The following is a 70767-nucleotide window of genomic DNA, read 5'->3' on the forward strand; positions in this document are numbered from 1 at the left end:
TGTGAGTGTGTTTGTGATTCAGTGTGAGTGCGAGTGTAACTCAGTGTGAGTGTGTTTGTGATTCAGTGTGAGTGCGAGCGTGACTCAGTCTGAGTGTGTGTGTGATTCAGTGCATGTGTGTGTGTGATTCAGTGTGAGTACAAGCGTGACTCAGTGTAAGTGTGTGTGTGATTCAGTGTGAGTACAAGTGTGACTCAGTGTGAGTGTGTTTGTGATTCAGTGTGAGTGCGAGTGTGACTAAGTCTGAGTGTGTGTGTGATTCAGTGCAAGTGTGTGTGTGATTCAGTGTGAGTACAAGTGTGACTCAGTGTGAGTGTGTGTGATTCAGTGTGAGTACAAGTTGGACTCAGTGTGTGTGTGGGTGATTCAGTGTGAGTACAAGTGTGACTCAGTGTGAGTGTGTGTGTGATTCAGTGTGAGTACAAGCGTGACTCAGTGTAAGTGTGTGTGTGATTCAGTGTGAGTACAAGTGTGACTCAGTGTGAGTGTGTTTGTGATTCAGTGTGAGTGCAAGTGTGACTCAGTCTGAGTGTGTGTGATTCAGTGCAAGTGTGTGTGTGATTCAGTGCAAGTGTGTGTGTGATTCAGTGTGAGTACAAGCGTGTAGCTCAGTGTGTGTGCGTGACTCAATGTGAGTGTGTTTGTGATTCAGTGCAAGTGTGTGTGTGATTCAGTGTGAGTGCGAGTGTAACTCAGTGTGAGTGTGTGTGTGACTCAGTGTGAGTGTATTTGTGATTCAGTGCAAGTGTGTGTGATTCAGTGTAAGTGAAAGTGTGACTCAGTGTGAGTGTGTGGCTCAGTGTGTGTATTTGTGATTCAGTGCAAGTGCGTGTGTGATTCAGTGTGAGTGTGAGTGTGACTCAGTGTGAGTGTGTGACTCAGTGTGAGTGTATTTGTGATTCAGTGTGAGTGCGAGTGTAACTCAGTGTGAGTGTGTGACTCAGTCTGTGTGTGTGACTCAGTGTGTGTGTGACTCAATGTGAGTGTGTTTGTGATTCCGTGTGAGTGCGAGTGTAACTCAGTGTGAGTGTGTGTGTGATTCAGTGTGAGTACAAGTGTGACTCAGTGTGAGTGTGTGTGTGATTCAGTGTGAGTGCGAGTGTGACTCAGTGTGAGTGTGTGTGTGATTCAGTGTGAGTGCGAGTGTGACTCAGTGTGAGTGTGTGTGTGATTCAGTGTGAGTGTATTTGTGATTCAGTGTGAGTGCGAGCATGACTCAGTCTGAGTGTGTGTGTGATTCAGTGCAAGTGTGTGTGTGATTCAGTGTGAGTACAAGTGTGACTCAGTGTGTGTGTGTGATTCAGTGTGAGTACAAGTGTGACTCAGTGTGAGTGTGTGGCTCAGTGTGTGTATTTGTGATTCAGTGCAAGTGCGTGTGTGATTCAGTGTGAGTGCGAGTGTGACTCAGTGTGTGTGTGACTCAATGTGAGCGTGTTTGTGATTCAGTGCAAGTGTGTGTGTGATTCAGTGTGAGTGCGAGTGTGACTCAGTGTGAGTGTGTGACTCAGTGTGAGTGTATTTGTGATTCAGTATGAGTGCGAGTGTGACTCAGTGTGAGTGTGTGACTCAGTCTGTGTGTGTGACTCAGTGTGAGTGTGTGACTCAATGTGAGTGTGTTTGTGATTCAGTGTGAGTGCGAGTGTGACTCAGTGTGAGTGTGTTTGTGATTCAGTGTGAGTGCGAGCATGACTCAGTCTGAGTGTGTGTGTGATTCAGTGCAAGTGTGTGTGTGATTCAGTGCAAGTGTGTGTGTGATTCAGTGTGAGTACAAGTGTGACTCAGTGTGAGTGGGTGTGTGATTCAGTGTGAGTACAAGTGTGACTCAGTGTGTGTGTGTGATTCAGTGTGAGTACAAGTGTGACTCAGTGTGAGTGTGTTTGTGATTCAGTGTGAGTGCGAGTGTGACTCAGTCTGAGTGTGTGTGTGATTCAGTGCAAGTGTGTGTGTGATTCAGTGCAAGTGTGTGTGTGATTCAGTGTGAGTACAAGCGTGTAACTCAGTGTGTGTGTGTGACTCAATGTGAGTGTGTTTGTGATTCAGTGCAAGTGTGTATGTGATTCAGCGTGAGTGCGAGTGTGACTCAGTGTGAGTGTGTGTGTGATTCAGTGTGAGTGTGAGTGTAACTCAGTGTGAGTGTGTGTGTGATTCAGTGCAAGTGTGTGTGTGATTCAGTGCAAGTGTGTGTGTGATTCAGTGTGAGTACAAGTGTGACTCAGTGTGAGCGTGTTTGTGATTCAGTGTGAGTGCAAGTGTGACTCAGTCTGAGTGTGTGTGTGATTCAGTGTAAGTGTGTGTGTGATTCAGTGCAAGTGTGTGTGTGATTCAGTGTGAGTACAAGCGTGTAGCTCAGTGTGTGTGTGTGACTCAATGTGAGTGTGTTTGTGATTCAGTGCAAGTGTGTGTGTGATTCAGTGTGAGTGCGAGTGTAACTCAGTGTGAGTGTGTGTGTGACTCAGTGTGAGTGTATTTGTGATTCAGTGCAAGTGTGTGTGATTCAGTGTAAGTGCAAGTGTGACTCAGTGTGAGTGTGTGGCTCAGTGTGTGTATTTGTGATTCAGTGCAAGTGCGTGTGTGATTCAGTGTGAGTGCAAGTGTGACTCAGTGTGAGTCTGTGACTCAGTGTGAGTGTATTTGTGATTCAGTGTGAGTGCGAGTGTAACTCAGTGTGAGTGTGTGACTCAGTCTGTGTGTGTGACTCAGTGTGTGTGTGACTCAATGTGAGTGTGTTTGTGATTCAGTATGAGTGCGAGTGTAACTCAGTGTGAGTGTGTTTGTGATTCAGTGTGAGTGCGAGCGTGACTCAGTCTGAGTGTGTGCGTGATTCAGTGCAAGTGTGTGTGTGATTCAGTGTGAGTACAAGCGTGACTCAGTGTAAGTGTGTGTGTGATTCAGTGTGAGTACAAGTGTGACTCAGTGTGAGTGTGTTTGTGATTCAGTGTGAGTGCGAGTGTGACTAAGTCTGAGTGTGTGTGTGATTCAGTGCAAGTGTGTGTGTGATTCAGTGTGAGTACAAGTGTGACTCAGTGTGAGTGTGTGTGATTCAGTGTGAGTACAAGTGTGACTCAGTGTGTGTGTGGGTGATTCAGTGTGAGTACAAGTGTGACTCAGTGTGAGTGTGTGTGTGATTCAGTGTGAGTACAAGCGTGACTCAGTGTAAGTGTGTGTGTGATTCAGTGTGAGTACAAGCGTGACTCAGTGTGAGTGTGTTTGTGATTCAGTGTGAGTGCGAGTGTGACTCAGTGTGAGTGTGTTTGTGATTGTGTGAGTGCGAGTGTGACTCAGTCTGAGTGTGTGTGTGATTCAGTGCAAGTGTGTGTGTGATTCAGTGCAAGTGTGTGTGTGATTCAGTGTGAGTACAAGTGTGACTCAGTGTGTGTGTGTGATTCAGTGTGAGTACAAGTGTGACTCAGTGTGAGTGTGTGTGTGATTCAGTGTGAGTACAAGCGTGACTCAGTGTAAGTGTGTGTGTGATTCAGTGTGAGTACAAGCGTGACTCAGTGTGAGTGTGTGTGTGATTCAGTGTGAGTGCGAATGTGTCACTTTGTGTCTATGCGTTTCTCTTTGTATATGTGTATCAGTGTGGGTGAGAGATTCTGTGTTTGTGTCACTGTGCGTGTCACTTGGTGTATCTTGCTCTGTGTGTCTGTGTGTGAAGGAGGCTCTGTCACTCTGTGTCTGTTGATGTATGTATGTGAGACTATATCTGTGTGTGTGTATGTGTGTGTGGGAGAGAGACTCTGTATCGCTGTGTCCCGGTGTTTGTATGTGAGACTATGGGCAGAATTTTACATCCCACGGGTGGGTGCTTGCCTGACCTGATCAGGAGCGAAATGGCGTGTGGTGATGTTGGGTGAGTGTCCCGATGTCATCACGCACTCACACACTCACAGTCGGCGGGCACAAGCAGGTGCCCACCATTAATTAAGGGGCTACTTAAGGTAATTAAAAAGCCAATGCAGGCGATTCTTTTGTTCCTGTGCGATTTCAAACTCGTCGCACAGGCAAAACGGGCAGGTGACCAACCAATAATTTCAAAAACCTCATCCACGGGTGGGATAAAATGGGTCAGCAGCATTGGCAGTGCCAGCAGTGGGGAGTTTGGTGGATAGTTTGTTGCTGGTGACTTATTGGTATTTGGCAGCTTCATCTCTGTTCAGGGTTTCATTGTTAGCATTTCCAGGCTTCATTTCAGGACTCATTTCAGGTTTTTCCAAAGGCCCCCCGGAGGATTCAGACCGTGTGGACCCTCCCAGGTATCAGACAGCCTTCTGTTACCCTGGTAATGGTTGTCTCTGCTGGAGGCACCTCCTCTGAGGAGGAAGAGAGGGGCAGAAGGGAGAGGAGGCCGGGTGCCCCAATGCAGCTGCCAGGGGAGGGACCTGTGGGAGGAGAGATGCAGGCACAAGGGGCGCGGGCCAGCAGGTAGTCCAAGGTCGAAGGGGCCACAGAAGACGCCACCATCTTGCTGCCAGGGTTTACAGGCAGCAATGCAGCTACCTCAATATGTCCGAGGTGCAATGCCAAAGGAGGCTCTGCCTCTCCAGAGAGTCTGTGATCTCCATCTGTCAGAGGATCAGCCCTCAGATCAGCTCTGGCTGTGTGGCTGGACACCCCGTGCCAGTGGCTCTGAAGGTCACAGTGGCCTCAACTTCTATACCTCTGGCTCTTTCCAGGGGTCAGTGAGAATCTGTGTGGAGTCTCCCAGTCAGCGGTCCACAGTTGTGTCAAACTTGTGACAGACGCTCTGTTTAGTCAGGTACTGACCTTTATTTCTTTACCATACGGACGAGACCTGTCAGACACAGCGAGCCAGAGGCTTCGTGGCCATTGCTGGCTTCCCCTGTGTCCAGGATGCTATAGACTGTACACATGTGGGCATCAAGGTGCCAGCAGGTGAGCCCGGTGCCTTCATCAACAGGAAGGGCTTCCACTCCGTGAACGTGCAGATAGTGTGTGACCACAGGATGCTGATTCTACAAGTGTGTGCAAGGTACCCAGGCAGCTCCCATGACGCTAATATCTTGAGGTGCCGGGGCTCTTCAGTGCTCCAGCCCGGCTGGATGGATGGCTGCTGGGTGACAAGGGCTATCCCCTCAGAAGGTGGCTCATGACGCCTCTCCACCATCCAAGAACAGAGGCAGAGCAGCGGTACAATATGAGTCATGCCTCCACGAGGGTGGTGATAGAGAGGACCATAGATCCTCTCAAGATGCGCTTCAGATGCCTGGACCGTTCAGGGGGCGCACTGCGATACCCCCCAGAGTGGGTGTCATTGATGGTGGTTGCATGCTGCACTCTCCACAACCTGGCACTGGTAAGTGGGTAGCCACTGGAGGAAGAGGATCGGATCTTGATGCAGCTCCACAGGCCACAGATGATGAGTCCAGTAGTGAATCAGAAGATGAGCACAGTGAGGAGAACACTGAGAGCGTGGAGGCAAATGTCAGTAACTTCCAAGGAGGCAGGGACAGCAGGGATGCCTTGATCCAATGCTCCTTCAGCGAGGCTGCCAAAGATCTGCTTCAAACTCATGCCAGGACTGCCACCTCCATCCTGGATGTCTGAAATGTCCCTTTCATTTACACCCAAAGTCCGCTCAGTGCCTGTGCAATAAATTCTCCAGCCACTCACGTCCAGCATTACACACTGGCGTACCCTGCACCAGAAAGAAAAAACGTGAAGCACTCTCCAGCCATCAGAAGCAAAGCAAAGTTAATGTTATCATCGCATTGAAATCATTGACATTACAATTACTGGTGTTGATGTCCTCACCAGCAAACAAATAAACCAAATATAAATGAACAGAAAATCACCTGTCACCAGTCTCTCTCATGCTCATTGTGCCTCAAACTTACGTTTCCAAGTGTTACGTCTTGGTGCACCCCCATCCCCTCTCGCTGGCCCTGGCATTGGAGGCAGCCTGCTCACCCTGCTGTCTTGTTGGCCTTGATGACCTTGGCAGTCGTCCTCTGGCCCATGGACCCTGTGCTGGTCCTACCTGGGAGTGAGTGGCCATTGTCACGGTTGGCATCTACCCAGTCATCGCAACCTCATCAGATACCACGGTCACTGGCAGAGGGGTGGAGGAGCTGTTGCCATCATCCAGAGTGCCCTGAGAGGAGACCCCAGAGACGATAAGCAGCTCGTGCGCCAATGTGAGGTCATTCTGGACTTCCCTGCTCACCATTGATGGACGGGCACCTACTGGGATACTGGGTGCCTCATCCATCTCCCACACTGACACTGGCCACCTGAAGTCATTGCCTGTCTGAGGGCTGCAGGTCCAACCCCAGGAACCCCTGATTCTGTCCCTGGAGCTGCCTCTCCATGAGAGTCGCCACTCTCTCCATGGTGGAGGCAGTGTGCTCGGCCATGAAGGTCACCTCTATAATGGAGACCATAGCACACAGACCCTCATGGATCTCCACCAGATCCTCCCACACATCCCGCTGGACATCCAGCATCTGCCACCTAACGGACGACCCCAGAGGCTCATCGTCTGCCTTCAACTGAGCATCATCCTGGTCCCCAGCAGCCCTCTGAGTGCCGGTGCCCTGGGCACTCTCTGCCTCCTCCTGCACCTCAAGTGGTTGTGAAGTGCCCTCAGCAATGTGCACTCACATTCTAGCTGCCAATATAATACCTGCTTTTCAGGGACAATAGACCGAGTGCCTGCTGGTGAACCTAAAAGGGAGAACAAGAGCATGTCATTAGTTAAAGAGACCACACTGTCACTGTGCATGCCAGGCACCCTGGTGAGACAATGGAGATCTGCATCATGGTGCTATTGTCTTTCAATGACCAATGGGGTTCTCCAGGTTGGAGGCTCCCACCAATGAAGAGACTAAACTAGAAAGGTTGCACAATCCGAAACTCTCACCTCTGTGCATTGCACTCTTACCTTCGTCTGGCACACCCGGCCTCTACATGCCCAGTTGCACAGATAGTGTGCCGGCTTTCCAGCTCTAGGGTGTCCCGCTCGAATCTGGTGTGCAGCAGGAGGTTGGCTGGGCCTCCGCCTGCGAGTGTTCTCTCTGCCTGGTATGACTCGTCCTCTCCAGAGGAGCATTGATGAGTCCGCTCTCTACCTGCAGCCCCATTGCAGCCCGGCCAGCCCCAGCTGAGGGACACCTCGCAGGTCACACCCGAATTGTGGCCTTCGAGCCGCAAGGCACTCAGCCCAAGCAGCCAGGCCTCGCCCCCTTGACCAGCTCCGGCGTCATTGACAGTTGGCGCTCAGACCCTGGCACAGCCGAGGTTCACGGGGTCGGGGAGGGGAATGACCGCACCTTCACACATCCGCACGCTGACCTGTGCCAGCAGCGGGTCATTGAAACACTTCTGGCATTGCACCCACGTGCGCCGCACCATGTCACGGCTGCTCACCATCACTGCCATCTCCTCCTGTGCCGTCTTTGTGAGGTACAGTGTCCTCCGCCTCCCAACCCTGGGGACAAGGGTGTCCCTCCAGGCAGCCACCTCCTCCGACAGGACAGCAGGGCACTCGTCTGAAAAGCGGGCTGGTGATGGGTGGAGGGGGGTGGAGTGGGGGGGTGGGGGGGGGGGGGAGTGGGGGGGCCTAATGCCCACCCGACCTACCCTCCCGCCTATCATCTCCAGCAACACTCGACTCCATCCAAACAATACAGAACAGACCTCCTCCTGACGCAGCCTTTCAGGGGCTGCCTGGGCCGTTATTAAACCGGTCACCAGGTCACCGCTGGACCCAGCGGCTGATAGGCCCCCTGCCCCCACCCACCCTCCACCCCCGCCCCCCCCATGCTGGTCCACCGACCTCAAAACTGTGCCCTATGTGTGTGTGTGTGTGTCACTCCCTGGTGATGTCCCTGTGTGTGCATCTGTGTGTGTGTGTGTGTGTGTGTGTGTGTGAGAAACTCCGTGTCACTGTATATGTGTGTGTGTATGTGTGTCTGTGTCACTGTGTGTGTGTGTCACTCTGTGTGTGTGTGTGTGTGTCACTCTGTGTCTGTGTATGTGTGTCTGTGTCACTGTATGTATCACTCTGTGTGTGTGTGTATGTGTCACTCAGTGTGTATGTGTCACTCTGAGTGTATGTGTGTCACTCTGAGTGTATATGTGTCACTCTGGAGTGTGTGTGTATGTGTCACTCTGAGTGTATGTGTGTCACTCTGTGTGTGTGTATGTGTCACTCTGAGTGTGTATGTGTCACGCTGAGTGTATATGTGTCACTCTGTGTGTGTGTATGTGTCACTCTGAGTGTATATGTGTCACTCTGAGTGTATGTGTGTCACTCTGAGTGTGTATGTGTCACTCTGGAGTGTGTGTGTATGTGTCACTCTGATTGTATGTGTGTCACTCTGGAGTGTGTGTGTATGTGTCACTCTGAGTGTGTATGTGTCACTCTGGAGTGTGTGTGTATGTGTCACTCTGAGTGTGTATGTGTCACTCTGGAGTGTGTGTGTATGTGTCACTCTGATTGTATGTGTGTCACTCTGTAGTGTGTGTGTATGTGTCACTCTCAAGTGTGTGTGTGTCACTCTGAGTGTATATGTGTCACTCTGGAGTGTGTGTGTATGTGTCACTTTGAGTGTGTATGTGTCACTCTGTAGTGTGTGTATGTGTCACTCTGGAGTGTGTGTGTATGTGTCACTTTGAGTGTGTATGTGCCACTCTGGAGTGTGTGTGTATGTGTCACTCTGGAGTGTGTGTGTATGTGTCACTCTAGAGTGTGTGTATGTGTCACTCTGAGTGTGTGTGTGTCACTCTGGAGTGTGTGTGTATGTGTCACTCTGAGTGTGTATGTGTCACTCTGGAGTGTGTGTGTATGTGTCACTTTGAGTGTGTATGTGTCACTCTGGAGTGTGTGTGTATGTGTCACTCTGAGTGTGTGTGTGTCACTCTGGAGTGTGTGTGTATGTGTCACTCTGAGTGTGTATGTGTCACTCTGGAGTGTGTGTGTATGTGTCACTCTGAGTGTGAGTGTGTGTGTGTCACGCTGAGTGTGAGTGCGTGTGTCACGCTGAGTGTGAGTGTTTGTGTCACGCTGAGTGTGAGTGTTTGTGTCACTCTGAGTGTGTGTCACCCTGAGTGTGCGTGTGTGTCACTCTAAGTGTATATGTGTCACTCTGGAGTGTGTGTGCATGTGTCACTCTGAGTGTGTATGTGTCACTCTGAGTGTGTGTGTGTCACTCTGGAGTGTGTGTGTATGTGTCACTCTGAGTGTGTATGTGTCACTCTGGAATGTGTGTGTATGTGTCACTTTGAGTGTGTATGTGTCACTCTGGAGTGTGTGTGTATGTGTCACTCTGAGTGTGTGTGTGTCACTCTGGAGTGTGTGTGTATGTGTCACTCTGAGTGTGAGTGTGTGTGTGTCACGCTGAGTGTGAGTGCGTGTGTCACACTGAGTGTGAGTGTTTGTGTCACGCTGAGTATGAGTGTTTGTGTCACTCTGAGTGTGTGTCACCCTGAGTGTGTGTGTGTGTCACTCTAAGTGTATATGTGTCACTCTGGAGTGTGTGTGTATGTGTCACTTTGAGTGTGTATGTGTCACTCTGGAGTGTGTGTGTATGTGTCACTCTGGAGTGTGTGTGTATGTGTCACTCTAGAGTGTGTGTATGTGTCACTCTGAGTGTGTATGTGTCACTCTGGAGTGTGTGTGTGTATGTGTCACTCTGGAGTGTGTGTGTGTATGTGTCACTCTGAGTGTGAGTGTGTGTGTCACTCTGAGTGTGAGTGTGTGTGTCACTCTGAGTGTGAGTGTGTGTGTGTCAAGCTGAGTGTGAGTTTTTGTGTCACGCTGAGTGTGAGTGTTTGTGTCACACTGAGTGTGAGTGTGTGTCACGCTGAGTGTGAGTGTTTGTGCCACTCTGAGTGTGTGTGTGTGTGTCACGCTGAGTGTGAGTGTGTATGTCACGCTGAGTGTGAGTGTTTGTGTCACGCTGAGTGTGTGTGTGTATGTGTCACTCTGAGTGTATATGTGTCACTCTGGAGTGTGTGTGTATGTGTCACTCTGAGTGTATGTGTGTCACTCTGAGTGTGTATATGTCACTCTGAGTGTGTGTGTATGTGTCACTCTGAGTGTGTATGTGTCACTCTGGAGTGTGTGTGTATGTGTCACTCTGAGTGTGAATGTGTCACTCTGGAATGTGTGTGTATGTGTCACTCTGAGTGTGTATGTGTCACTCTGGAGTGTGTGTGTATGTGTCACTTTGAGTGTATATGTGTCACTCTGGAGTGTGTGTGTACGTGTCACTCTGAGTGTGTATGTGTCACTCTGAGTGTATATGTGTCACTCTGGAGTGTGTGTGTATGTGTCACTCTCGAATGTGTGTGTGTCACTCTGGAGTGTGTGTGTATGTGTCACTCTCGAGCGTATATGTGTCACTCTGGAGTGTGTGTGTATGCGTCACTTTGAGTGTGTGTGTATGTGTCACTTTGAGTGTGTATGTGTCACTCTGGAGTGTGTGTGTATGTGTCACTCTGGAGTGTGTGTATTTGTCACTCTGCAGTGTGTGTGTATGTGTCACTTTGAGTGTGTGTGTGTCACTCTGAGTGTGTGTGTGTGTGTCACGGAGTGTGAGTGTTTGTGTCATGCTGAGTGAGTGTGTGTCACGCTGAGTGTGTGTGTGTGTGTCACGCTGAGTGTGTGTTTGTGTCACGTTGAGTGTGAGTGTTTGTGTCACTCTGAGTGTGTGTGTGTGTCACTCTGGAGAGTGTGTGTATGTGTCACTCTGAGTGTGAGTGTGTGTGTCACTCTGAGTGTGCGTGTTTTTGTCACGCTGAGTGTGAGTGTTTGTGTCACTTTGAGTGTGTGTGTGTCACGCTGAGTGTGAGTGTTTGTGTCATGCTGAGTGTGTGTGTGTGTCACGTTGAGTGTCTGTGTGTCACGCTGAGTGTGAGTGCTTGTGTCATGCTGAGTGTGTGTGTGTGTCACGTTGAGTGTGTGTGTGTCACGCTGAGTGAGTGTGTGTGTCACGCTGAGTGTGTGTGTGTCACGCTGAGTGTGAGTGTGTGTGTGTCACGCTGAGTGTGAGTGTGTGTGTGGCACGCTGAGTGTGTGTGTGTCACGCTGAGTGTGAGTGTGTGTGTGTCACGCTGAGTGTGAGTGTGTGTGTGGCACGCTGAGTGTGTGTGTGTCACGCTGAGTGTGAGTGTGTGTGTGTCACGCTGAGTGTGTGTGTGTCACGCTGAGTGTGAGTGTGTGTGTGTCACGCTGAGTGTGTGTGTGTCACGCTGAGTGTGTGTGTGTGTGTCACGCTGAGTGTGTGTGTGTCACGCTGAGTGTGAGTGTGTGTGTGTCACGCTGAGTGTGTGTGTGTCACGCTGAGTGTGAGTGTGTGTGTGTCACGCTGAGTGTTGACAGCGCCCTCGGTCCCAGGGCAGTATACTGCAGTTTGAAAATGCTGTGTTACTTCCTCTTCCTCCTCGCTTTATTCCTTGTCAGGTCTCCGCTCCTTGATGTCATTCGGTTTCCTGGGGGTTTCGGGGCTGTGAGTGTGAGTGTGTCTGTGAGTGAGTGTGTGTGAGTGTGAGTGTGTCTGTGAGTGAGTGTGTGTGAGTGTGAGTGTGTCTGTGAGTGAGTGTGTGAGAGAGTGAGTGAGTGTGTGAGTGAGGTGCCGCGAAACTGGCAGCAGACTGAGCTGGTAAACCCAGCCTGGCACCGGGAGCGACTCCGGGACCCCGGGACCCGCTTCTGGCAGCGATCAGTGAATCTCGGTGTCTGTGTCTGCCGGGGGATCCGGAACCCAGCGCTCGGTGAGTCCGTCATTAGCGTCTAAATTCCGGCCCCGAGACAAAAGGAAACGGGAAGCGAGTAAGTGATGAAGCGTGAAAGCAAAGTGTGCAACACACACACACACACACACACCAAGAAAAGGTGTCGGGGTGTGTGGGGGGTAAGGGAGACACGAGTGTGCAGGCAGGAATGACTCGGGGATTCAGGCAGAGTCAGGATTGGGAGGATTGGGTGATTTTTTTTTTTAAAAAAGAAGTGTGTACGTGCCTCTGATCCAAGCAGCGAGAGGGAGAGAGAGACAGAGAGAGATAGACAGAGAATTAGCATGTGCAGAGAGTCGTGTGGGGGATATGAATGAATGGCAGGGCCAGCAAGTGTGCAAGAGTGTGAGAAAATGAGGGAGACAAGGGAGGTTGTGGGGGCGGGGTGGGGGGGGGGTTGGTGGTGGTGGGGGCGGTGAGGTTGGTGGAATCCAACTGCGCGGAGACAAATCGCGAGTGCAGTGGAATGTTTGAGAATTAAGTATGTTCAAAAGTGCGAGTGTGTGTTGATCCGGAATGAGTGTGTGTGTAACTGTGTAGTGTGTGCGTAACAGTGTGTGTGTAACAGTGTGTGTGTGTAACAGTGTGTGTACAGTGTGTAACAGTGTGTGTGTGTAGTGTGTATGTACTGTGTGTGTGTAACAGTGTGTGTGTGTAGTGTGTGTTGTGTGTGTAACAGCGTGTGTAACAGTGTGTGTGTGTAGTGTGTGTAACAGTGTGTGTGTAGTGTGTATGTACTGTGTGTGTGCAGTGTGTGTGTAACAGTGTGTGTGTAGTGTATGTAACAGTGTGTGTGTAACAGTGTGTGTAACTGTGTGTGTGTAGTGTGTGTGTACAGTTTGTGTAACAGTGTGTGTGTGTAGTGTGTGTGTAACAGTGTGTGTGTGTAGTGTGTGTAACAGTGTGTGTTTGTAGTGTGTGTATGTACCGTGTGTAACAGTGTGTGTATGTGTGTGTAACTGTGTGCGTGTGTAGTGTGTGTGTAACAGTGTGTGTGTGTAGTGTGTGTAACAGTGTGTGTGTGTAGTGTGTGTATGTACCGTGTGTAACAGTGTGTGTATGTGTGTGTAACTGTGTGCGTGTGTGTGTGTACATTCTGGGAGAATCGGGGTGTGGGTGTGGCACGGTGGGGGCGGAAGGCGGGGGGGGGTGGTGGTGGAGATCAGTGTGTGAAGCCAACTGAGAAACGAGTGAGAAATCGGGATTGGTGGCGGAATCGGAAAGTCAGCCAGCCGACAAGTGGATGAAGCGCAGTGTGAGGGGTGAGATTTCAGTGTGTAAGAATGTGTGTGGTGTGTGTGTGAGAGAGAGTGTGTCAGAGTGAGAGAATCAGTGTGCGGATAAGTGCCTGTCCTGTGTAAGTCCGGGTGTGTAAGAGTGCCCGGAGGTACAGAAACAGCCTGTGCATCTTTTCTGATCATAGTCTGACATTGCTGAGGCACAAGATTAATGTTTTATTTTAATGATTAGGATCCTGTACAGAGCTTTGTTGGGTTAATGTTGAGGGGCAGCACTTCTGCTTAGGGTGTCTGGGGTCAGTACCAGCCTATATTGGGTAGTATTTAAGGTTTTACAAAGTAACTAAAGGGTAATCATACTGAAATATTAATCCAGAGGTTATGAGTTCAAAGCCCATTGTTACAGCTGCTGAAATTGTACTTAACAAATCCAATAAACTAGTATTAGGATCAGTGTTTAGACCAGCGATGGGGTTTAAGGTTTAGTATTTAGATTTAATAACTGAGATAAGTGATGAGTTTACCGTTTAGAATTATAGTCAGTGAATGGAGTTTAGGGTTTAGTTTTAGGGTCAGTTATGAGGTTCCAGGTTTAGTTTTAGGGTCAGTGATGGGATTTAGGGGTTTTAGGGTCAGTGATGGGATTTAGGATTTAGCTTTAGTGTCAGTGATGGGATTTAGGATTTAGTTTAAGGGTCAGTGATGGGATTTCGAGTTTAGTTTTAGGGTCAGTGACGAGGTTTAGGGTTTAATTTTAGGGTCAGTGACGAGGTTTAGGGTTTAATTTTAGGGTCAGTGACGAGGTTTAGGGTTTAGGATGGGGAGGGGATCAGACTTATACTTAAGAAGAAATGTAAAGTGTGAGTTGAGCACTTACCCTGGTCTGGAATGGTTACCCTGAGTTCCATCCAGTTTACACTCTGGTGTATTCCAATGAGATTCACAGGCAATATCAGGGTAATGGGCAGATTTTGGGGTCTAGCTTCCAGGATGTGCCCAGGAAGAGAATCCAGGGCCTATTAGTGAGCAACATGTGGCCACTGTTCACCAAGGCTCCTTAAACAACACCTTCCAAACCCACAACCACTACCATCTAGGAGGACAAGGGCAGCAGATAGATGGGAACATCACCACCTGGAAGTTCCCCTCCAAATCACTCACCATCCTGACTTGGAAATATATCACCGTTCCTTCACTGTCACTGGTTCAAAATCCTGGAACTCCCTCCCTAACAGCACTGTGGGTGTACCTACACCACATGGACTGCAGCGGTTCAAGAAGGCAGCTCACCACCACCTTCTCAAGGGTGATTAGGGATGGTCAATAAATGCTGACCCAGCCAGCAAAGCCCACATCCCATAAATTAATTTTAAAAAAGCACTGACACTGAGAGTCAGTACCTTCAGCAGGGTAAGGTGTATATGAAAGCACTTGCATTTATATAGCACCTTTCACAACCTCAGGATGTCCAAAGTAATTCACAGCCAATGAAATGCTTCCAAAGTGTCATCAGTGTAGGAAAGGCAGCAGCCAATTTGCTCGCAGCAAGCTCCCACTAACAGCAATATAATCACTACAAGATCATCTGCTTTGGTGATCCCGGTTGAGGGATAAATATTTTCCCCAGTTGACAGGGGAACTCTCCTGTTCTTCTTTAAATCATTCCCTGTGGAGTCTTTCACCTGAGAAAGCAATGGGGGCTTCAGTTTAACATTTCATTCAAAAGACAGCACCTCTGACAGTGCAGCATTCCCCCAGTACTGCACTGGGAGTGTCAGCCTGGATTATGGTCAAGTCTTTGGAGTGGGTCTTGAACCCACAACCTTCCGACACACTCTTATTCACTGAAGCGCAGCTGACTGAATGGAAAGTGAACAGAGCAATATCACAGGTACACTGAGTAACTTCCAGAAATATAAGAATGGATTTCCTACACTCTGAAGGATGTGTGAGGCTGACTCCCAGTGAAAACCAGTCATTGTTCAATTGACTGCTTCAAAAAGGGGTTGTATTAATTTCTGATTGGGAACAAGGAGTGATGTTCCTGAGCAACTAGGGGCAAAGGCAATACTTTCTCTCAGGGGCTGTATAGCGTGTTTGGTAAATGGAGATGTGAGGGTGGATGTTGCTGGGGGATTTGGGTTTTACACATGGAGGTCTTCAGGAGATTAAACAGGTGGGTGTATCCCTGAGAGGTAGTTTGTACAGGAATAGGAAGAGAGCAGCATTTAATTTTTTTTTAAAAAATGCACAGGATTTCTCCCAGCTCCAGACATCTGCATTGCAGCAAACCAGGCTGTATGCTTCACACACATTCCCCCTTCCCTGGTATCCCGATGTCAACCAGATATTGGTGGGAGTTTCTCTATAGGCAGCTCACAAGCAACCCCGAAGCCCTCTCTCCTCACCAGTCCACCTCTGACTCTCCTCCAAGTTTCAGTGAAAACTGTCTGTTTCCCCATTGCCCCAGCTTAACAGGGGTCTTTAAGTTTTCACACCTCGGCTGGTGTTATTGCGACAATTAAAGATGATGATACTGGCTCGAATTGGAAATACTGCACCAGAGAAAGAAATGATAGATTTAAGTCTCTGGACAAAAACACACGAGCTAAACCACAGCTTTATCTCTTAGATGCCGTTGGACTGCTTGTGTTTGTTTGGTTTATACTGTCAGTTCACGCTATTAAAATTGCTCATCTAACTCTATCCGTTTTGCTAATATCTAATTTTTCTACTGCTGTAAGTCCACGGTTTGGACTCAGCTAGACTGACACCTTCAAGTCACCACAGAGTGTTTATCGATGTGAATCAGAGCAAGACAGCATCGTAAGTAATGAGACAACAGTGTACATTAAACGACCAACACACACCCCTCCCCCCGTCCCCCATGCTCCCCCTACCAGAGTCAAGATTCCTCTGACACCTGATTTGAGGTAGTGCCAAAATGCAGTTTAACTCCAGCGTGAAACATGTTTGGAGCTGTCAGTTGCTGTTGTAGCTGATGGAACGTTCAGTAGGTGCACAATATCAGTCGCTGAGATCAGTTGACCCTTTCTCCATAATCTTTCGCTCTGTGAGAAAGGTTAGGTAGCCAGGCAGTTACCTGCTGGACCAAGAACCCTGAGCTCAAATTATGGAAGGTTACGACTTCTTTCAACAAAATCAGGTAATCAGTGAGACGAAAATAACCTTGAAAAAAATCCAAGTTGTTGTAAAAATCCCAACAATTTCACTACTGACCTTCAGGGAAAGGAACCTGTCATCCAGGCCCCGGGCTATATTTGACCCTTAATCAGCGTAACCCCTTGGAGAAACGAAGGCTTAGATTTCTATAGCAGCTTTCAAAATTTCAGGACCTCTCAAGGCACCTTACAGTCAGTGAAGTGCTTGTGAACAGTAGTTACAGCTGTAATGTAGGAAACACAGGAGCCAATTTGCACACACCTAACTCCCAGAATCAGTAATGGGAACCTGAGCAGATAATTAGTTTGTGATATTGATTGAAGGATAAACACTGACAAGGGACACCAGGGGTAATCTCCTTTCCAAACTTCAAATAATGACATGGGATCTATTACATTCATATGAGAGGACAAACAGGGTCTCGGTTTAATGTCTCAGCAAAAGAGGTTATAAGAAGATAAATAGGAGCAGGTTTAAACAACACAGCCCACCAAATTCAGCACGATCATGGCTGACTTGGGCCTTCAGCTTCATTTTCCTACCTGCTGCCTATATCCCTTAATTCCCAGAGACACCAACAGATCAGCACTCCCTCACTACTACCCCTCTGACAGTGCAGCACTCCCTCACTACTACCCCTCTGACAGTGCAGCACTCCCCCACTACTACCCCTCTGACAGTGCAGCACTCCCTCACTACTACCCCTCGGACAGTGCAGCACTCCCTCACAACTAACCCTCTGACAGTGCAGCACTCCCTCACTACTACCCCTCTGACAGTGCAGCACTCCCTCACTACTACCCCTCTAACAGTGCAGTACTCCCTCACTACTACCCCTCTGACAGTGCAGCACTCCCTCACTACTACCCCTCTGACAGTGCAGCACTCCCTCACTACTACCCCCTGACAGTGCAGCACTCCCCCACTACTACCCCTCTGACAGTGCAGCACTCCCTCATTACTACCCCTCTGACAGTGCAGCACTCCCTCATTACTACCCCTCTGACAGTGCAGCACTCCCTCACTTCTACCCTTCGGACAGTGCAGCACTCCCCCACTACTACTCCTCTGACAGTGCAGCACTCCCTCACTACTACCCCTCTGACAGTGCAGCACTCCCTCACTACTATCCCTCTGACAGTGCAGCACTCCCTCACTACTACCCCTCTGAGATGCAGCACTCCCTCACTACTACCCCTCTGACAGTGCAGCTCTCCCTCACTACTGCCCCTCTGACAGTGCAGCACTCCCTCACTACTACCCCTCCGACAGTGCAGCACTCTCACCACTACCCCTCCAACAGTGCAGCACTCCCTCAGCACTGACCCTTCAATAGTGCAGCACTCCCTCAGTACTGACCCTCCGACAGTGCAGCACTCCCTCACTACTACCCCTCTGAGATACAGCACTCCCTCAGTACTGACCCTCTGACAGTGCAGCACTCCCTCACTACTACCCCTCTGAGATACAGCACTCCCTCAGTACTGACCCTCTGACAGTGCAGCACTCCCTCACTACTACCCCTCTGAGGTACAGCATTCCCTCAGTACTGACCCTCTGACAGTGCAGCACTCCCTCACTACTACTCCTCTGAGATACAGCATTCCCTCAGCACTGAATCTCCGACAGTGCGGCACTCCCTCAGTACTAACCCTCCAACAGTACAGCACTCCCTCAGTACTGACTCTCCGACAGTGCAGCACTCCCTCAGTACTGACCCTCTGACAGTGCAGCATTCCATCAGTACTGACCCTCCGACAGTGCAGCATTCCTTCATTACTGACCCTTCGACAATGCAGCATTTCTTCAGTACTGACCCTCCAACAGTGCAGCGACCCCTCAGTACTGACCCGCAATAGTGCAGCACTTTCTCTGACAGTACAGCACTCCCTCAGTACTGACCCTTTGCCGATGCTGTGCTCCCCAGTACTGACCCCCCAACAGTGCAGCATTTCCTCAGTACTTATCCTCTGACTGTGCACCACTCTGAGTGCTGACTCTCCAACAGTGCAGCACTTTCTCAATACTACCCCTCTGACAGTGCAGCATTCCCTCAGCGCTGCCCCTCTGACAATGCAGTTCTAACTCAGTACAACCCTCCAAGAGTGCAGCACTCCCTCAGTACCGACCTTCCGACAATGCATGGCTCCCTCAGTACTGATCCTCCCACAGTGTAGCGCTACCTCATACTGCATTGGGAATGTCAACCAGGATTTTGTGCTCACTCTGGAGTGAACCCACAACCTTCCGACTTCGAGGCATGAATGCTGGCATTGTGCTCTCAGGTATCGAACAATGAACAATAGGCTTGCCAGAATCCCCATGTCCCAACAACAGATGAAAAACATTGGAAGAATAAAGGAAATAAGTACGATCTGATAGCCACTGCAGATACATGGCTGAAGGATAATGTAGATTGGCACCTGAATATTGAAGGGTCTGTGATATATAGGAAGGGCAGAAAGCTTGGAAAAAGTGGAGGGGTCGCTCTGTTAATTAATGATCATATCAGCACAATAGAGAAAAAAACCTAAGTTCACAAAGCCAAGATGTAGAAGTGGTTTGGGTTGCGATGAGAAATGATATAAGGCAGGAAGTATTTTGTGAGAGTGATGTACAATCCCCCTAACAATAACTATACGGTAGGACACAGTATAATGGAAGAGATAATGGGAGCTTGTCAGAAAGGGATATGATGGGGGATTTTTATCTACATATAGACTGGAAAAATCAGAAGGGCAAAGATAACCTAGATGAGGAGTTCATAGAATATTTTCAGGGTAGTTACTTAGACCAGCACATTATGGAGCCAACCAGAGAGCAGGCTATTCTAGACCTGGTATTGTTTTGTTTTCATTTGTTCATGGGACGTGGTGTCGCTGGCTGGGCTAGTTTTATTGCTCATCCCTAGTTGCCCTTGAGAAGGTGGTGGTGAGCTGCCTTCTTGAACCGCTGCAGTCCATGTGGTGTAGGTACACCACAGTGCTGTTAGAAAGGGAGTTCCAGGATTTTGACACAGCATCAGTGAAGGAACGGTGATATATTTCCAAGTCAGGATGGTGCGTGGCTGGAGGGGAACTTCCAGGTGGTGGTGTTCCCATGTGTCTGCGGCCCTTGTCCTTCTAGATGGTAGTGGTCGTGGGTTTTGAAGGTGCTGTCTGAGGAGGTTAGATGTGTTCCTGTACTGCATCTTGTAGATGGTACACACTGCTGCTACTGTGCGTCGGTGATGGAGGAAGTGAATGCTTAAGGTGGTGGATGGGGTGCTGATCAGGCAGACTGCTTTGTCCCGGATATTGTCAAGCTTCTTGAGTGTTGTGAGAGATACACTCATCAGGCAATTGGATCGCACTCCTGACTTGTGTCTTGTAGACAATCGACAGGCTTTGGGGAGCCAGGAGGTGAATTACTCGTTGCATGATTCCTAGCTAAGTACTTATATGGCTGGTTCAGTTAAGTTTCTGGTCAATAGTAACCCCCAGGATGTTGAAAGTGGAGGATTCAGTGATGGTAATGCCATTGAATGTCATGGAGAGATAATTAGATTCACCCTTGTTGGAGTTGGTCATGCCCTGGCACTTGTCTGACACTAATGTTACTTGCCGCTTATCTGCCCAAGCCTGAATGTTGATCAGGTCTTGCTGCGTATGGACACAGATTGCTTCAGTATCTGAGGAGTTGCGAATGTCAGTGAACACTGCAATCATTGGTGAACATCCCCACTTCTGATCTTATGATGGAGGGTAAGTCATTGATGAAGCGTTTAAAGATGGTGAATCAGTCTGGGAAGGAATGTTCTGCAGTCAGCATCGCGGTGAAGCAGTCTGGGAAGAGTGTCCTGCAGTCAGCATTGTGGCGAAGCAGACTGGGAAGAGTGTCCTGCACTCAGCATCGTGGTGAAGCAGTCTGGGAAGGAGTGTCCTGTAGTCAGCATCGTGGTGAAGCAGTCTGGGAAGAGTGTCCTGCAGTCAGCATCGCAGTGAAGCAGTCTGGGAAGAGCGTCATGCAGTCAGCATCGCAGTGAAGCAGTCTGGGAAGAGTGTCCTGCAGTCAGCATCATGGTGAAGCAGTCTGGGAAGAGTGTCCTGCAGTCAGTAACACGGTGAAGCAGTCTGGGAAGAGTGTCCCACAGTCAGCATCACGGTGAAGCAGTCTGGGAAGAGTGTCCTGCAGTCAGCATCGTGGTGAAGCAGTCTGGGAAGAGTGTCCTGCAGTCAGCATCGCGGTGAAGCAGTCTGGGATGAGTGTCCTGCAGTGAGCATCGTGGTGAAGCAGTCTGGGAAGAGTGTCCTGCAGTCAGCATCGTGGTGAAGCAGTCTGGGAAGAGCATCCTGCAGTCAGTAACACGGTGAAGCAGTCTGGGAAGAGTGTCTTGCAGTGAAGCAGTCTGGGAAGGAGTGTCCTGCAGCCAGCATCATGGTGAAGCAGTCTGGGAAGAGTGTCCTACAGTCAGCATCGCGGTGAAGCAGTCTGGGAAGGAGTGTCCTGCAGTCAGCATCGCAGTGAAGCAGTCTGGGAAGAGTATCCTGCAGTCAGCATCACGGTGAAACAGTCTGGGAAGAGTGTCCTGCAGTCAGCATCGCGGTGAACAGTCTGGGAAGGAGTGTCCTGCAGTCAGCATTGCGGAGAAGCAGCCTGGGAAGAGTGTCCTGCAGTTAGCATCGCGGTGAAGCAGTCTGGGAAGAGTGTCCTGCAGACAGTATCGCGGTGAAGCAGTCTGGGTAGAGTGTCCAGCAGTCAGCATCGCTGTGAAGCAGTCTGGGAAGAGAATCCTGCAGTCAGTATCGCGGTGAAGCAGTCTGGGAAGAGCGTCCTGCAGTCAGCATCACGGTGAAGCAGTCTGGGAAGAGTATCCTGCAGTCAGTATCGCGGTGAAGCAGTCTGGGAAGGAGTGTCCTGCAGTCAGCATTGTGGTGAAGCAGTCTGGGAAGAGTATCCTGCAGTCAGTATCGCGGTGAAGCAGTCTGGGAAGAGCGTCCTGCAGTCAGCATCACGGTGAAGCAGTCTGGGAAGAGTGTCCTGCAGTTAGCATCGTGGTGAAGCAGTCTGGGAAGAGTATCCTGCAGTCAGCATCGTGGTGAAGCAGTCTGGGATAAGTGTCCTGCGGTCAGTTCTTGTTGAAAAAAACAAGAGTGACATCATAAGACAGTGCAAGAGAGTGGTGGAGAGATCAGAACCAGCATGGGTGTGGGGCAGCTTCAAAAAGTGCAGTCAGGACAAAGGTGAGAGCTGATTGGTGAGTAGTGGGTAAAATAGATTAAGCTAAGGAAAGGTAAGAGTTCTAGTTTTTATTTAAAGTGCATAAATAATTTAATGTTTTTTTACCGTATTTAACTTAAAGGGGTTTTTTTTCAACTAGAGGCATGGCAGGGCAGCTCAGTCCTGTGTTATGTACCGCCTGCAACATGTGGGAAGTCCTAGACGCTCCTTGCACTCTGACCGACCACGTGTGCAGTAAGTGCCACTAGCTGCAGCTGCTTGAGCCCCGGGTTTTGGAGATTGAGCAGCAGATGGTGGCACTGAGGTACATCTGCGAGGCTGAGAGTTTCGTGGATAGCACGTTTTTAGAAGTGGTCACCCCACAGCTTACGGAACTGCAGACAGAGAGGGAATGGGTGACCATCAGTCAGAAGAAAGGTGTCAGGCAGGTAGTCAGGAAATCCCCAGGGTGCATCTTGCTCGAGAACCGTTTTTCCTGCGTTGGAAAACGGTGAGAGTGACGGTTCCTCTGGGGAGTGCAGCCACGCTTATGGCACTGGGAGTGACTCAGCTGCACAGTGTGTGGGGGGGAGGAAAAAGAGGAGAAGAGCAATAGTGATAGGCTCAATAGTGAGGGGAACAGACAGGCATTTCTGTGGCCGTAGATGTGACTCCAGGATGGTTTGTTGCCTCCCTGGTGCCAGGGTCAAGGATGTCACTGAACGACTGCAGGGCATTCTAAAGGGGGAGGGCAAACAGATAGAAATCATGGTACATATTGGTGCCAACGACACAGAAAGAGGAACTTAGGGAGCTAGGAAGCAGATTAAAAAACAGGACCTCAAAGGTAGTAATCTCTGGATTACTTCCGGTGCCACACACTAGTGAGTATAGAAATAGGAGGTTAGTCCAGGTGAATGTGTGGCTGGAGAGATGGTACAGGAAGGAGGGCTTTAGATTTCTGGGACATTGGAACTGTTTCTGGGGGCGGTGGGACCTGTACAAGGCAGACAGGTTGCACCTGAACCGGAATGGGACCAACATCCTTGCGGGGAGGTTTGCTGGTGCTGTTAGGGAGGGTTTAAACCAACTTGGCAGGGGGGTGGGATCCTGAGAGGAGGTTCAGCAGGGGGAGATGCACAGACAAAATTAGCAGAGAGAGCAAGTGAGTCTGGAAGGCATAGAAATTAAGGAACAAGGGATGAAGAGTCATACAGACTCGAAACTTTAACTCTGTCTTCCTCTCCACAGATGCTGTCAGACCTGCTGAGTTTTTCCAGCAATTTTTATTTCTGTTTCAGATTTCCGGCATCTGCCATATTTTGCTTTTATCTTAAAGCACAAGGGAGTTTGGCAAGGTTGGATGGTATTTATTTTAATACAAGGAGTCTGACGAATAAGGCAGATGAGTTGAGGGCACAAATTAACACATGAAAGTATGATGTCATTGCTGTCAAAGAGACATGGTTGAGAGAGGGGCAGGATTGGCAGCTCAATATTCCAGGATATGGGGTCTTCATGCGAGACAGGGAAGGAGGTATAAGAGGAGGGGTATCGCAGTATTGATCAAGGAATCAATTACAGCAGTAAAGAGGGATGACATCTTAGAAGGCTCCTCAAATGAAGCCATATGGGTAGAACTTAGAATCAAAAAGAGAGCAGTCACATTGCAGGGAGTGTACTATAGGCCCCCAAACAGTCAGAGAGAAATAGAAGAGCAGGAAGCAGCCCTAGACTTAATTTTAAGGAAAGAAGCCGGGCAAGTGGTATCAGTGGGGGAGCATTTTGCAGATAGTGATCATAACTCCATTAGATTCAAGGTTGCTATGGAAAAGGACAAGGATAGGCTGAGGTTAGAGTTCTAAATTGGGGGAAGGGTGATTTTAATAAGATCAGATATGATTTGGCCAGAGTGGACTGGAAGCAGCTACTTATAAGTAAATCTGCGTCAGAGCGTTGGGACTCATTCAGGAAGGAAATAGGGAGAATACAGGGCCAACATATTCCAGTAAAGATAAAGGGTGGGACCAACAAATCCAGAGAACTTTGGATGTCGAGGGATATACAGAATTGGACAAAGAGGAAAAGGGGGGCTTATGGCTGATATCAAGGGCTCAAAACAGCAGAAGCCCTAAAGGAGTGTACAGTGTGTAGGGGGAAATTTAGAAAGGAAATTAGGAGAGCAAAAAGGGGGCATGAAAAATATTGGCAGGTAAAATAAAGGAACGTCCAAAGTTATTTTACAAGTACATTAAGAGTAAGAGGATAACTAGGGAAAGAGTAGGGCCCATTAAGGACCATAGTGGTAATTTGTGTGTGGAGCCGGAAGACATAGGTAGGGTTCTAAATGAATCCTTTGTGTTGGTGTTCACAAGTGAGAGGGACCACATGGGTATGGAAATCAGGCAGAAGGACTGTGATATAAATAAAGAAATTAGCATAGAAAGGGAGGAGGTTCTAAGTGGTCCGGCAGGCTTAAAAGTAAATAAATCTCCAGGCCCGGATGAAATGTATCCCAAGCTGTTGAGTGAGGCGAGGGAGGAGATGGCAGGGGCTCTGGCAATAATTTTCAATACCTCTCTGGCCACAGGAGAGGTGCCAGAGGACTGGAGGACAGCCAGAGTGGTACCCTTATTCAAAAAGGGAGGAAGGGATAAACCAGAGAATTACAAACCAGTCAGTCTAACCTCAGTGGTGGGGAAACTATTGGAAGCAATTCTGAGGGACAGAATTAATCTACACTTGGAGAGGCAGGGATTAATCAAGGACAGTCAGCATGGTTTTGTTAAGGGGAGGTCATGTCTGACCAATTTGATTGAATTTTTCGAAGAGGTGACCAGGTGTGTAGATGAGGGCAATGCATTTGACATAGTCTACTTGGACTTTAGCAAGGCTTTTGATAAGGTCCCACATGGGAGACAGATAACGAAGGTAAGAGCCCATGGGATCCAAGGCAATTTGGCAAATTGGATCCAGAATTGGCTGAGTGGCAGGAAGCAGAGGGCGATGGTCGAGGGTTGTTTTTGTGACTGGATGCCTGTGTTCAGTGGGGTTCCACAGGGATCGGTGTTGGGTCTCTTGCTGTTTGTGGTATACATAAATGATTTAGACTTAGGAGGGTTGGTCAGTAAGCTCGCAGATGACACGAAAATTGGTGGGGTGGTAAATAGTGAGGAGGATAGCCTTAGATTACAGGAGGATATAGACGGGCTGGTCAGATTGGCTGATCAGTGGCAAACGGAATTTAATCTGGATAAGTGTGAAGTGATGCACTTGGGCAGGACAAACAAGGCACAGAATACACGATGAATGGTAGGACCCTGGGAAGTACCGAGGATCAGAGGGACCTTGGTGTGCATGTCCACTAGTCCCTTAAGGTAGCAGGACAGGTAGATAAGGTGGTTAAGAAGGCATATGGGATACTTGCCTTTATTAGCCGAGGCATAAAATATAAGAGCAGGAAAATTATGCTGGAAATGTATAAAATGCTGTTTAGGCCACAGCTAGAGTATTGCATGCAGTTCTGGAATCACATTATAGGAAGGATGTGATTGCACTAGAGAGAGTGCAGAGGAGATTTACCAGGATGTTGCCTGGGCTGGAGAGTTTTAGTTATGAGGAGAGATTGGATAGACTGGGGTTATTTTCCCTGGAGAAGAGGAGATTGAGGGGGGACATGATTGAGGTGTATAAAATTATGAGGGGCATAGATAGGGTAGACAGGAAGGAACTTTTCCCCTTGGTGGAGGGGTCAATAACCAGGGGGCACATATTTAAGGTAAGGGGCAGGAGGTTTAGAGGGAATGTGAGGAAGAATCTTTTCACCCAGAGGGTGGTGGGAATCTGGAACTCACTGCCTGAAAGGGTGGTAGAGGCAGAAACCTTCATAACATTGAAGAAGTATTTGGATGTGCACTTGCGATGCCATGACATACAAGGCTATGGGCCTAGTGCTGGAAAATGGGATTAGAATAGTTAGGTACTTGTTTGACTGGCAGACTCGATGGGCCGAAGGGCCTTTTTCTGTGCTGTAGACCTCTGTGACTCTATGGTTGGGCCTCGGACACTAGAACAGCAATGTCCCAGCAGAGATGATTGACCTCCAACAACCACCTTCCTTTGTGTTAGGTATGGCTCCAACCAGTGAAAATTTTTCCCCCTGATTTCCACTGACTTCAGTTTTGCTGGGGTACTTAATGTCACATTTGGTCAAATGTTGCCTTAATGTCAAGGGCAGTCACTCATCTCACCTCACCCCAGCTCTTCAGTCCATGTTTGGACCAAGGCTGTAATGAGGTCAGGAGGTGAGTGGCCCTAGCGGAACCCAAACTGAGCACCAGCGAGCAGGTTACTGCTGTATAACTGCCCCTTGAGAGCACTATTGGCAGCACCTTCCATCACTTTGCTGATGGGGTGGTAATTCATCAGAGTCAATTCTGTTCTCTTGTTTGCGATAGTGTTATTTGTGGTCGTGTTGCAGGCAGCATATTAACAGAGGTGAGGCGCACTGTAATGAGAGATTTCCTCACTGGGGTCACAGGAATTTTGAGCACAGCTATCACTTCCCTCAAGAAACAGGAACTATTGAGTGCTGTTTGCGGATCTGTTTTGCTGTGCTTGACACCTTGTGTACAGACTAGTGCTGTGTTTCCTACATTACAACAGGGAATACAATTCAAAAATACTTCATTGTCTGTAAAGGGACATCTTGGAGATACTCTGAGATTTTGAAAGGTGCTATATAAACGCAGGAGCTTATTTTCTTTTTAATTAGCCATATGCTAAAGATTCCTCTTTAATATGTTTGCCGGAATAAATAATCGTCCAGCCTCCGCCCCAATATATTTCTAATTAAGTCATTTGAACTTTATTGTGCTCATAATAGTGCGGTTGGTAATTTAACCATCTGTTGTGTTCCTGAGTTTTATCTGAGGTCAAACTAAGAGGGCAGATTGGGCCTCGGTTTACCATCTCATCTGAAAGGTGGCATCTCTGAGAGTGCAGAACCCCCTCAATGCTCGCCCTCTAAGCACTCACTCACCACTGCCACTCTGACAATATAGCACTCCCTCAGTACTGATCCTCTGACACTGCCACATTCCCTCAGTGCTGACACCCGACAATGAACTACTTCCTCAGTACTGACTCTCTGACACTGCCGCACTCCCTCAGCGCTGACCCTCTGACACTGCTGCACTCCCTCAGTACTGACCTTCTGGCACTGCCGCATTCCCTCAGCACCAACCCTCTGACAGTGCTGCACTCCCTCAGTACTGACCCTCTGACACTGCCGGATTCCCTCAGTGCTGACCCTCTGACACTGCTGTACTTCCTCAGTACTGCCCCCCGACAATGAAATACTCCCTCAGGACTGACCCTCTGACAATGTAGCACTCCCTCCGTATTGACCCTCCAACAGTGCAGTAGTCCCTCAGTACTGACCCTCTGACAGCGCAGTGCTCCCTCAGTACTGACCCTCTGACACTGCTGCACTCCCTCAGTACTGACCCTCTGACAGTATAGTACTCCCTCAGTACTAACCCTCTGACAGTACAGTACTCCCTCAGTACTGACACTGCCACACTCCCTCAGTACTGCCCCCCGACAATGAAATACTCCCTCAGCGCTGACCCTCCGACAGTGCTGCACTCCCTCAGTATTGACCCTCCGACAGTGCAGTTGTCCCTCAGTACTGACCCTTTGACACTGCCACACTCCCTCAGTACTGACCCTCTGACACTGCCGCACTCCCTCAGTACTGACCCTCTGACACTGCCACACTCCCTTAGTACTGACCCTCTGACACTGCCACACTCCCTCGGTACTGCCTCCCCGACAATGAAATACTCCCTCAGCACTGACCGTCCGACAGTGTAGCACTCCTTCAGTACTAACATCTACCACTGCCACATTTCCTCAGTACTGCCCCCTCGGCAATGAAATACTCCCTCCGTATTGACCCTCTACAGTACAGTGTTCCCTCAGTACTGACCCTCTACAGTACAGTGTTCCCTCAGTACTGACCCTCTACAGTACAGTGTTCCCTCAGTACTGACCCTCTACAGTACAGTGTTCCCTCAGTACTGACCCTCTGACAGTGCAGTTCTCCCTCAGTGCTGATCCTTTGACAGTGCAATACTCCCTCAGCACTGACTCTGACAGTGCAGCACTCCCCCCAGTACTGACCCTTCAACAGTGCGGCACTCTCACAGTACTGTCCCCTCCAACCCCCTCCTCCACCCCCCCCCACCCCCCCCCACCGAATAATGAAATACTCCCTCAGTACTGCTCCCCCGCAACAATGAAGCTCTCGCTCAGTACTGCTCCCCACAGACAATAAAGTACTCACTCAGTACTACCCCCCCCGACAAGGAAGTACTCACTCAGTACTGTCCTCACTGACAATGACGTACTCACTCAGTACTGCTCACCACCGACAATAAAGTACTCACTCAGTACTGTCCCCCCGACAATGCAGTACTCGCTCAGTACTGCTCGCCACTGACAATGAAGTACTCACTCAGTACTGCTCCCCACCGGCAATGAAGTACTCCCTCCACAGTTGTACTGAGAGAGTCAACCTGGATTTTCTGCATTGAAACTCTGGACTGAAGTTGAACCCACAAGTATCTACCTCAAAGGCAAGAGTGCTACCCACAGAGCCAAGCCCAGAGTTTGTGTTCCTGAACACAAGTATTAACAGATCATGTTTCTGTTAGACATTGATTCTTGTCTCGCTGGAAATAATCCACTCAGCAAAACCTTAAACAAGAATGTGAAGATGAGAGGATGAAAGAGATAATTTAAACCAGATAAACATGTCTTGCTAATTTTATAATATGTAACCTTTTCAATTTCATACTAACCTGTACCTTTCTCACTAGGTTTCGAATTGTCTTGGTTTCATAATCTGAGACCTGAGTGACATTTTACACAGATAACAGGAAGTTTAAAACAATTGCAATTTAAAACAAGGTTATGATATTAATCTGAGGAAGGGGAACTGTATTCTCTGGTTACATCCCAGGAAGTGGACACTTGCTGCATTTCCTGTTTAGAGATATTTATGCGTATCTATATTTGGTTTGAATGCGCCACCCTCACTCCCTTCCTTCCACCATTGGTGGCCGTGCCTTCAGCTTTCCTGAGCCATCGGTTCTGGAACTCCCTCTCTAAATCTCTCTGACCCTCACATCTCTCATCTCCCTGAAGACTCTCCCATTTGAGCACTTGTCCTCATTCTTTGGCTTGGTATCAATTTTTATTTGATTATGCTTCCTGTGAAGTGCTTTGGGACATTTCACCGTGTTAGAGGCACTATATAAATGCAAGCTGCAACAGTGGAATTAGTATTTATTGGGTAGCCAATGGCAAGGGAGTGGTGGAGGGGTAGTTGGAGGCAGGAGGTCACCTGATGAAACCTCCAGGAAAATGTCCCACCTGAGTTGGCAACTCTAGAGCAGATCGACTGTGGCTAATCTATATTTAGGTAGCTGCTGATAACAGCAGACTTAGCTCAGAAAGTAAGTCAAACATGAACGTAACGGAGAAGCAACAGCAGCCAGCTGCTGTGTGAGAGAGAATAGGTGATTATATGTCTCATATTAGCTCATCAAACTGTGTAACTATGAACAACTAGATGTAGCTATTATTTGCTGAAATTTCAACATGTTTCTATCCTCCTCAAGTCCATTGATTTTAAACTGAGTTTTGCTGATAAATAAAGCTGCCCTCCCTGGTTATATTTTAATATAAATGCCTGTTATTTTCACAATTTTTATGATGTCCCAGACTCTTGACTCTGGTTACTGGTAGACATGTGTAAAAGGCAAGTATTCACTTTTTTCCTCTAGTACTGCAACCCCACCACCGCCCCCCCAGTCCCATTGACTTACAGAACAAGCTCACGTACAAGCCCCTATCTCAAATATTACTTACACAAGAGTGTGGGAGAGAATTATCAGCCCCACTCCCCCTCCTGCCTGGTTAACAGTGAGTGCGCGGGCTGTTACAATGCAACAGAATCATTTACCCAGTGCCTCTCAGTCCTCACCTGGCCAGCTCGAAATTTAAATTGTAGGCAGGAGGGACACTTGCCTGCAAACCTCAGGAAGCCCCAAAGCACCTTACAGCCAATGCAGTGCCTTTGTCACAACAGCCAGTTTCCACACAGCAAGATCCCACAAACAGCAATGTGATAATGACAAGATAACCTGGTTTTAGTGCCACGAATTGAGGGATAAATATTGGCAGGACAGTGGGAACTCCCCTGCTCTTCTGATGGTATCTTTCAGATCCCTGTGAGAGGGGTCACAGCACCCTTGTTTAACATCGGATCTGAAAGGTGGAGCCTCTGACAGTGCAGCATTCCCTCAGTATTGGGAGTGCCAGCCTGGCTAATGCGCTTGGGCCTCTGGAGTGAGACTAATACCCAGATACTTCCTGATTCAGAAGTGAGAGTGGCACTGTCTAAATCATGGTGACAGCCAGGTAAGTGACTAGCCATAGAAGCTCTCACAGTAAAGGGTGCAGGGTGGGGAGCAAGTAGCTATGATCCATTGTAGGGTGCATTTGAGTTCTGTGGATGCATGCAATGTGCCTGTGACCAAGCTTATGAAACTTCACCTTGTGGGTTTCTGGATGTTTTAGATTCCCCCATGCAGCTGTACCTAGCTTCCTGTCTACAAATTACAGAGCTCCACAAATAGGTAGCTCGGATGTGGTCACAGAAACACGGCACTGATGCCTCACACTCACTTCTGTGTGCTCTGCACAGAAGCAGAAACAGAAAAATACATCAGCCTGTGGGGAAGGTGAACAGTTCCGGGAATCACTGAAGCAGCTGCTCATAACCTGCAAAGTCAACAGTAACATCTTCAACGAATATAACTCAGGCAGAGAGAGAGTGGGAACGTGAAGGTGGAAAACTGAACCAGGCAAGAGGTAATGTGAATGTAAAAGCAAAATACTGCAGATGCTGGAAATCTGAAACAAAAACAAAAATAGCTGGAAAAACTCAGCAGGTCTGACTGCCTCTGCGGAGAGGAACACAGTTAACGTTTCGAGTCGAAACGTTAACTGTCTTCCTCTCCGCAGATGCTGTCAGACCTGCTGAGTTTTTCCAGCTATTTTTGATCATGTTAATGTGTTTACCTTACGGACACTCAATCTGCAGACTGCTTCCAGTGGCAGGAGGGTCGGTCACTAGAGGACACAGAGAGAAAATAATTGGCAAAAGAATCAGATGGGAGATGAGGAGAACTTTGTTTTTAACGCAGTGATTTAAGGTGATCTGCCCTGCGCTGCATGAAAGGGCAGTGGAAGCAGACTCGACAGGAACTTTCAAAATAATTGAAGGGTAAATATTTTCAGGGCTATGGGAAAGAACAGGGGAAGTGGGACCAATTGAATTGCTCTTTCAAAGAGAAGTGCACAAGCACAATGGGTGCCAATCAGGTTTCAATCGATGCTGAACTGAGAGATACTTATTCACTCCTGGTGGGGCATTTCTCACTGGAACCGTGTGATCCCATAATTGACTGAGTCGCCTCTGTCTGATGCCTGTTAATTCAACAGTTCTGACTCCGTAGGTATTGGTAAATATATAGCCCACTAAAGATTCCAGGTTCTGTTCTCCACACTGCATTAACTGCAAGTTGATATGGGCAGGGATCAAGTAGGGTGGGAAGCAGGAAGCAATGATGGCCACCATCCGATATGGTTTGAATTTATGGTGGTGTTGGAATCGTTTTTTCTATGTGAATCTCTAGAATCCAGACTGGCACCTCCCCCAGTTTAATTGTAGTCTTCAGTGTGTCCTTTTTATTTCTCCACAGAATGTGGGCAACACAAATTCACCTTTATTGCCCATCCTTAGTTACTCCTGATATAACTGAGTGACTTCCCGACCAATTCAGGTGTCAGTTAAAACTCAACCATGTTGGAGTCACATTTAAGCGCAGACTGGGTAAAGACTGCAGCTTTCCCTTCCCCGAGGGGCATTATCAGTCTGTTAGTGTTTTGTTAAACGTCACCTTTATTGCAATCAGATTTTCACTTCACACTGTATAAACTAAATTCAGATTCTCAAACTGCCACAGTGGAGTTTGAAATGATCTTTTTGTGGATGACAAGCCCCAGAACATGACCACTGCGCCATCCTACTTATTAGCTAGAGAGCAGATTTTACTAGTCTCACTTTCAGAACTTGTCACGATGGGATTAGTAATGGTGAAGCAAAGGTATATTGGCTTTGGAGGAGAAGGCAGTGGCAGAATCAACAGAATTATACCAGGGATTAAAGAGTGAAATTATAAACTCGGTTTGTAAACTTGGATTGTATTTCCTTGAGTTTAAAAGGCCAAGAGGTGATCTGATCAAGGTGTTTTATACAATAAATGTATCTGAACGGGCAGATAGAAACAATTTCCTCTGGCAAGGAGATCCAAGGAAATATTAAAATTGGAGATAGATCATTCAGGATTGAACTCAGGACGCACATTTTCACATGAAGGATAGTGAGAACTTTTCCACTTCCAAAAGGTTCTGGATGCTGGGGGGTTAATTGGAAATTTCAAGAAAACTTGTTAATTTTTGTTGGTGGAGGGTATGAAGGGATATGGAGCTAAAGCAGGTTATTGGCTGCAGCTCAGCCATAATCCAATTGAATGGGAGAGCAGGCTCCACGGGCATAATGGCCAATTTCTCATCATACGTTCCATAACCCCTGAGTTGCGAGTGACATGGGAGCAGCCCCAGAGTGGGAGTGATTGGGGATCAATCCCAGAGTGGGAGTGATTGGGGATCAATCCCAGAGTGGGAGTGATTGGGGATCAATCCCAGAGTGCGAGTGATTGGGGATCAATCCCAGAGTGCGAGTGATTGGGGAATAATCCCAGAGTGTGAGTGATTGGGGAATAATCCCAGAGTGTGAGTGATTGGGGAATAATCCCAGAGTGGAAGTGATTGGGGAATAATCCCAGAGTGGAAGTGATTGGGGAATAATCCCAGAGTGCGAGTGATTGGGGAATAATCCCAGAGTGGGAGTGATTGGGTAGCAGTCCCATAGTGGGAATGATTGGGGATCAATCCCAGAGTGCGAGTGATTGGGGATCAATCCCAGAGTACGAGTGATTGGGGATCAATCCCAGAGTACAAGTGATTGGGGATCAATCCCAGAGCGCGAGTGATTGGGGATCAATCCCAGAGTGCGAGTGACTGGGGAGGAATCCCAGAGTGAGAGTGACTGGGGATCAATCCCAGAGTGGGAGTGACTGGGGAATAATCCCAGAGTGGGAGTGACTGGGGAGCAGTCCCAGAGCGAGAGTGACTGGAGAGGAATCCCAGAGCGAGAGTGATTGGGGATCAATCCCAGAGCGGGAGTGACTGGGGATCAATCCCAGAGCGGGAGTGATTGGGGATCAATCCCAGAGTGAGAGTGACTGGGGATCAAGCCCAGAGCGGGAGTGACTGGGGATCAATCCCAGAGTGGGAGTGACTGGGGATCAATCCCAGAGTGGGAGTGACTGGGGATCAATCCCAGAGCGAGAGTGACTGGGGAATAATCCCAGAGCGGGAGTGACTGGGGATCAATCCCAGAGTGGGAGTGACTGGGGATCAATCCCAGAGCGGGAGTGACTGGGGATCAATCCCAGAGCGAGAGTGACTGGGGAATAATCCCAGAGTGGGAGTGACTGGGGATCAATCCCAGAGTGGGAGTGACTGGGGATCAATCCCAGAGTGGGAGTGACTGGGGATCAATCCCAGAGCGAGAGTGATTGGGGGGGAATCCCAGAGTGCGAGTGATTGGGGAATAATCCCAGAGCGGGAGTGACTGGGGATCAATCCCAGAGTGGGAGTGACTGGGGATCAATCCCAGAGTGGGAGTGACTGGGGATCAATCCCAGAGTGGGAGTGACTGGGGATCAATCCCAGAGCGGGAGTGACTGGGGATCAATCCCAGAGCGGGAGTGACTGGGGATCAATCCCAGAGCGGGAGTGGCTGGGGAACAATATCAGAGTGGGAGTGATTGGGGATCAATCCCAGAGTGGGAGTGACTGGGGAATAATCCCAGAGTGGGAGTGACTGGGGATCAATCCCAGAGTGGGAGTGACTGGGGATCAATCCCAGAGCGAGAGTGACTGAGGAATAATCCCAGAGTGGGAGTGACTGGGGATCAATCCCAGAGTGGGAGTGACTGGGGATCAATCCCAGAGCGGGAGTGATTGGGGATCAATCCCAGAGCGGGAGTGATTGGGGAGGAATCCCAGAGTGGGAGTGATTGGGGAGGAATCCCAGAATGTGAGTGATTGGGGAGGAATCCCAGAGCGCGAGTGATTGGGGAGGAATCCCAGAGCGGGAGTGATTGGGGAGGAATCCCAGAGTGGGAGTGATTGGGGAGGAATCCCAGAGCGAGAGTCACTGGGGATCAATCCCAGAGCGGGAGTGACTGGGGAATAATCCCAGAGTGGGAGTGACTGGGGATCAATCCCAGAGTGGGAGTGACTGGGGATCAATCCCAGAGTGGGAGTGACTGGGGATCAATCCCAGAGCGGGAGTGACTGGGGATCAATCCCAGAGTGGGAGTGACTGGGGATCAATCCCAGAGTGGGAGTGACTGGGGATCAATCCCAGAGCGGGAGTGATTGGGGATCAATCCCAGAGCGGGAGTGATTGGGGATCAATCCCAGAGCGGGAGTGATTGGGGATCAATCCCAGAGCGAGAGTGATTGGGGATCAATCCCAGAGCGAGAGTGATTGGGGAGGAATCCCAGAGTGGGAGTGATTGGGGATCAATCCCAGAGTGCGAGTGATTGGGGAATAATCCCAGAGTGGGAGTGACTGGGGATCAATCCCAGAGTGCGAGTGATTGGGGAATAATCCCAGAGTGGGAGTGATTGGGGAATAATCCCAGAGTGGGAGTGACTGGGGAACAATATCAGAGTGGGAGTGATTGGGGATCAATCCCAGAGCGGGAGTGACTGGGGATCAATCCCAGAGCGGGAGTGACTGGGGATCAATCCCAGAGCGGGAGTGACTGGGGATCAATCCCAGAGCGGGAGTGACTGGGGAATAATCCCAGAGCGGGAATGACTGGGGATCAATCCCAGAGTGGGAGTGATTGGGGATCAATCCCTGAGCGGGAGTGACTGGGGATCAATCCCAGAGCGGGAGTGACTGGGGAATAATCCCAGAGTGGGAGTGACTGGGGATCAATCCCAGAGCGGGAGTGACTGGGGATCAATCCCAGAGTGGGAGTGACTGGGGAATAATCCCAGAGTGGGAGTGATTGGGGAATAATCCCAGAGCGGGAGTGATTGGGGAATAATCCCAGAGCGGGAGTGATTGGGGAATAATCCCAGAGTGGGAGTGATTGGGGAATAATCCCAGAGCGGGAGTGATTGGGGAATAATCCCAGAGTGGGAGTGACTGGGGATCAATCCCAGAGCGGGAGTGACTGGGGATCAATCCCAGAGCGGGAGTGACTGGGGATCAATCCCAGAGCGAGAGTGACTGGGGATCAATCCCAGAGCGAGAGTGACTGGGGAATAATCCCAGAGTGGGAGTGACTGGGGAATAATCCCAGAGTGGGAGTGACTGGGGAATAATCCCAGAGTGGGAGTGACTGGGGATCAATCCCAGAGCGGGAGTGACTGGGGATCAATCCCAGAGCGGGAGTGACTGGGGATCAATCCCAGAGTGGGAGTGACTGGGGATCAATCCCAGAGTGTGAGTGACTGGGGAATAATCCCAGAGCGGGAGTGATTGGGGAATAATCCCAGAGTGGGAGTGACTGGGGATCAATCCCAGAGCGGGAGTGACTGGGGATCAATCCCAGAGCGGGAGTGACTGGGGATCAATCCCAGAGCGAGAGTGACTGGGGATCAATCCCAGAGCAGGAGTGACTGGGGAATAATCCCAGAGTGGGAGTGACTGGGGAATAATCCCAGAGTGGGAGTGACTGGGGATCAATCCCAGAGCGGGAGTGATTGGGGAATAATCCCAGAGTGTGAGTGATTGGGGAATAATCCCAGAGTGGGAGTGATTGGGGAATAATCCCAGAGTGGGAGTGACTGGGGATCAATCCCAGAGTGGGAGTGATTGGGGAATAATCCCAGAGTGTGAGTGATTGGGGAATAATCCCAGAGTGTGAGTGATTGGGGAATAATCCCAGAGTGGGAGTGACTGGGGAATAATCCCAGAGTGGGAGTGACTGGGGAATAATCCCAGAGTGGGAGTGACTGGGGAATAATCCCAGAGTGGGAGTGACTGGGGATCAATCCCAGAGCGGGAGTGACTGGGGATCAATCCCAGAGCGGGAGTGACTGGGGATCAATCCCAGAGTGGGAGTGACTGGGGATCAATCCCAGAGTGGGAGTGACTGGGGATCAATCCCAGAGTGGGAGTGACTGGGGATCAATCCCAGAGTGGGAGTGACTGGGGATCAATCCCAGAGTGGGAGTGATTGGGGAATAATCCCAGAGTGTGAGTGATTGGGGAATAATCCCAGAGCGGGAGTGACTGGGGATCAATCCCAGAGCGGGAGTGACTGGGGAGCAGTCCCAACTTGTCAAACAGTTCCAGTCAGCAGGAAGTTGGCACGGAAATGGGTGGCAGATTAATCCAAGTAACAGAGATATATTTTCACCTTCATCGATTGGCCAGTAAGCTGGTGATGCCCATCACTTTCCCACTTTATAACTGCCTCGGTTCTCTTTGTGTTCATCTCTTTCCCACCATCACGCACCTCACTCACCAAGCCCATCCCACTGCTTGGCACATTGTTGGTTTTTAAATTGTCACACCAACTGAAATGATGAGAGGAGTCATGGAACCTGTTCTGTTATTGATGTCACTTCCTAACAATCGGGTCTCTGTAAAAGAGGGAGTGAAGGGTTACTGAACTCTCCCATCTTCTTCATCAGTTTTCCCCTCTCCCTGAGACAGGAACTTCCTGGGGAATATCGGGCACTAGAAAGAGGGTGAGGATAAGATTTTTTTTTAACAATGAATTAATACTTCCTGTTTTAAAGAAGTATTTCAATGTGGTTTCTCTTGCTCATGATGATTTATCTTCAATCAACCATGCTAAAACCTGCTATATTGTTATGGCAGTTTGTGGGATTTTGCTGTGCACAAGTTGATCACAACAGCGATTGCGTTTCACTGGGGTGATCTGACGTCATGAAAGGAGCAAGTGCTTTCTTTCTAGAATGTGAGTAAGCCCACTCCAGCAGTAATTCACCCTGTGAAGCAGCATTAACAAGGCATTGTTGCTCCTGTCTCCCTTGCCAATGCAGGTGCGTTGTTGGGTACTGAGGATGGGGAAGCAGAACAGCAAGCTGCGTCCCGAAGTGCTGCAGGATTTACGGGAAAACACAGAGTTCACAGAGAATGAGATCCAGGAATGGTATAAGGGATTTGTGAAGGACTGCCCCAGCGGGTACCTGACAATGGACGAGTTCAAAAAGCTCTATGGCAACTTCTTTCCCTATGGTGACGCCTCCAAGTTCGCAGAGCACGTCTTTCGCACCTTCGACACCAACGGAGACGGCACGATAGACTTCCGCGAGTTCATCATCGCGCTGAGTGTGACCTCCAGAGGGGGCTTGGAGCAGAAGCTGAAGTGGGCGTTTAATATGTATGATGTTGATGGAAATGGTTATATCAGCAAATCTGAGATGCTGGAGATTGTCCAGGTATGAGATTTCCTGTTAAAAGGGAGGGAATTTTTTTTTAAATCTAGATCTTCCCCTCCCTTTGCTGGTACCTTTGTATATTTTTTCTGTCTTGCCTCTCTTTTAGAATTGCTCAGACAAAAATTCCTCCCTTTTTCCTAAAACAGTACCAAGGAGGAACAGGGAAGGGGGTGAGATCACTGCCTGGATTCGTTATATTGATGTAGAACAGATCAGCAACTAGAGGGCAGAGATTTAGGATAAATGGCAAAAAGAAATGCCAGAGGGGAGACGCGGATATTTTATGTTTTTGGCAGAGACTTGTGATCTGCCTGAATGGGCAGATTCAATAGTAACTTTTAAAAGGGAATTGGATAAATACTTAAAGGGTTTAAATTTGCTGGACTATGCAGGAAGAACAGGGAGAAGTGTTAATTGGATAGCTCCTTCAAAGCACCAGCACAAGCACAATGGGTCAAATGGCCTTTCTGTGCTATAATGTGATATGATGATCTTTAACAATTCAATGACCTCAATCACTAATTGTTTCACATCATGAGAGTCAGAAGTGGACTTTGTTTTCTCTTCACTCCATTATCTGATATATCTTTGCAGGGTCTCACTAATTAGTTCCTTATGTCTACCAAGAGACACAGTTCTTTCTGATTTAGGATCAACTTACCTTGAGTACAGACACAGTATTTGAAAAGTGAAGTCTATTTCAATAAGTTACTAATGACACCTAGCAGGTGTCAGCTAACTGCAAATACATCTCTCCAAACCCTGTCTTGCCTTCTGTTATCCCGTGTGTCGGCCAGTAGGTGGTGAACTCTCGCACGGCGAGGCACCTCTTCCCCTGGAGCTGGATTAAGAATTCTTGAGGTGCTGTGTTGGGTCTGCTATCAGGCGTGGGTGCCTTAACCAATTGAACGTACACCTCGCTCCAGGTGCAGAATGAGAGAGGCTCGGAGATTATTGGGCCCTGCAATGCCAAAATAGTGGTTGACATTTGATCCAATTTCTGGACTATGCTTTTAAGAGAATGAGGTTATAGAGTCAATTTGGCACAGAAGGTGGCCATTCATCCCATCAAATCCATGCTAGCTCTCTGTAGAACAACTCAATAAGCCCCATTCCCCTACTCTATCCCCATAGCCCTGCAAATTTATTTCACTCAATTGTGCATCCGATTCCTTTTTGAAATCATTTATCATCTCCATTCCCATCACCCTCAGAAGTAGCAAGTTCCAGGGTATAAAAAATAAAACTAAAAGCCCCCTCAGGGGTTTAAGCAGGACCTTGCACATCATGCTGCCTCGCTTGCCTGATGAGAGATTTCAATCTGAGGGGACCTCCAGTACTGACAGACTTGCTTTTGTTCTCCTCGGACAGGCCATCTATAAGATGGTTTCATCGGTGATGAAGTTGTCTGAGGATGAAGCTACCCCAGAGAAAAGAACAGAAAAAATCTTCCGACAGATGGACACCAATGCAGATGGTAAGTGGAAACACAGTCAACAAACTTTTCTTTACCCTTGTGGAGTTGAAATGAAGTCATCATAGAATTATATATAGCACAGAAGAAGGCCAGTCAGTCTATCATGGATGTGCTGGATCTTATGGAAGAGCTTTCCAATTAATCCCACCCCTCTCCTCTCTCCCTATAGCCCTGTAAATTTTTCCTTTTGAAAGTAGCTTTTTTTTATTATTCATTCATGGGATGTGGGCATTGCTGGCTAGGCAGCCCAGAGGGCATTTAAGAGTCAACCACCTTGCTGCTGCAGGTCTGGAGTCACAGGTAAGAACAGCAAATTTCCATCCCTAAAAGGATGTTAGTGAACCAGATAGGTCTTTACAACAATTAGCAATGGTTTTGTTAGACTTTTAATTACATATTTTTTCACTGAATTCAAATTCTACCATTTCCCATGACAGGATTTGAACCTGGGTCCCCAGAGCATTACCCTAGGTCTGTCTGGATTACTAGTCCAGCAACAATACCACTATGCCATTGCCCTCCAGAATTTAATCCGTTCCTTTTCAGGCAACAACATCCATATCATAACTCACTGAGTAAAAAAAAACACATTTCTCTTCACCGTCCCCTTTGATCTTTCTGCCAATTACGTTGAATTTGTATCCTCTAGTTACTGACCCCCCTGCTGGTGGAAATAGATTTTCCTTCTTAATTACTCTATCGATAGTTGGAAATCTTTCACACAGGGAGTAATGAAGTTGTGAAATACGTTATGTGGGAAGGACGTTGGAGTACATATTGAGAAGAATGATAGAATATTGGACTCCAAGGGAGGCCTAGCAGTACCTCAATTTTAAAATTCCCATTCATGTTTTCAAACCCCTCCATGGCCACAACCCTTCCCTATCTTTGTAATCCCTCCAGCTCCACTTGCCTCTGATTTCTTTTTTATTCTTGCATGGGATGTAGGTGTTGCTGGCTAGACCAGCATTTATTGCCCTCCCTAATTGCCCTTGAGAAGGTGGCGGTGAGCTGCCTTCTTGAACCGCTGCAGTCCCTGTGCTGTAGGTACACCCACAGTGCTGTTAGGGAGGGAGTTCCAGGATTTTGACCCAGCGACAGCAAAGGAACGGCCGATATATTTCCAAGTCAGGATGCTGTGTGGTTTGGAGGGACTCTTGCAGGTGATGGTGTTCCATCTATCTGCTGCCCTTGTCTTTCTAGGTGGTAAAGGTCATGGGTTTGGAAGGATCCTTGGTGAGCTGGTGCAGTGCATCTTGTAGATGGTACACACTGCTGCTACTGTGCGTCAGTGGTAGAGGCGATGAATGTTTTTTGTAGATGGGGTGCCAATCAGGCTGGCTGCTTTGTCCTGGATGGTGTTAAGCATCTTGGGGGTTGTTGGAACTTCAGGCAAGTGAAGAGTATTCCCTCACACTCCTGACTTGTGCCTTGGAGATGGTGGACAGGCTTTGGGGAGTCAGGAGGCGAGTTACTTTTAGCAGAATTCCCAACCTCTGAACAGCTTTTGTAGCCACAAAATTTAAATGACTAGTCCAATTCAGTTTCTGGTCAATGGTAGCCCCCAGGATGTTGATAGTGGTTTCAGCGATGGTAATGCCATTGAATGTCCAGGGGTGATGGTTAGATTCTCTCTTGTTGGAGATGGTCATTGCCTGGCACTTGCGTGGCACAAATGTTACTTGCCACTTATTAGCCCAAGCCTGAATGTTTTCTAAGTCGTGCTACCCATGGGCAGGGACTGCTTCAGTATATGAGGAATCGTGAATAGTGCTGAACATTGTGCAATCGTCAGTGAGCATCTTCACTTCTGACCTTATGATGGAAGGAAAGTCATTGTTGAAGCAGCTGAAGATGGTTGCGCCGAGGACACTACCCTGAGGAACTCCTGCATTGATGTCCTGTCACTGAGATTATTGACCTGTAATAACCATAACCATATTTGCTTGTGCTCAGTGTGACTCCAACCAGTGGAGAGTTTTCCCCCTGATTCCCACTGACTCCAGTTTTTCTAGGGTTCCTTGATGCCACACTCGGTCAAATGTAGCTTTGATGTTAACGGCAGTCGCTCTCACCTCACCTCTTGAGTTCAGCTCCTTTGTCCATGTTTGTACCAAGGTTGTAATGAGGTCAGGAGCTGAGCGCCAGTGAGCAAGTTATTTATAAGTCAGCGCCCCTTGATAGCACTGTCGACAACACATTCCATCACTTTGCTGATTATCGAGAGTAGATTCATGGGGCAGTGATTGGCTGGGTTGGATTTGTCCTGCTTTTTGTGTACATACCTGGGCAATTTTCCACATAGCCGGGTAGATGCCAGTGTTGTAGCTGTACTGGAACAGCTGACTAGGGGCATGGCAAGTTCTGGAGCACAAATCTTCAGCACCAATGCTGGAATATTGTCAGGGCCCATAGCCTTTGCACTAACCAGTGCCTTCAGCTGTTTCTTGATATCACGTGGAGTGAATCGAATTGGCTGAAGATTGGCATCCGTGATGCTGGGGACCTCCGGAGGAGTCCGATGGAACATCCACTCAGCACTTCTGGCTGAAGACTGTCACAAATGCTTCAGCCTTATCTTTTGCACTGATGTTCTGGGCTCCCCCATCATTGAGGATGGGAATATTTGTGAAGCCTCCTCCTCCAGTGAGTTGTTTAATTGTCCACCACCATTCACAACTGGATGTTGCTGGACTGCAGAGCTTAGATCTGATGTGTTGATTGTGGGATCACTTAGCTCTGTCTATCACTTGCTGCTTATGCTGTTTGGCACACGACTAGTCCTGTGTTATAGCTTCACCATGTCGACACCTTTTTTTAAGGTATGCCTGGTGCTGCTCCTGGCATGCCCTCCTGCACTCTTCATTGAACCAGGGTTGATCCCCTGGCTTGATGGTAATGGTAGAGTGGGGGATATGCTGGGCCATGAGGTTACAGGTTGTGTTCGAGTACAATTCTGCTGCTGCTGATGGCCCACAGCACCTCATGGATGCCCAGTTTTGAGTTGCTAGATCTGTTTGAAATCTATCCCACGTGAGCAGACGGCTTCATTTCAGCTTCACTGAGCTGACACTGCTCCACGCAGGCCTTCTGTGCCCAAACTTCTCAGCAGCAGACCTCCTAAGAGGTCTACTATATAAGGTGGAGGTGAGGAGAGTTTTTTTTCAGAGAGTCATTAGCCTGTGGAATTTTCTTCCCCAGAGAGCATTGGAGGCCGGGTCAATAAATTTATTCAAGGCAGAGTTAGACAGATTTTTGAGAGACAAACAAGTCAAGGGTTATGGGGGCAAATAGGAAAGTGGAGTTGAGACCACAACCAGATCAGTCATGATCTTATCGAATGATGGAACAGGCTCAAAGAGCTGAATGACCTACTCCTGTTTCTAAGTCTCATGTGCCTACACACCAGCACGGAGCTATTAACCACTCCTGGGTTCTCTGAGCTCCAGCCGCCCTCCAGCACCCCCCCATCACAGGCTTCTCTGCAACCTTCTGCCATCTCTTCAGCTCCAGACTCAGCTCGCTCTCATGCCCACAAACTCCGATCCCATGGTCAGGTTTCCACACCCTCTCCAAGAGGCTGTCAAAGGGAATCCAGCAACCGAGCATGTGTGGCCTATGCCCTGCCACTCTCTATACTTACGCTGGAACTCCCAGGCATGCAGAGAATTGTAGACCTCAGCCTCCAATCAGAAAACACTGAAAAATATCCACAGGCATAGATTCCATCGTACATAACCTGCAAACAACATTGGTTCAATCTCAACTGGAGTGTTGTGCTTAGTTTTGGGCACTGCATTTTAGGAAGGATGTGAAGGCAGTAGAGAGGGTGCAGAAAAGATTCACAAGAATGGACCCAGGGTTGAGGAACTTCAGTTACAGGATTGACTGGAGAAGTTGGCACTATTTCCCTGGAGAAGAGAAGGTTGAGAGGGGATTCAACAGAGGTGTTCAAAATCTTGAGCAGTCTAGACAGATGGGGAGAAATGGTTCCCATTGGTGGAAGGATCGAGAACCAGAGGGCACAGACTTAAGATAATTGGCAAAAGAAGCAATGGCAACATGAGGAGAACCTTTTTCACACAGTGAGTGGTTAGGAGCTGGAATGCATTGCCTGAGAGTGTGGTGGAGGCAGGGTTAATCAAGGTGTTCAGTAGGAACTTGGATTATTATCTGAAAAGGACAAATTTGCAGGACTGTGGGGCGAAGACAGGAGAGTGGCACAAGGTGAACGGCTCCTTTAGAGAGACAGCACAGACATAATGGGCAGACTTATTCCTCTTTGTTTCCAGACTGACGTTAGAAGTCTGCCGAAAGCTACACTTGCTTTGACAATTCTTAGTTGAGTCTCATCGTCAAGATTGACAGCTCGAGAGAGTGTGCTGCTGAGATAAGTGAACTCAGCCACTGTTGACAGGCTGACTGAAACCTTAGGCTCGAGATAAAGCTTTCCCAAAGCAGGCTAGTACATTATCTCATCTTTATTATGCTTCAATAAAGCACTTAGGGCATTTTATTGCATTACAATACTATATGAATATACGTTGTGTTAAGTAAATTTCTGCAGAGAGGGGGAGGTGAGTAGGTGGGGCTAATCTATCAAAAACTTGTTGAAAGAATGATGGCTTTCCCCAGTCCATTAAATTCTCATTCTTAACCAAACACAATTGTTCTTTTAGGCCGACTTTCTCTAGAAGAGTTCATCAACGGAGCAAAAAAGGACCCATCCATTGTCCGCCTCTTGCAATGTGACCCCAGCACCGCGGGGCAGTTCTGAGACGCTGCCCAGGACACAGATTCGGGTTACCCCATGCCATTTCCGTCACTGGCAACCCAAAAGTGGACCGGCAAAAACACAGGTGGAAAGTAAATCTGTGCTCGGGCAAACAGAACACTGGTGTCTGCCAAAACTGAGCATCCTTCCAAGTGTTGAAGAAACTGCATGAAGAAACAGATTTCTGACTTATAGTACAGTAAATGAGTTCTAAATGTGTAAATGTGCCAATATAAGGGGAGCTGAACTGGTCATCCAACAGTTAATGCCATCACATTTTAATTTGTGCCAAGCACTGTTGTGGGTATAGTGTAACTAGACAACAGAACAAAAGAGAGTATGTTTTATTAGATTTGTCTCTCCCATTGTTTGCTTTTTACAGGTGAAATGTGTCTTTTTTTATTTTAACCGCGCTGAGTTACAGCTCATACTTAATGAAACCAGGGAGAATGAGGACCAAACTCTGGTGGATTAATGTTTACATTTGTGCTTCATGGGCATGAAAACGCCGTTAGGTTCATACATGCTTCTCCCCATCTTCGGCCCATTCCATATCCGTGCATCAACTTTCCCTCATCCTACCCCATACCTCCAGGAATCACCCAATAAATGTATCGCCCGTTGCATAGAGCCCTGTGAAACATTTCAGCTCACCCCTCTTTGGGGCGCACAGAACCCCAAACCTGTAAATATCCCCTAAAATGATTCACTCCCACCTTTCCAAATGATGTGTTTTCATTTGTCACCTTTCTGATGGACTGTGAAAAAATAAAAATCTGTGTTTGCTCTGGAGTGCTCCTCTACAGGTGTACTTTCACTGGGGTAAGTAAAAGTTCAAGAGCTCCAGCCTAACCTCCTACACAGTAACATGGGTGACTCTGGAGCTATTGTTCTCCATCACCTCAAAAACACCATCTACTGTAATGTCCCAATCTGTAACAATCTTAAATACTGGCTCAGGTCCACTCAACATCTCTCCTGTGCGTACAAATTCATATCATACAAAGGATATCTTCACAGTTCACTGCTATCAATTTCTCTGCACTTTCTCCAAGTAACATCTATCTCCAGTTTGCCCAAGATATGTTGAATGATGAGTTATCTTCCATGGCCTAATTATTGTGGTTCCTAGTTTTGTAATGAGTGGACATGGCAAAACAGCCCAGGACCCTGTCTGCCTTGACTTTGGCATCTTGAAAATAATGCTACTTACTATCATCTTGCCCACCTCAAAGGGTAAATTCATTGGTATCTGGTTCCCTGATCTTGAACCAAGGGACTGCATGTGTGTTCCTACAGGTATCTCACGCTACCCCACTTCTCAGTAAGCTTTTCCAAATATCTTCCACAGCATCATGCAAAATATCTACATTTTTTTCAACATTATTTCTGTCCTCATGTCTTTATTTTTCTATACTTTGACCTACCAAGTTGCCCTCTTGGAGAAAAGCTGAGATTTTCCCTGGGTCCTAGTCCAATCTACTGGACAAGGGGCAGATCCAACATTCTCACAGTTGATCACAAATAAAGTATCTTTGCCTCTATAACCGTCCCCAGGTCATGCTGTGATGCTTCCATCAGTTTCCTGACTGACCTTTGAGTACTAATATAAACCATATTGGGTTGAATTTCTAGGGGGAGGCAGTGAGGATCTCTCACTCATTCACTGGAAAAGCCTTGGAAACCCCTCCAAAACACTGCTCACTGCCAAAAACGGTTTTCTATTGTCCACGAGTCACTTCACTTGGATCATTTCAGATCATATATCCAAAAATGGACATTTTTTATTTACTAATTAAAAATTCAATTAGCTGCATCAAGATTACTAATTAGCCACATGTGGGTAGTGGCTGATGAATTGGACAGCACTGGCTCAAGTAAATGCTCACTTATTTTTTTTGTACCGTATTCTGTCTGTAGGGTTGTTACTGTGTCTATAACCTTTGATTCCAGTTGCCAAAGTCAGTTCCCCATTTAACCATTGTGCCTTTCTTCTATTATACACTCTGTTCCTTCCCTTCATTTCAGGGTTTTCTCAAAAAAAGAATGCATTGAGTGAAGCCAGGGATAGTATAGGCTTGGCTTTGTTACACTGTAAGAAACAGACATACCAGTGTGGAATTAAAGAAAACAAAGATGTTTCCTCCCTCCCTCCCAAATGTCACAGCACCTTGCTTCACCGAGAGCCAGCATGGGGCTCAATGGGCTGAATGGCCTCCTTCTGAGCCGTAAATGATGCTATGACACTTGGGAAACCCCAAAAGAAACAAAGTGCCGTCTTTGATTGTGGTTATCTTCCCAAAAGCTCAGTCTCATAACGAAGCATTGGTGATGGTCTCGCTGCTTTATAACTCCTGTTGTGTCTGAATGAGCGCTCCGGTGGACGCGGTAATAACTGGTTACTTTTATCTCCAGACCGCTAGAATGTTTAGTTGGACGTCAGAGTCGAATTGCTCCAATGTGCTTCCTCCGTTCAGAGGGCCACCTGGTGTTCAACTCAAAATATGCAGGTGCCATTACACAATACATCCCCAATTGCCAGTGGTAATAGGGTTTGGCAGCCACAAAGTCACAGCCCTGTTGCTCAGGTTGTTGGTTTCGGTCTGCCTTGTGCCACTTCTCTTTGTCACAAGGTCAGTCGCTGAGACTCAAGTTAATTCTGTCCTGCTCTGCAACACAAGAGTTGTCCAGCAGGAAACAGGATTCAGCTCCCTTACTGCAGTACCAGGTAGGTCAAATCGGGATGGACAATAGTAGGGGGAGGGTGTCATCATCTGACCCTCCTGCCTTCAGCCACCCTTACCATCTCCCCCACCTTTGGTCAGCCTCCGTGTCCATCCTGACAGTGTCCCCTGCCGATCAGAAATTGAACAGACTCTTCATTACCTGATTGGATCATTCTTGACTGCATGTCAAACAGACTTTTGCCCCAATTTCCACCACGTTTGCGACTGGTGAACCAAACCAATTCAAAGAAAAGTTAATGTCCCAATGACTTTTTTCTCCTAGATTTTTTTTTGCTGGCAGCAGTGTCGAGCAGGAGATTAATGTTTAATTGCTGGGGACTCCAGGCCATTCCTGGAGAGTTGGCAACCTTAGTCACATTCCTGATTCTGAAATTCATGGTTTTCAAGGCCACTCCTGACTTAATCGAGAAACATTTTGTGCATTTGCCTGATCTTGCATTACAAGCCGAATGAGGAACTTGTGCTTTGGGGTATACGCAGGAGAGACGAGGAAGTAAAGTTTTGAAAATGGAAGAGTTACACAAAGGCCAATCCTCACCCCAGAACGAAAAAAGCAAATGCTACAAAAGGGAAAACGCTGGGAATACACAGCAGGTCCGGCAGCGCTGGAGAGAACAGGAAGGTGGGGGGGGGGTGCAGGGTTGGCCTTCCAGGTTAACGACTCTTTGACAGAAGCCCAGATCTCACACGTTCCCTGAAATTTCGGCCCGCGTCCGCAGCAGTGCCTCTCCTAAACTGCGCGGTTACAGCACAGACCTGGTCCTGTGGCAAATACTGCGAACGTGCAGTCCTGCAAACCAAGTTGAAAGGGGCCACGCATTGTAAACATTGGTCATGCACCACGGCAACATTTTAAAGGGAACATTGTTATGGAACCCCTGGTCGCTATCTAGTCACATTCTTCAGGAACACCGCGCGCGTGTGTGGGTACTGAACGAGGGGAAAATGACCTTGCTCATAAATGCTCTACACAGTCCACCGTGTGGCAATGTCCTGCAGACTTAGAGCGAGACTTGATGTCTGGGGCGGGCGGGATGCGGTGGAGGAGGGAAAGAAAATTGAGCGGGGAGGAGTGTTTATGTTAAACGTTATGCCAGCATTGGTGATGTTAGAAACTGGAACAACTCCCAAGCCTCCACACGTCCTGCATTTCCAAGCTGCCAGTTGCCCGGGGTTCCACCATCATTACCTTAAAAGTGGGTGAGACATGGACCTAGCCCGTAAAGAGCGAATTCAAACAGGTGAAGGGCTGTGTCACTGCGTCAGTGCATGAACTTCCATGCGGCACCACACGCTCGTCACACCTAACTACACCCACCCCATTTCTAGCCCCACACAGGCGCTGATGGGCATATGTTCTAAGAATGCCCGGGTCCTGGAAGGGTGCAGAGGAGATTCACCTGAATGGTTACAGGGATGAGAGGTTTTAGCCACAGGGTTAAGTTGGAAAAGCTGGGTCCTCTCTCTCCTTGGAGCAAAGGAGGTTGAGGGGAGATTTGATGAGAGTTATACAAGAATATGGCAGCTTAGATAGACAAATAAAAGCTGTTTCCTTTAACTGATGGTACGAGGACCAGCAAACACAGTTAAGATTTTGGATATGAGATGCAGGGGGGGATGTGAGGAAGAATTTTTTTTAATGCTGCGAGTGGTAAAGACCTGGAACTCGCTGCCTACAATTTCAAAAGAAAATTGGATGGACACTTGAGGGAAGTAAACTTACGGGGAGAGAATGGGACTGATCGGACTGCTCCTCAGAGCGCCAGCATGGACTCGATGGGCCAAATGGCCTTCTTCTGTGCTGTAATGAGTCAGTGGATATTCTGGAAGGTGGTCCAGTCTAGAAGTAGCCCTGGGTAAAAGCAGTGATTTTGGACTTATTTTGTTCAATCAATCTTCCGGAGAATAAAATATCTCTCCTATTGTAGATTTTCTACCTGCTTTATTGTGGGGTTTAAAACCTCAGGCAAATGGAGAGAAAAGAACTGAACAGCTTGTTTAAAAGTTAAACAGCAGTCATTAATAGTTAATTAGCAATTTTTTCCGATGTTTGTCAGTTGTTTGATATGTTTGTTCTCAAGCTGTTTCTGTGCTGTATCTTGCAGTCAGTGTGTCTCCCCCCACCCCGCCCAAAACCCCCGGGATAATAATGTTTCTTTGCCAATGTTGGAGTAAAGATTAAAATCGTAAATATCGTCTGGCCAGGGATTTCTTGGGATTCAGTTTTTCATAAAGTGCTTTCCTTCGGATGTGGCCATCCTTAGTTACCCCTTGACAACTGGTGTCAACCAATTATTACACTGGGAAATAGCAGGCATGTTACTGCAATACAGCAAGTTCTCTCAAATTGTTTTAGAAGAAAATCATTTTCTTAATCCAGGAACAGGGAAAAGCCACAAGACCTAACAAGTAAAGGTGCACACCTTCTCACCAGACAGTGCCAGCTCTGGGTCAGTGTCACACCTTCTCACCAGACAGTGCCAGCTCTGGCTCAGTGTCACACCTTCTCACCAGACAGTGCCAGCTCTGGGTCAGTGTCACACCTTCTCACCAGACAGTGCCAGCTCTGGCTCAGTGTCACACCTTCTCACCAGACAGTGCCAGCTCTGGGTCAGTGTCACACCTTCTCACCAGACAGTGCCAGCTCTGGCTCAGTGTCACACCTTCTCACCAGACAGTGCCAGCCCTGGGTCAGTGTCACACCTTCTCTCCAGACAGTGTCACACCTTCTCACCAGACAGTGCCAGCTCTGGGTCAGTGTCACACCTTCTCACCAGACAGTGCCAGCTCTGGGTCAGTGTCACACCTTCTCACCAGACAGTGCCAGCTCTGGCTCAGTGTCACACCTTCTCACCAGACAGTGCCAGCCCTGGGTCAGTGTCACACCTTCTCTCCAGACAGTGCCAGCTCTGGCACAGTGTCTCTCGCCTTTGAGTTCAAAGGATCTAGGTTCAAATCCTGCTCCAGAGGCATGAGCACATAATCTAGGCTGACCCTCCAGTATGCTCTGAGGGAGTGCTGCACTGTTGGAGGTGCTATTAAACCACAGCGCGCCCCCCTGCTCTTTCAAGTGGATGCAAAAGATCCTGCTACAAAATCAACATACTGCAGATGCTGGAAATCTGAAATACGAACAGAAAATGCTGGAAATGACAGCATTTGTGAAGAGGAAAACAGAGTTAATGTTTCAGACTGATGATCCTGGATAATACCGATACCAAGTTGTCTGAGTGACAGGTAACAGAAATTGATGGTGTTTCTTATACAGGAGCAAGATAAAAAGTGGGGTTCCCCCGGTGCCTGTATAAAGGCTAATGCTTTTCTTAATCTATATTTGTGACCTATGGGTGTATGGGGCACAACTGAAAAACTTGCAGATGACACAAACCTGGGAAGTATTGTGAACGGTGAGGAGGGTAGTGATAGATGTCAAGAGAATATAGGCAGGCAGACACATAACAGATGAAATTTAGTGCACAGAAGTGCAAAGTGCTTCATTTTGGGAGGAAGAACAAGGATAGGCAATATAAATAGTACAATTACAAAGGGGGTGCAGGAGCAGAGGGGGTGAAAGTAGTTTGGACAGGTTGAGAAAGCGTTTAAAAAAGCATACAGGATCCTGGGTTTTATAAATAGAGGCACAGAATACAAAAAACAAGGGAGTTCTGATGAACGTTTGTAGATCAGTGGTTTGTCCTCAACTGGAGTATTATGTCCAATTCTGGTCACCACACTTTAGGAAGGATGTGAAGGCATTAGAGAGGGTGCAGAAAAGATTTACCAGGATGGTTCCAGGGATGAGGCTCTTCAGTTAAGTAGGTAGATTGGAGAAGCTGGGGCAGTTCTCCTTGGAGAAGAGAAGGTTGAGAGGAGATTTGAGGTATTCCAAATCATGAAGGGTCTGGGCAGAGCCGGTAGGGAGCAACTGTTCCCATTGGCAGAAGTGTTGAGAGCCAGAGGATATTGATATAAGGTAAATGGCAAAAGAACCTAAAGAGAACAAATTTGCAAGGCTACAGAGATAGGGCAGGGGACTGGGACTAGGGGAGTTGCTCTTGCAGAGAGCTGGCATGATGGGCCAAATGGCCTCCTTCTGCACTGTAATAATTTTGTGATTCTCTGATCAGATTGCATCAGAACTGGAAAAGTTAGAGATGCAACAGGTTTTTAAGGCAGGGAAGGGAGAGAAAAGAACAAAACGGGAGGTCTGTGATTGGGTGAAAGGCAGGAGAGATTAGGGGTGATGGTGCAAGGCTAAAGGAGATAATAATGGGACAAGTAAAGAATCAAAAGGTGGGTCCAGAACAGGTGTGAATGGCAACAGCAAAATCATTATCAACAGTTGTCCAAAAAAAAAATTAGGGCAAGGTTTAGGATCAAAGAACCTGCAGGGGGACTTCCTCATGATGCCACTCATTGTTAGATCGTTCAAAGTTAAGCAAGGGAAGTGGTGTGAAAGGCGATCAAGGACTGGCGACGACTTGCAAGTCAACAATAACTGAAACCCTTCGGGGAAGGAGCTGGGCGTTGTCACAAAATGATGGAAGGGATGCATGTGAATTTCTCCTGAACTTTTGTCTTACAAAGTACTGAATCCCCACCTCAAAACTTGCTTCTTGAACGTACATGATGTGGCAATCGGTGCTGGGTCAAAGGGTGGCAACTTGTTCCGTGTATTAAGTGGAAATTGGAGGTTTTCTTCATTCTTGATCCCGAGCACGTGCATTGGAGTCAGGTGGTCTGTGGCCAAAAGCAAGGGGGAAATGAAGGTTTTGAAAGAAATAATGTGCACAGGACCTATTCCTAAAATAAAAGCAACAACAGCATTTTGTGTAGGCCTGTTTACTCCCATTTGCAAGCAGTTTGTTTCTTAAATTAGGCATTGAATTGTTCCTCTGTACTTTGAAAATTAAGAAACAAACTTACATTTCTATAGCGCCTTTCACAACTACAGGGCATCCCAAAAGGGTTTTAAAATTAATGAAACATCTTTGAAGTGTTGTCGCTGTTATAATGTAGGAAAAGGAGCGACAATTTGCACATAGCAAGATGATAATGACAAGGTGATTTGTTTTTTGTGATGTTGACTGAAGGATAAGTATCCGGGGAGAACTCTCCCTTGCTCGTCTGTGAACTTTTATGTCAACCTCAAGAGGGCAGATGCAGCCTTGGTTCCACCTAAAAGATGGCACCTCTGACAGTGTGGCATTGCCTCAGTGCTGCACTGGGAGTGTCAGCCTGAATCTTGCACTCATGTCTTGAATGGGACTGGAACTCACAACCTCCTGACTCAGAGGTAAGCGTGCTACCCACTGAACCATGGCTGATCTCTTAATTTACATCATCTGATCATTTAAATTTCTAGCAGGCCACCAACTATGAATTATTGGGAGTAGACCATTATATATATTTTACAGTGTCTTTAATCAACTATCTTCCCCGCTCCCCTTTTCCAGTTTTCCTTCCCTCCTCCCCTGAAGATAGTATAACTCAGTGGGATATGGTTCCCTGACAGGTGGCAGTCTGGTGCCACTGGGTATTTGTCTAAACAGTCAGTCTCTTTAACTGTCATCTTAAATGGTCCAGCGTCCAAGGGGAACTTAACCACAAGGGCACTGACGATGAGTCCAATCCCATCCCCTCTAATTTCCTTTGCTCACTTGCCAGTGATTGGGGACCGTAGGAATCCCACATTACACCAGTGACTGCACTTTATAAGTGCTTCATTGGCTGGAAAGTGCTTTGAGACATCATGAGGGTCACGGAGGTAAAAGACCCCATGGGACTATTTCAAAGAAGAGTAGGGAAGTGTTCATTCCAATGCCCCAGCCAATATCCATCGCTAAAGCTGATTATCCGGTCATGATCCCATTGCTGTTTGTGGGGTCTTGCTGTGCGTAAATGGGTTGATACATTTACTATGTTACAACAGTGGCTACTCTTTAAAAAAAAAGTCCTTCATTGGCGGTAAGGCACTTTGGAACTTTGAGGTCATAAAAGGAGCTATATAAATGCAAGCCTTTTGAAAATGGGCAGAGACAGGAGGCTTTCACCTCATTACCAGTGGAGTTTAATTCGAACCCACCGATTCAAAAATGAGTGTTCTCACTCGCTGTAACAGACTATCCCGCATTCCCTTCATTTCTGACTTGTATGGACATGTGGTTCGAACCCTCCCTAAGGTTGAGCCTCATTTGAGTTGCTGCAAACTGATAAAACTACATCACGTTCAAGCAGAACTTGACTGTCTCTGCCATGTAACTTTGAAAAGTAACATGCGCGTTTTTTCACTTTCATACCAGTGCTGCAATAATAAGCAGAGTATTAAATATAGAAGCAGCAAACAAGACAGCAGGAAATAAGATCTCAGACATTTCCCCTAACGCAGGAAAGGGTGTAACATATTCAGAACCCGCTGACATCTCTGCCCTCCTCCACTTCTGAACTCCTGAGCATCCCCAGTTTCCTTTGCTCAACAATTGGTGGCCCTGCCTAAACCTCTCCGCCCCTTTCTCCTCCTTTAACAACATCAACTTACATTTATATGGCATCTTTAACATAACTAAACTTCCCAAGGTGCTTCACAGGAGCATTATAAAGCAAAATATGACACAGAGCCCCATAAGCAGATATTAGAGCAGGTGACCAGAAGCTTGGTCAAAGAGGTAGCTTTGAGGTAGTGTCTTAAAAGGAGGCAAGTGAGGTAGAGAGACAGAGATGCGCAGGGAATGAATTCCAGAGCTTGGGGCCTAGGCAATTGAAGACGCGGCCACCAGTGGTGGAGGAGTTAAAATTGGGGGTGCTTGAGGAGCCAGAATTGAATGACTGCAGAATCGAAAGGTTACAGAGACAGGGAGGGGCAAGGCCACGGAGAAATTTAAAAACCAGGCTGAGAATTTTAAAATCAAGACATTGCCATACCGGGAACCAATGTAGGTCAGCAAGCCTTGTTCCTTAAAATCAACATCATTGAACAAGCTTGGTCGCATGTCCTAATTACTGAAGGGTCATGAGGACTCGAAACGTCAACTCTCTTCTTCTCCGCTGATGCTGCCGGACCTGCTGAGTTTTTCCAGGTAATTCTGTTTTTGTCCTAATTATACTCATTTGTGATTTGGTGACAACTTTGGTGATAACGCTCTGGTGAAACATCTTAGGATAATTCACAAACTCACTTTGCATTCCTCTGAATTCAGAAAGTAAAGGGGAGAGTTGATCAAAGTTTTCAAGATATTAAGGGGAAGAGAGAGAGAGAGAGAGAAAACATTCAGCTGTTTGGAGAGTCTCGGACTCAAAGCTAAACCTTTCCCCGAGTGCAATTAAGAAACATTTCTACACAGAAAGGGCAGGGGAAGTTTACTCTCTTCCACAAACAGAAATTGATGCAAAGACAAATTGTTTGCTTTGAATCTGAGATTGATGGATTTTTGAACGGAAAGTATTCAGGGGTATGGCACAACGGTAAGTATATGCAGTTAGATCACAGATAAGCTGTGAACCTATTGAATAGTGGAACAGGCACAAAAGGGTTAAATGGTCTCCTCCTGTTCCTGTTTCACATAATGACGCATTATCCTGGCTCAGTGAGTTTTGCTGGGCAGAGTTTGTTGCCAGGGCAGGAGGTCAGGAGACATAAAGAAAAGTGGGTCTGCAATGCAGTTGCTGCAAGGCTGAAGGGATCACTTCTATTCATGAGGTCAGGCATTACACAGAAATCTCCCTCCACCGCACTCCCCACACATCCATTACACAGCTACTCATTACACCAGTGTGATAATAACAGGATAACCTGTTTTAGTGATGTTGACTGAGGATAAATATTAGCCAGTACACAATGAATAACGGCACTGCTCTTTTTCAAAATAGGACCATGGGATCCAGCTTCGGTTTCACGGCTCATCCAAAGGACAGCACCTCCAACAGAGCAGCACTCCCCCAATACTGCCCCTTCCAACAGTGCAGCATTCCCTCAGTGCTGACCCTCCGACAATGCAGCACACCCTCAATGCTGACCCTCCAACAGTGCAGCACACCCTCAGTGCTGACCCTCTGACAGTGCAGCACACCCTCTCAGTGCTGACCCTCCGATAGTGCAGCACACCCTCAATACTGCTCCCTCTGTACTGACCCTCTGACAGTGCAGCACACCCTCAATACTGACCCTCTGACAGTGCAGCATTCCCTCAGTGCAGACCATCTGACAGTGCAGCTCACCCTCAGTGCAGACCCTCCGACAGTGCAGCACTCCCTCAGTACTGACCCTCCGACAGTGCAGCACTCCCTCAGTACTGACCCTCCGACAGTGTGGCACTCCCTCAGTACTGACCCTCCGACAGTGCGGCACTCCCTCAGTACTGACCCTCCGACAGTGCGGCACTCCCTCAGTATTGACCCTCCGACAGTGCGGCACTCCCTCAGTACTGACCCTCCGACAGTGCGGCACTCCCTCAGTACTGACCCTCTGACAGTGCAGCACTCCCTCAGTACTGACCCTCTGACAGTGTGGCACTCCCTCAGTACTGACCCTCTGACAGTGTGGCACTCCCTCAGTACTGACCCTCCGACAGTGCGGCACTCCCTCAGTACTGACCCTCTGACAGTGCAGCACTCCCTCAGTACTGACCCTCTGACAGTGTGGCACTCCCTCAGTACTGACCCTCTGACAGTGCAGCACTCCCTCAGTACTGACCCTCTGACAGTGCAGCACTCCCTCAGCACTGACCCTCTGACAGTGCGGCACTCCCTCAGTACTGACCCTCTGACAGTGCAGCACTCCCTCAGTACTGACCCTCCGACAGTGCAGCACTCCCTCAGTACTGACCCTCTGACAGTGCAGCACTCCCTCAGTACTGACCCTCCGACAGTGCAGCACTCCCTCAGTACTGACCCTCTGACAGTGCTGGAACTCCCTCAGTACTGACCCTCTGACAGTGCAGCACTCCCTCAGTACTGACCCTCTGACAGTGCAGCACTCCCTCAGTGCTGCACTGGGAATATCAGCCTAGATTTTCCTACCATGCTTCTACACTAACTCTGCTTCAGCTGAGCTGTTGGTTGTCCCTCCCGGGCTAATCGACTGCAGGAGGCTCAACCTCCGTCACATGAGCTGCACAGGCGCACTTGTCACCCACTCGGCCATTTGCCGGCTCGTACGCATGCGCACTATCCGCTGGTTGCCACGGAAACGGAGACGTCACGGTCCCTGCAAGTGTTCCGAGGAAACCCCGTGTGGAGCCGTTGCCTGGGCGACGGGGGTGGGGGAAGGCGGAAACGGAAAGGAGCGGGCGGCGGGAGAGCGAGAGACAGAGAGAGAGAGAGAGAGACCGGGAAAACGGTGAGTGAGAGCGGGGGAAAAACCCGGGCAGGACCGACTGGGGAACCGGGGCCACAAACACCCCGAAAACCACAGCAACCCGTCCGGCCGAGGAACAAAACCACCCGAGTAATAGAGAGAGAGAGAGACGGGAGTAATAGAGAGAGAGAGAGAGAGAGGAAGACCAGAGTAATAGAGAGAGAGAGAGACGGGAGTAATAGAGAGAGAGAGAGGAAGACCAGAGTAATAGAGAGAGAGGAAGACCAGAGTAATAGAGAGACCAGTAATAGAGAGAGAGAGGAAGACCAGAGTAATAGAGAGAGAGAGGAAGACCAGAGTAATAGAGAGAGAGGAAGACCAGAGTAATAGAGAGAGAGGAAGACCAGAGTAATAGAGAGAGATAGAGGAAGACCAGAGTAATAGAGAGACCAGTAATAGAGAGAGAGAGAGAGAGAGAGAGAGAGGAAGACCAGAGTAATAGAGAGAGAGAGAGAGAGAGGAAGACCAGAGTAATAGAGAGAGAGAGAGAGAGGAAGACCAGAGTAATAGAGAGAGAGAGAGAGAGAGGAAGACCAGAGTAATAGAGAGAGAGGAAGACCAGAGTAATAGAGAGAGAGGAAGACCAGAGTAATAGAGAGAGATAGAGGAAGACCAGAGTAATAGAGAGACCAGTAATAGAGAGAGAGAGAGAGAGAGAGAGAGAGAGGAAGACCAGAGTAATAGAGAGAGAGAGAGAGAGAGAGGAAGACCAGAGTAATAGAGAGAGAGAGAGAGAGAGGAAGACCAGAGTAATAGAGAGAGAGGAAGACCAGAGTAATAGAGAGACCAGTAATAGAGAGAGAGAGGAAGACCAGAGTAATAGAGAGAGAGAGAGAGAGAGGAAGACCAGAGTAATAGAGAGAGAGGAAGACCAGAGTAATAGAGAGAGAGAGAGAGAGAGAGAGAGAGAGGAAGACCAGAGTAATAGAGAGAGAGAGAGAGGAAGACCAGAGTAATAGAGAGACCAGTAATAGAGAGAGAGAGAGGAAGACCAGAGTAATAGAGAGAGAGGAAGACCAGAGTAATAGAGAGACCAGTAATAGAGAGAGAGAGAGAGAGAGAGAGGAAGACCGGAGTAATAGAGAGAGAGGAAGATCGGAGTAATAGAGAGAGAGGAAGACCAGAGTAATAGAGAGAGAGAGAGAGAGAGAGAGAGAGAGGAAGACCAGAGTAATAGAGAGAGAGGAAGACCAGAGTAATAGAGAGAGAGAGAGAGAGAGGACGACCAGAGTAATAGAGAGAGAGGAAGACCAGAGTAATAGAGAGACCAGTAATAGAGAGAGAGAGAGAGGAAGACCAGAGTAATAGAGAGAGAGGAAGACCAGAGTAATAGAGAGAGAGAGAGAGGAAGACCAGAGTAACAGAGAGAGAGGAAGACCAGAGTAATAGAGAGACCAGTAATAGAGAGAGAGAGAGAGAGAGAGGAAGACCAGAGTAATAGAGAGAGGAAGACCAGAGTAATAGAGAGAGAGAAAGACCAGAGTAATAGAGAGAGAGAAAGACCAGAGAGACCAGAATAATAGAGAGAGAGAGAGACCAAAGTAATAGAGAAAGACCAGAGTAATAGAGAGAGGGGAAGACCAGAGTAATAGAGAGAGAGGGGGAAGACCAGAGTAATGGAGAGAGAGAGAGAGGAAGACCAGAGTAATAGAGAGAGAGAGGAAGACCAGAGTAATAGAGAGAGAGGAAGACCAGAGTAATAGAGAGAGGAAGACCAGAGTAATAGAGAGAGGAAGACCAGAGTAATAGAGTGAGAGAAGAAGACCAGAGTAATAGAGAGAGAGAGAAAGACCAGAGTAATAGAGAGAGAGAAAGACCAGAGTAATAGAGAGAGAGGAAGACCAGAGTAATAGAGAGAGAGGAAGACCAGAGTAATAGAGAGAGAGGAAGACCAGAGTAATAGAGAGACAGAGAGGAAGACCAGAGTAATAGAGAGAGGAAGACCAGAGTAATAGAGAGAGGAAGACCAGAGTAATAGAGAGAGAGAGAGGAAGACCAGAGTAATAGAGAGAGAGAGGAAGACCAGAGTAATAGAGAGAGAGAGGAAGACCAGAGTAATAGAGAGAGAGAGGAAGACCAGAGTAATAGAGAGAGAGAGGAAGACCAGAGTAATAGAGAGAGAGAGGAAGACCAGAGTAATAGAGAGAGAGAGAGGAAGACCAGAGTAATAGAGAGAGAGAGAGGAAGACCAGAGTAATAGAGAGAGAGAGAGGAAGACCAGAGTAATAGAGAGAGAGAGAGGAAGGCCAGAGTAATAGAGAGAGAGGAGGACCAGAGTAATAGAGAGAGAGAGAGAGGAGGACCAGAGTAATAGAGAGAGAGAGAGAGGAAGACCAGAGTAATAGAGACAGAGAGAGAGACGGGAGTAATAGAGAGAGAGAGACGGGAGTAATAGAGAGAGAGAGACGGGAGTAATATAGAGAGAGAGAGAGACGGGAGTAATAGAGAGAGAGAGAGACGGGAGTAATAGAGAGAGAGAGAGAGAGAGACGGGAGTAATAGAGAGAGAGAGAGAGACGGGAGTAATAGAGAGAGAGAGAGACGGGAGTAATAGAGAGAGAGAGAGACGGGAGTAATAGAGAGAGAGAGAGACGGGAGTAATAGAGAGAGAGAGAGACGGGAGTAATAGAGAGAGAGAGAGACGGGAGTAATAGAGAGAGAGAGAGACGGGAGTAATAGAGAGAGAGAGACGGGAGTAATAGAGAGAGAGAGACGGGAGTAATAGAGAGAGAGAGACGGGAGTAATAGAGAGAGAGAGAGACGGGAGTAATAGAGAGAGAGAGAGACGGGAGTAATAGAGAGAGAGAGAGACGGGAGTAATAGAGAGAGAGAGAGACGGGAGTAATAGAGAGAGAGAGAGACGGGAGTAATAGAGAGAGAGAGACGGGAGTAATAGAGAGAGAGAGAGACGGGAGTAATAGAGAGAGAGACGGGAGTAATAGAGAGAGAGAGAGACGGGAGTAATAGAGAGAGAGAGAGAGACGGGAGTAATAGAGAGAGAGAGAGACGGGAGTAATAGAGAGAGAGAGAGAGACGGGAGTAATAGAGAGAGAGAGAGAGACGGGAGTAATAGAGAGAGAGAGAGAGAGACGGGAGTAATAGAGAGAGAGAGAGAGAGACGGGAGTAATAGAGAGAGAGAGAGAGACGGGAGTAATAGAGAGAGAGAGAGAGACGGGAGTAATAGAGAGAGAGAGAGACGGGAGTAATAGAGAGAGAGAGACGGGAGTAATAGAGAGAGAGAGAGAGACGGGAGTAATAGAGAGAGAGAGAGAGACGGGAGTAATAGAGAGAGAGAGAGAGACGGGAGTAATAGAGAGAGACGGGAGTAATAGAGAGAGAGAGAGACGGGAGTAATAGAGAGAGAGAGAGACGGGAGTAATAGAGAGAGAGAGAGACGGGAGTAATAGAGAGAGAGAGACGGGAGTAATAGAGAGAGAGAGACGGGAGTAATAGAGAGAGAGAGAGACGGGAGTAATAGAGAGAGAGAGAGACGGGAGTAATAGAGAGAGAGAGAGAGACGGGAGTAATAGAGAGAGAGAGAGAGACGGGAGTAATAGAGAGAGAGAGAGAGACGGGAGTAATAGAGAGAGAGAGAGAGAGACGGGAGTAATAGAGAGAGAGAGAGAGAGACAGGAGTAATAGAGAGAGAGAGAGAGAGACGGGAGTAATAGAGAGAGAGAGAGAGAGAGAGACGGGAGTAATAGAGAGAGAGAGAGAGACGGGAGTAATAGAGAGAGAGAGAGAGAGACGGGAGTAATAGAGAGAGAGAGAGAGAGAGACGGGAGTAATAGAGAGAGAGAGAGAGAGAGAGACGGGAGTAATAGAGAGAGAGAGAGAGACGGGAGTAATAGAGAGAGAGAGAGAGAGACGGGAGTAATAGAGAGAGAGAGAGACGGGAGTAATAGAGAGAGAGAGAGACGGGAGTAATAGAGAGAGACGGGAGTAATAGAGAGAGAGAGACGGGAGTAATAGAGAGAGAGAGACGGGAGTAATAGAGAGAGAGAGAGACGGGAGTAATAGAGAGAGAGAGAGACGGGAGTAATAGAGAGAGAGAGAGAGACGGGAGTAATAGAGAGAGAGAGAGAGAGACGGGAGTAATAGAGAGAGAGAGAGAGAGACGGGAGTAATAGAGAGAGAGAGAGAGACGGGAGTAATAGAGAGAGAGAGAGAGAGACGGGAGTAATAGAGAGAGAGACGGGAGTAATAGAGAGAGAGAGAGAGAGACGGGAGTAATAGAGAGAGAGAGAGAGAGACGGGAGTAATAGAGAGAGAGAGAGAGACGGGAGTAATAGAGAGAGAGAGACGGGAGTAATAGAGAGAGAGAGAGAGACGGGAGTAATAGAGAGAGAGAGAGAGAGACGGGAGTAATAGAGAGAGAGAGAGAGAGACGGGAGTAATAGAGAGAGAGAGAGAGAGAGACGGGAGTAATAGAGAGAGAGAGAGAGAGACGGGAGTAATAGAGAGAGAGAGAGAGAGAGACGGAGTAATAGAGAGAGAGAGAGAGAGACGGGAGTAAGAGAGGAGAGAGATGGGAGTAATAGAGAGAGAGAGACGGGAGTAATAGAGAGAGAGAGACAGACGGAGTAATAGAGAGAGAGAGAGACGGGAGTAATAGAGAGAGAGAGAGACGGGAGTAATAGAGAGAGAGAGAGACGGGAGTAATAGAGAGAGAGAGAGAGAGACGGGAGTAATAGAGAGAGAGAGAGAGAGAGACGGGAGTAATAGAGAGAGAGAGAGAGACGGGAGTAATAGAGAGAGAGAGAGAGAGACGGGAGTAATAGAGAGAGAGAGAGAGAGACGGGAGTAATAGAGAGAGAGAGAGAGAGACGGGAGTAATAGAGAGAGAGAGAGAGAGACGGGAGTAATAGAGAGAGAGAGAGAGAGACGGGAGTAATAGAGAGAGAGAGAGAGAGACGGGAGTAATAGAGAGAGAGAGAGAGACGGGAGTAATAGAGAGAGAGAGAGAGACGGGAGTAATAGAGAGAGAGAGAGAGACGGGAGTAATAGAGAGAGAGAGAGAGACGGGAGTAATAGAGAGAGAGAGAGACGGGAGTAATAGAGAGAGAGAGAGAGACGGGAGTAATAGAGAGAGAGAGAGACGGGAGTAATAGAGAGAGAGAGAGACGGGAGTAATAGAGAGAGAGAGAGAGAGAGACGGGAGTAATAGAGAGAGAGAGAGATGGGAGTAATAGAGAGAGAGAGAGAGACGGGAGTAATAGAGAGAGAGAGAGAGAGAGAGACGGGAGTAATAGAGAGAGAGAGAGAGAGACGGGAGTAATAGAGAGAGAGAGAGAGAGACGGGAGTAATAGAGAGAGAGAGAGAGACGGGAGTAATAGAGAGAGAGAGAGACGGGAGTAATAGAGAGAGAGAGAGAGACGGGAGTAATAGAGAGAGAGAGACGGGAGTAATAGAGAGAGAGAGAGAGAGATGGGAGTAATAGAGAGAGAGAGACGGGAGTAATAGAGAGAGAGAGAGAGACGGGAGTAACAGAGAGAGAGAGACGGTAGTAACAGAGAGAGAGAGAGACGGTAGTAACAGAGAGAGAGAGAGAGACGGTAGTAACAGAGAGAGAGAGAGAGAGACGGTAGTAACAGAGAGAGAGAGAGAGAGAGACGGTAGTAACAGAGAGAGAGAGACGGTAGTAACAGAGAGAGAGACGGTAGTAACAGAGAGAGAGAGACGGTAGTGAGAGAGAGAGACGGTAGTGAGAGAGAGAGACGGTAGTGAGAGAGAGAGACGGTAGTGAGAGAGAGAGACGGTAGTGAGAGAGAGAGACGGTAGTGAGAGAGAGAGACGGTAGTGGGAGAGAGAGACGGTAGTGGGAGAGAGAGACGGTAGTAAGAGAGAGACGGTAGTGAGAGAGAGACGGTAGTGAGAGAGAGAGACGGTAGTGAGAGAGAGACGGTAGTAACGGAGAGAGAGAGACGGTAGTAACGCAGAGAGAGAGACGGGAGTCAGGGAGGGAGGGAGACGGGAGTGTGAGAGGAGGGAGGGAGACGGGAGTGTGAGAGGAGGGAGGGAGACGGGAGCGTGAGAGAGAGGAGGGAGGGAGACGGGAGCGTGAGAGAGGAGGGAGGGAGACGGGAGCGTGAGAGAGAGGAGGGAGGGAGACGGGAGCGTGAGAGAGAGGAGGGAGGGAGACGGGAGCGTGAGAGAGAGGAGGGAGGGAGACGGGAGCGTGAGAGAGAGGAGGGAGGGAGACGGGAGCGTGAGAGAGAGGAGGGAGGGAGACGGGAGCGTGAGAGAGAGGAGGGAGGGAGACGGGAGCGTGAGAGAGAGGAGGGAGGGAGACGGGAGCGTGAGAGAGAGGAGGGAGGGAGACGGGAGCGTGAGAGAGAGGAGGGAGGGAGACGGGAGCGTGAGAGAGAGGAGGGAGGGAGACGGGAGCGTGAGAGAGGAGGGAGGGAGACGGGAGCGTGAGAGGATGGAGGGAGACGGGAGCGTGAGAGAGGAGGGAGGGAGACGGGAGCGTGAGAGAGAGGAGGGAGGGAGACGGGAGCGTGAGAGAGAGGAGGGAGGGAGACGGGAGCGTGAGAGAGAGGAGGGAGGGAGACGGGAGCGTGAGAGAGAGGAGGGAGGGAGACGGGAGCGTGAGAGAGAGGAGGGAGGGAGACGGGAGCGTGAGAGAGGAGGGAGGGAGACGGGAGCGTGAGAGAGAGGAGGGAGGGAGACGGGAGCGTGAGAGAGAGGAGAGAGGGAGACGGGAGCGTGAGAGAGGAGGGAGGGAGACGGGAGCGTGAGAGAGGAGGGAGGGAGACGGGAGCGTGAGAGAGGAGGGAGGGAGACGGGAGTTTGAGAGGAGGGAGGGAGACGGGAGTTTGAGAGGAGGGAGGGAGACGGGAGTTTGAGAGGAGGGAGGGAGACGGGAGTGAGAGAGAGAGGAGGGAGACGGGAGTGTGAGAGAGAGGAGGGAGGGAGACGGGAGTGTGAGAGAGAGGAGGGAGGGAGACGGGAGTGAGAGAGAGATGAGGGAGGAAGACGGGAGTGAGAGAGAGAGGAGGGAGGGAGACGGGAGTGTGAGAGGAGGGAGGGAGACGGGAGTGTGAGAGGAGGGAGGGAGACGGGAGTGTGAGAGGAGGGAGGGAGACGGGAGTTTGAGAGGAGGGAGGGAGACGGGAGTGTGAGAGAGAGAGACGGAGACTAGAGAGGGAGAGAGAGGAAACCAGAGGGAAGAGAGAGACCGGTGTAACAGAGAGAGAGAGAGACTGAGGCTGTAGTAACAGAGCGAGAGGGAGACCAGACTAAGAGATCACGCATGCAGAGAGAGATCAAAGTTATGGAGATTAGAGTAACAGGGAGATCAGAGTGACGGTGATCAGATTGACTGGGAGACTTGAGTAACAGATCAGAGTAACAGATGAGAGTAACAGAGTCTGGTGCAGTAGAGGACTAACTGGAGTTGTGGAGCAGCGAGTCAGTGAGGCCAGCGTAACCGGCTTAACTGGAGGAGACTGAAATAATGAGCGAGTAATTGACAATCTACAGTCACGGGCAAAAGCTGGAATATATCTTTATAAAAAAAGAAAAATTTTGCAATTCCAAAGTATCTTTCATGGCCACAATGATTCAAACCAGCAATCGACTGGAGTAAATGAAAAGATTTCATAATAGGGCAGTAATACAGCGAAAGATGAACACAATAGTGGAGTAACACAGAGTAGAGTAACGGTCCAGGAAGACTAGAATAATAGTGTCGCTGCACAAAGAAGGTCTGGAGTAATGCAGCTTGGGTATGAGTGGAGTAATGATGCAGTTATATACTTCAGTACCATTGAGAGAGGCTGAACTAAGAATGTTGGAAAAGAAGGGTGAAATACTCCAGTAACGTGGGGTGTCCTGCAGTCTTTATAGGAAACTGGAGTAATTGTGCAGGAACACCAGGGAGACAACAGCAGTATTACAATAAAATTCAGGAGAGAAGAATAATTATTTAAGAACATTGGAAAAGGTGATACAATAGGAAAGAATGCATTAAACATGCAAAATAAAATCTGGGGAGACTAACAAGTGCAGCAGTTCAGGAGAGTCTGCAGTTGTAGCACAGAAGTAGAGATTAAGACCAGAGTAATACCACCGTTTTCTTTTGTTCATTCATTGGATGTGGGCATCACTCTCGAGGCCAGCAATTAATTCCAACTCCTAATTGTGCTTGCAAAGGTGGTGATGAGCTACCTTCTTGAACCATTGCAGTCCGTGTGGTGTAGACACACCCATTGTGCTTTTACATAGGTAGTTCCAGCATCTTGACCCTGTGGTGATGAAGGAGAAGTGATATATTTTCTGGTCAGGATGGTATGTGGATTGAAGGAGAACTTGCAGGTGGTGGTGTTCCCATGTACCTACTGCCCTTGTCCTCCTGGGTGATGGAGGTTGTGGGTTTGGAAGGCGCTATTGAAGAAACCTTAGCGAGTTGTCTACAGTAACCTTGAATATGATACACACTGCTGCCACTGTGAACTGGTGGTGGAATAAGTGAATGTTTAAGGAGGCACTGATCGAGTGGGCTGCTTTGTCCTTGATGGTGTCAAGCTTCACATGTGTTTTTGAAGCTGCACTCATCCAGACAAGTGGAGAGTATTCAATCACACTCCTGACTTTTGTCTTGTAGATAGTGCAAAGGATTTGGAGAATTAGAAGGTGAGTTACTCAGCACAGAATATCCAGACTCCAGGTGGCTCATCCACTTATGTTTCTGAGACATTGGGAATTGTGCAGTTGTAAATGGAAACTGGAATAACAGCATGAAAAACCAAAGGAGACAGGCAAAATAAGGAAATAACATGGGAAACTGGTGTGATGGTGCAACAATGGAGTGAGACTGGAGCAGCCTGAGACTTGGATAACAGCACTGTGACTGGAGTAATATGGGAGTGACTTAATTAATAGTGCAGTCAGTAAAGGAGAGAGGATTAGGATTGTAGTGATGTTGATGTGATAGTACAGTGATGAAGAAAGCCTGGAGGATTAACTCCAGTAACATGGAAGAAACAGACTTGCATTTCTATAGCACTTTTCGCAACCACTGGATGTGTCAAAGTGCTTTACAGCCAATGAAGTACTTGTGAAGTGTCGTCATTGTTCTAATGTAGGAAGCGCACCAGCCAGTACAGCAATCTCCCACAAACAGCAATGTGATACTGACTAGATAATCTGTTTTTTGTGATGTTGATTGAGGGATAATTATTGCCATACAATCTTTTACATCCAGACTGGGCCTCAGTTTGACATCTCATCCAAAAGACAGTACTTCTGGCACTGGAGTGTCAGCCTTGATTTTTGTGCTCAAGTTCTGGAGTGGGACTTGAATCCAGAACCTTGTTCTTCAGAATGCTACCATCTGACCCACAGCTGACACTTAGGAAGGAATCAGGCTGAAGGCATTAATATAGGAGGGGGCATTGAGAGGTGAGCCTGGAGTAATAGCCTTGTAAAGTGGGGTGATTTTGGAATATTGCAATGACACAGGACACTGGTGTAATAGCACAGTAAAACGAGAATGAACTAAAGACTTGCATTTATATAGCTCCTATCACAACTGTAGGATGTCCCAAAGTGCTTTTCAGCTCGGGGACTGGTAGGTAAGCTATGCTTAATCAAAGTTGTTTAATTCACATTATCTGTTTGTTCAATTTTTTTTGCACTAAGTTCCACTTTGTTGTTTTAATTTGATGAATTCAAATTCTTGAACAATTTATATACTTTAATAGAAATGATTTCTCAGAGACAGACTTCATTGGTAAATTGGTCAGCAGTTTTTGAATTGTAGGGAATCTATTGTACAGAAATAGGCCATTCTGTCAACTGCTCTGTGCTGCAGTTTAAACTAAACATCAGCCCCCTCCTGCTATAATGAGCTTTTCCCAACTGGCCAGGAATCCCTGTTCCCTTCTCCCTCATGAATGCATCGAGTCTCCTTTTATATTCATCAATGCTGTATGCTTCAACCATTCCACATGACCACAAGTTCCACACTTTGCCACTCATTGTGCAAAGAAATTCATTCTAGTTCACTTGTTAATGACTGTATTATATTTATTCTCCATCGGCTGGACTCGCCCACAAATGAAAACAGTTTAATCGCATCTACCTTATAAAACCCATTCATAATTTTAAAGTTAAAAGCAAAATACTGTGGACGCTGGAAATCTGAAACAAAAACAAAAATTGCTGGAAAAACTCAGCAGGTCTGACAACATCTGTGGAGAGAAAGACAGAGTTAATGTTTCGAGCCTAATTAAAACTGCTGCTAATTGGTTCATACCACCACCCAGATCAATGATGGGACTGATCAGTTTGAACTATTTTAGCAACAGTAACAACTTGCATTTACATGGCACCTTTAGAAAACATCCAGAACTTGTCAGAAAACATCCCAAGGAACTTTGCAGCAAAATTTGACTCTGAACCCCATAAGAGAGATATTAAGGCAGATGGTTGACAGCTTGGCCAAAGAAGTAGGTTTTAAGCAACACCTTAAAGGAAGAAATTGAGGCATTAGGGGTGGAGGGAGATCATTATTGCCATAGAGGGAGCGCAACGAAGGTTCACCAGACTTGTTCCGGGGATGGCGAGGCTGTCCTAAGAAGACAGATTGGGGAAACTGGGCCTGTATTCTCCAGAGTTTCGAAGAATGAGAGGTGATCTCATTGAAACCTACAAAACACTGAAAGGAATAGACAGGGTAGATGCAGGTAAGTTGTTTCCCCTGGTTGGGGAGTCTAGAACCAGGGGACACAATTTCAAAATAAGGGGGAAGCATCTTAGGACTGAGACGAGGAGACATTTCTTTACTCAGAAGTTTGTGAATCTTTGGAATTCTGTACCCCAGAGGGTTGTGGAAGCTCAGTCATTGAGTATGTTTCAGGTAGAGATTGATAGATTTCTGATAACAATAATGTAAAAGATTATGGGGATAGTGTGGGTGAAAGATATTGAAGTGTTTGATCAGCCATGATCGTATTGAATGGCAGAGCAAGCTGGACAGGCTGAATGGTATTCGCCTGTTCTTATGTTCCTACAGGCCAGTTAACTTGACATCAGTCATCAGGAAAGTGCTGGAGTCTAATATTAAGCAAATCTCGACAATGCACATAGAAAATCATAAGATGATCGACAAAGGCAACATGATTTTATAAAAGGGAAATTGTGTTGAAGATTTTTGAGAATGAACTAGTAAGGTAGATATAGGGGAACCAATAGATTTCCAAAGGCATTTGATAACGTGCCATACAAAACATTAATACTCAGAATAAGGACACATGGATTTGGGTGCAATAGTGGGAATGGACAGAGGATTTGTTAATGCACAGGAAGCAAAGAGTAGGAATAAATGGGGCATTATCAAGTGGACAGGCTGTGACCAGGGGAGTGACAGAAGGATCAGCACTGGAGCCTCAGCCACTTACAATCTATAGTAGTGACTTGGTTGAAGATACAGAGAATGATGTATCTTAAATTTAGTGACAATACAAATTTAGGTGAGAATGTAAGCTGTGAGGAGGACACAAAGAGGCTGCAAACAGATATAGACAGGTTAAGTGAATAGGCAACAAGATGACGGAGTATAAAGTGGGGAAGTGTGAAGTTATTCACTTTGGTCGTAAGAATAGAAGAGCAAAATTATTATGCAGGTACAGCAGGCAGTTAAGAAACCAAATGACAAGTTGACCTTTATTGCAAGGGGATTAGAGTACAAGAGAAAGGAAGACTTGCTACAATTGTACAGGTCTTCGGTGAGACCACTCCCTGGAATACTGTGAGCAGCTTTGGCTTCCACAACTAAGGTGGGATATACTTGCATTGGAGGCGGTAGAATTCTCTACCCCAGAGGGCTGTGGAAGCCGTGGAAGTCATTGAGAATGTTTAAAGTAGAGATTGACAAATTTCTGAATACCAATAACGTAAAGGGATATGGGGATAGTGTGGGAAAAAGACATTGAAGTCGATGATCAGCCACTATCATATTGAATGGAGGAGCAGGCTTGATGGGCTGAATGGCCTACTCTTCCTATACTCCTATGAGAGGTTGAGGCAGATAGTGGAAGGCACTGCCACTGGTGATGGAGTGATTAACACCTGGGTTGCTAAAGAGGTCAGACATAGAGGAATGCCAATATCTCAGAGAGGTGTGGGGTTGGAGGGGGTTATAGAGATAGGGAGGGGCAAGACCATGGAGGGATTTGAAAACAACAGAGATTTCTAAAATTGAGGCATTGCTTAACCAGGAGCAATTTGTTTGTTTAGTTGATAAGTTGATGCAAGCGGACATAAGTCCAGCAAAGTGGAACCCCCTGCGCTCAGTGCACCAGTGACCAAGCAGGAGGTTTACTCTTGAGTCTATAAAAATTTAACTGCCCAAAAAAGAAGCACTTTGGGTGCTTTTAGTTCTGAGCTGCTCATTTTGCAATTATGAACCTAACAGATGTAACAGCTTGTTTCATCCAAGTGGGAGGAGTACTGGTTAAACCAGTTTAACGAAACAAGTTACATCATAAGCTAAATGCTTTTGAGTTTCTGCTTGTGGGAGTAGCATCTCCAGTTTCAATTCGCCCAATGAATAAGTTGCTGGTTGAGTGAGAGCTGAAGATCTACCTGCATAGACATCGCTGTAAGTTAATGAGTAGGTGAGAGATCTGTTGGTGAGTCTAAATGGCTGAGTAGTGTGGGGTTAGTAACCTTAAAGTGATTATAATGTGAATGCTGGTATATTTGGAGTTAGGATGTTGGATCTTTACCTCCGCAAGCTCTTAAATATCAGAAAATTAGATTCTTTCCCCTTTCTAAGTTTCTAGTATGTAGAGAAAATATTGTGGTAAGAAGCAATACTGAATGATGTTACAATCTAGTAAATTGGCAGAACCTGTATTGATCAGTACTGTTAACAATTTGGGTTTTGTAACAAGACCTTGAGTTTTTGTATTTCTCACATTTGTGTGTCTTCCTTTTATGGAGCAACTTCCTCTTTAGTGCCTCAGTTGCTATCTATTCACAAACTTGAGCTCGTCCAAAATTCTGCTGTTCGTATTCTAACTTTCAGCCAGTCACTTTCACACATTATCCATATGTTTTCTGAACTACATTGACCGCATCTCAATTTTAAAATTCTTGTTTGTATTTTCACATCCGTCCATGGCCTCAGCCCCACCCTGAATCTCTAACCACCTCAAACTATGCAACCCTCCAGGATCTCTGTGTTCCTCCAATTCTAGCTTTCTGGTGCATCCCTTATTTTCACCACTTCATCATTCGTGGAAGTGCCTACAGCTGCCTTGGCCCTAAGCTCTGGAATTTCTTCTCCCCTCTTGTATCTCTGGCAGCCACCTGGCGCAAGCCATCATCTCACGGGACTTGTGCGCAACTCTGTATTCAGCGTAACCAGAATGTCCTCTCTAGGATGCAAACCTGGGCAAAATTATTTGCTGGAGACCCTGGGCTGTCCAAACGTCAGGACTTGCCTCTTGAGCTGCCCGGTTGAGTCCAAAGGAATGTAGAGTACTATGTTTGACATCGGTTTGGTTGCAGGAGTTGACATATTTAGACTTAAGTCCACCTTTGGGCTGCACTCCAGATTTTCTGTCAGGGTTTAGCCCCTTAGCCTTCAACTTCCCCAAGGTATCCACAAGGCAGTAGGGCTATTTGCCCACAGCTGGGAGTTTGGTTCATGAGTGCCAGGGGCATGTCCATATGCTGGTGGGACTGCACACTACATGTCCAGGGACCAAACCTTTCTTGCATTTATATAGTGCCTTTTAACTGATAAAATATCCCAAGGGGCTTCATAGGTGTGTTATGAGACAAAATTTAATACTGAGCCACCAAAAGTTCAATTCAGAGTTCCTGTGAAGCTTTAGCTTGTAGCTTTCAACTCTCCTCCTGTAAGACACTTACTAAAACCTGCCCCCTTGACCAAGCTTTTAGTTACCAGTCCCAATATCACTTTTGGTGGCTCAGTATTAAATTTTGTCTCATAACACGCCTATGAGGCCCCTTGGGATATTCTATCAGTTAAAAGGCACTATATAAATGCAAGTTGCTAATCTTCCTGAGGCTTTTCTTCACCACTTCCCCTTCACTAAGATTTGAAAATATGTTGTGTTTGGGGAAGAGAGCTTGCGGGAATAACTTCACGTTCTATCTCTCTGCTGCAGAGTGCTGGAAGTGGTGACTAAAAGATTGGTGTGGGAGAAATGGGTTTCACTTCACTGGGTAGTGGTAACAGTACCTGGGGGAAAGAGGGAGCTGTTCCTTCGGGATGGCTTTCACTTGAACCATTGGCAAATTGAATAACTTGGGGCGAAATCTTGTTGCAGTGGTGAGCGTCGCGAGGGTATGAACAGAAGAAGACAGACCTCCGCTCGGAGACAGGATAGCTGGCCACGTGTAATCACACAGCGACCAGCCAGTGAGCTGTGCATAGTCAAAGGCCCAGCCGATTGTGAATTGGGGTGGGCAGGAAGTCACTGACCCTGCCGTTATCTCGTGGTCATCAAAGTTCCGGATACTATATTTAATTGGCACCCGCACTCCCTGCAAACCAGCCGCCTGTCTGGGAGGAGGCTTTTGAACTTGAACTGCTGCTACCCACTCCCCACCTGGCACACTGGGATCCCTGGAGTTGCAAGCTACCACCCTGCACCCTCCCTCAGTCACCTTTGACCTCCCCCCACACGCCACCCTGCCCCCCACCATCACTCTCAACCCTCTGTCCATCACCCTAGCCCTGCCTTCTGTTACTCTTGAGCCACCCACCATCATGCTTGATCAATTGCCTTTCAAAGACTCATACCCCACATCACCATTGAGTTAACGCCCCATCCTGGGCACCCTTGACCTGCCGACTATCTTCTTTAACCCTCCCTCTATCACCCTTGACCTGCCCTTGATTTACCTCAATTCTCCCAGCCTCACCTGTGCTCAATCACTCTAGATCTCCCCTCTAGCATGTTTGAGCAGCCTTTGGTAGAGATTGACCTTCTCTCTGGAGTCCAGCTCCCTCCTGCTGTCCCCCATGACCTTTCTTGGGGCTGCCACAACCTGACCTCCCTCCATCGGACAGCCATGCCTCAATCTCCCTGGAAAGCCACCACCTCTGCTCAGTGCACCCTCAGCCTCCTCTCCCCTGGTCTCAGTAAAGGTCCCCATACAAGAAAAGCAACTCCTACTCCAAATACACCAGAAAGACTGCCTTGCCTGCTGCACGCCACCTTTAACCAGTGGTGAATCTGAAGGCACAGGTTTTTCATTTGTTGCTGATTTAATTGCAAAGGTACAATTCAATCTTGCAGCCGTGCCTTTTCATGAGTATGCATGACATGCTAACACATTAAAAATGGGTTTCTAC

At 47.8% G+C, this 70767-nt stretch overlaps 2 protein-coding genes across 11 annotated transcripts in view; both read left to right on the forward strand.

Annotated features, from left to right (window-relative positions):
* Positions 1-11361: 11361 nt before the first annotated feature.
* Positions 11362-44871, forward strand: LOC121286986 (hippocalcin-like protein 1). 7 transcript variants are annotated; one of them, XM_041204381.1, is made up of 5 exons: positions 11362-11794; positions 15740-15821; positions 36678-37076; positions 38448-38553; positions 43233-44871. In XM_041204381.1, exons 3-5 carry the CDS (start codon positions 36699-36701, stop codon positions 43328-43330), a joined length of 582 nt encoding a protein of 193 aa, XP_041060315.1. In that variant the 5' UTR covers positions 11362-11794; positions 15740-15821; positions 36678-36698; the 3' UTR covers positions 43331-44871. The 7 variants fall into 7 exon arrangements, with proteins under 7 accessions (XP_041060315.1, XP_041060314.1, XP_041060318.1 ...); XM_041204380.1 differs by lacking the exon at positions 15740-15821 and adding an exon at positions 30154-30320; XM_041204384.1 differs by having other exon boundaries at positions 11362-11736.
* Positions 44872-55287: 10416 nt separating this feature from the next.
* Positions 55288-70767, forward strand: part of LOC121286806 (14-3-3 protein beta/alpha-1-like) — a 39747-nt gene continuing 24267 nt past the window's right edge. Inside the window, exon 1 of one of the 4 annotated variants that reach the window (XM_041203854.1) lies at positions 55288-55408. The gene's annotated coding sequence lies outside the window, so the exon portion shown is untranslated. Of the gene's footprint in view, positions 55409-67921; positions 68066-70767 lie in introns of those variants that run through there. The other 3 variants (XM_041203855.1, XM_041203853.1, XM_041203856.1) reach the window with 3 other exon arrangements.

This window comes from Carcharodon carcharias, chromosome 14, assembly GCF_017639515.1.
Source record: "Carcharodon carcharias isolate sCarCar2 chromosome 14, sCarCar2.pri, whole genome shotgun sequence".
Lineage (NCBI taxonomy): Eukaryota > Metazoa > Chordata > Chondrichthyes > Lamniformes > Lamnidae > Carcharodon > Carcharodon carcharias.

What these genes read in the sequence shown, in the direction of transcription:
- LOC121286986 (XM_041204381.1), top strand. Translation starts at nt 36,699, where the DNA reads ATGGGGAAGCAGAACAGCAAGCTGCGTCCCGAAGTGCTGCAGGATTTA. An exon ending in AGATGCTGGAGATTGTCCAG is followed by an intron (nt 37,077 to 38,447) that starts GTATGAGATTTC and finishes CTCCTCGGACAG; the next exon opens with GCCATCTATAAGATGGTTTC. An exon ending in GATGGACACCAATGCAGATG is followed by an intron (nt 38,554 to 43,232) that starts GTAAGTGGAAAC and finishes TTGTTCTTTTAG; the next exon opens with GCCGACTTTCTCTAGAAGAG.